This window comes from Ruditapes philippinarum, unplaced genomic scaffold, assembly GCF_026571515.1.
Source record: "Ruditapes philippinarum isolate M1 unplaced genomic scaffold, ASM2657151v2 ctg3399_1_1_1_1, whole genome shotgun sequence".
In the NCBI taxonomy this organism is placed as follows: domain Eukaryota; kingdom Metazoa; phylum Mollusca; class Bivalvia; order Venerida; family Veneridae; genus Ruditapes; species Ruditapes philippinarum.
In genome coordinates, this window is record NW_026865701.1 from 326 (window position 1) to 72,414 (window position 72,089).

General features: G+C 31.2%; 1 protein-coding gene across 1 annotated transcript; it reads right to left on the reverse strand.

Annotated features, from left to right (window-relative positions):
* Nucleotides 1-16,539: 16,539 nt before the first annotated feature.
* LOC132730033 (uncharacterized) lies at nt 16,540-45,137 on the reverse strand. The gene is given in 8 exon segments (XM_060715879.1): nt 16,540-19,801; nt 19,994-20,105; nt 21,166-21,234; nt 21,595-22,061; nt 40,579-43,488; nt 43,719-43,836; nt 44,381-44,449; nt 44,674-45,137. Coding segments are annotated over 8 exon segments (6,927 nt in total). The 5' UTR covers nt 45,022-45,137; the 3' UTR covers nt 16,540-16,967.
* Between the last annotated feature and the right edge of the window lie 26,952 nt (nt 45,138-72,089).

Genomic DNA, 72,089 nt, shown 5'->3' on the forward strand with positions numbered 1-72,089 from the left:
ACAGCACATAAATTTACCACTATTACATTACACGACTAAGGCCAGAATAGACTTTAAATTCAAATTTAAACTGTTTCGTTCTATATGTTAAATTATATCCGATAAGAAATAGTACACAGCACTTCGGTTTTGGTCCCTTTAATGTATGTAGGCTGACCGATCGGTCACTGTTAGTCTATGAGGCCCGAATTGCATTTTACAAGAATATTGACTTGGTATGATACCCTGTAACAGACTATTTTAGGCTTAGACCTCAAAGTGGTGTGACCTTGATCATTGAGGTATAAGGGTCTATGTGTTACACATGATGTATCGTTTTATTATTGTTAACATTTTAAAATCCCTTGATTGATGAAAAAATTGTATATCGCACACAAAATATACCCTAAAACAGACCATGTTAAGCTTTGGCACTCAAAAGTGACCTTGACATTGAAGATAGGAGTCTGGCTGTTGCATATAACACATGATTCCATTATAATAATTGTGAACATTTGTGCCAAGTAATTTTGAAATTCCTTGAGCGATAAAAAAAATTATTGACTGCACACAAAATATACCCTATAAAGACCATGGTAAGCTTTGACTTTTAAGTGTGGCCTTGACCTTGGAGATAAGGATCTTGGTGTTGATCATGACACATAGTCGCATTATTGTCAACATTTATGTTAAGTTATTTCAAAATCCCTCGATAGATGAAAATGTGATGGACCGGACATCTAAAATACCCTCGAACAGATGATGCTGAAATTTTATCACCGAGCCTGACCTTGATCTTATAGGTTAGCGTCTTGATGTTACGCACGACACATCATCTACTTAAAGTGAACATTTATAACAGACTATTTTAATCTTTTTCCTCCAAGTGTGACATTGACTTTGGAGGAAGGCGTCTGGTTGTTGCACATGGCACATTGTCTTATTGTGAACATTTGTACCAAATAATTTCAAAATCCCTTGATCTATGAAGAAGTTATGGGCCGGAAAATATACATTGAAACATATAATGTTAATCTTTGACCTCCAACTGTGACCTTGACCTTAAAGGTAGGCAAATGGTTGTTTGGCATGACACAACGTCTCATTTTTGTGAACATTGTGCTAAGTGCTTTCAAAATCCCTTCATGGGACCGGATTCGACATATACCATCAAATAGACAATGTTGACATTAAATCACAAGGTATGACCTTGACCTTAGAGGTAGGAGTCCGTCTGTTGCGCATGACACAGAATCTTATTATAACAAACACTTGTGCGAAGTTACTTCAAATTCCTTTGATTAATGACATAGAAATAAAGTGGACACGAAAATGTGGCCGACAGATGGAGTTGCTAACATTTGGTGCCTATGTGCTTTTTCTTTGATTCATACGGTACTCTTTCATATTAACCAGTAAAGTAACCACATAAACCAGTCGGGATTTTCCTCATTTTTTATTAAGTTTATGGACGGAATGAACCTCAAAGGCCATTGGATGTTTGCCCAGACCGACGGACGAAACCTATACTTCTATACCCCCTTTTTTCTTCGAAAAGACAATATAACAGCACACGTGTGAACTTGCTTTACTATATTAAAATGGATTTTAAAGGTTCTTAAACCAGATTTAGGCCGGACAGCACTATACATTCCATCTCAAAAGAAAAATACAAAAAACTTAAAAGATAAATTTCTGCAAAAACGAACTTGTTTCTAGTTTCTAAAAGTCAACAAATGGATATATTGAAAAATTGAGATGTTGTACGTCAGTGCAATGCAACAGCTCTTTTACCGACACTATTTTGTCTAAATGCTAATTAATTCACTTTTAGGTGAAGACAACGCGTATACTCATGATTTGTTTTTCATGGTTTCACAATATTAAATTTCGGTAAACTTCAGACAATTACACAGTCCATTATTTGTATACGGAGATAAGAAAACATTGCCATTCCATTTGAAGAAAATGTAAATAAAAATGTTTTGCAACAAAGCCGGAATTTTAAAATTGGTAGTGAAGTGTAAATCTGTATATGTAAATGTTTTGATGTACTTGTATTTTTATTGACGACTCGCAGAATAAAAGACAAGAATAAAGATCAACAAGGCAGATGCAACGTACACAGGACGCAGTCTCCGACACACCAAAGCAGGGCACCCAGAAGGCACCAAACCAAAACCCGGAGTGGACATAAGGGCGGTGAAAGGAGAGGGACATGCAATGTGTGAAATCATATAAACCTCAATCGTGTCATTCCGCAATATACCATGCGTCTTATTCAAAATCATATAAAACTTAGCCGCTTCGCAGTCGAATGACATAACACAATACAGCAATATTTCCTTATATAAATTTAAAATTTGGTTCCTGTTACTGTATACAGTTATTTAGTCTCATCATATCTTAATATGCTAAGTTGCAAATGAATTACCAATACTACTTTTACTCAAATAACAGAAACCTACAAACAACCTCTTCGAAATTGATTATTTTGAATCGAACTAACACGAGCATTTGTCATCCCAAATTTTAGAGGCTACCTTAGCTTTTCATCGTATATGCCAAGTTCAGGTATTTAGCCGATGGGTCGCCAGAGTCTTATATTTAATATAGCTCTGTGCTATAACCAGGGATTTAGGAGATATCTAAGAAGCGGTGAAATTACATAACGTTGTCCTACTATTGTCTTTATCTATAGTTATGAAAATAACATCATGTACATGTATTGAATGTAAGATAAATTGCACAAGTCACGAAGTCTAATGTGTACACTGTCTTCAAAAGTTATGTACTATTAGAAGAACAAAACAAAGCCAGGTGTCTCTATTGTAATCAAGATGAGTTTAATTTCCTCTTTTAACGAGTTTGTCATTGTCTTTTGTTTCGTTTTAGTTTTATCATAACTTAAGTTTCATCATAACTTAACATGATATATAATTAAAAAAAACAACCCTGTAAAATGATAGTTAAACACAACAGCTTCTAAAGATAGTTTAGTGTAACAATAACTTGTTGTATTCATTGTCGTATCGCGCTATCATTTACGTCAGTGATAATTATTTTTTTAAGTGCGTCTTTTGTCAATGGTAAAGAAAATAAGTATTGCCTTTGTAAGATCTTGTAAGATCCATGATAACCGCCATATGAACACATCTGCAGATGTTTCACAATTCAAAATTATACCAGTACATGGTAAATGTTGAATTCTGCTTAATCCGGTGCTAGAGGCCGTGGACGGTAGTTTGCACTTGACATTACCGTCCATGAACAGGCTCAATCAAGTAACCAATTTTTTCTATAAAGACTGAAAAAAAAATCCTAAAAACTTTTTGTCATGACCTGACGTCTGCCATATTGTTTTATATTTGTTAAACAATTTTAGTGTCATGGTCACATTTATCAAACTGTTAAGCATAAAAAATACAACGATTATTCAACATTTCAAAAAAGATAATCAATAAAAATAGCATGTCTAATACAAGATGCGCTTAGATTTACCTTAATCTTTATTTTAACATCCAACTTTGCAGTAACATAGAAATGACGTAAAACACTAACGTTTCACTACAGTAACTTTCATGAATATGTGACCTGGCAAACTGCATTATTCTAAATATAGATTTTCGAGGAAAACATTGCATGTAGCTGAAAAGGGTTATTCAAAAAGTATCTAAAAGAAACTCAGTTTTAAAAGGGAAAGGGAAATTAAAAAAAAAAACATGTATGTAATGACCTGACCTAGATGTCTGCCATGTTGTTTTGATTTTGTAAAATAGTTCAAGCGTCATGGTCCCATTTATTTAACTGTTTATCAAACAAAAACATTTAAAAGATTATTCAACATATCAAAACAGATATTCAACAACAATATCATAAATAATAAAAGATGCACTTAGATCTACCTTAATATTTATTTACACCTCCAACTTTGCAGTAACATAAAACTGATGTAAAGAATATACGTTTCACTTCTTTCATAAATGTGTGACCTGACTGCTGTGTAAACAAAATACTTATTTTCTAAAAATAGATTTTCCAGGAAAGCTTTGAAAATGTAAAAAGGAAAGGAAAACGTAAATGAAGACATCAAACCTCTTTTGATTTTCAAATGTTTTTTTTCACATGATTAAAAAAATCAATGGGCTACAAATAGTGGGTGTCACAAAATGTAAAATGTTTAAAAAATTCGGTTACCCAAACTTTAAACAATACGAAATTTTATGCTTAAATTATTAAGCGGATTAAGCAATAATATGCGGACCAGCTGTCCTAATGCTCGCTTAAATGAAAACATAAACGGCATTAAAGAACCCAGCCAACATAATTCATATTCCATTTATTATATAACATACAATTAAAATGATAGTTACAATAACATGTTCAAAATACACCATGTGCCTCCACATGAGCCAAAATATTTCAAGAAATTAAACTTCAGAAAACAATGTTATAAGATCTTAATAAGAAAAGTAAAAAAATGCGAGATTTAGAATGTTATGTGCGAGTATTGACTGATTTTGCAATACTTATCACAATATTTCTGTTGCGTGACAAGTATGGACCTTCTTGTGTATTGTGGACATATCTATAATTAATCTAACTTATAAGTAACGTTTTCAATTTGTAAATTACTGTCCTTGTTCACATAACAATATTTCCCTTCTTAGCAAATTGTTAAGATTTACATGAAATTTAACATGAATCTACTACATACCATTTCTTTTAAAATAAGTATGCTCCCTTAGTTCGGTTATGAAAATGTATTTCTGATACTATGAGTTATATTTCAATTAAAATGCACTTATCTCGACACTTGTTTCTTTAGAAACTTCGCATATTTATGGCATGTTAAAAAGATATACTAAGCTCAAATTTGATAATAGAAAATATTGATAATTGGTACACAGTCTCTTTGTTTATAATAAAAATAAACATGTTTTGCCTTCACACAAAGTAGATATGTTATGTTTTAAATCCTACACACTATACGTGGTCACTATATGAATATATATAGTGTCATTAAAGAATCTGGCAGTTTTTTTTAACAAAATACCACTTTTACTCAACCTGTGTTAGGGAAGGCAGCTTCCCATGCATGGTTTATTCCCTCATTTTTTTTTCAAATAAGACATATTCAGTAAGAATTTAATATTTTTCAGTAAACTTCTTCGATTAAGATATTTTTGTCAAGGATGAGCATAATATATCTTTAAAATAAAACAAATGTGTTTCAAAACTTTGTAAAACATAAAATCCAAGAATAAGATTGTATTTGAAAGTAGTGCCTAATAATATTGTAAATTACTCTTGTTGCTTTTGATTCGTGTAAATGACTTAAAAGGAGAACACGCCAAAAGTAATATATTTAAATTTACAAGTTTTTAATTAAAAAAGGTGAAATACTATACTTTAACAAAACCCAAAAGGACAACATGCCCGTTTTGGTTTGAATGAGCCTGGTAATGGACGGTAATGGAAAGTGCAAATTCCCATATACGCCCCCTTGCACCGGCTTAAGTAGAATTGAACATTTAGACAAGGTAATGCTAAAAATTTGAATTTATTAACAGACGCAAATTTTTTCACATGTTTGTTTTCATTAAACTATCAATGAGACACGTGAATGTCATTCCATGAAAAGTAGCGTATGTTCCAAGTTAAAGAATGTGTGTGGCCTAATCGACAAAACAATGGGCGAAACTAAATAAAATGGAACTTTGAGTGATACTATTTTAAATGATTAATAAGAATTATAATATGCCAATACAGTGTAACACTCTCGTAGTTTGACATATCTTTACACGGGAGGTTGCTTTAAATAATCATATAATTACTGAAATCAACTTAAGCATTAATGAAGAGACCTTTTTATTATGTAATATCAGTTTTAATGTATTCTTCCTAGAGCTTCTGTAGTTTTCCAAAGTTTGTCATATATGATGATATACGTAGTTTCGATCTTTCAACGTTGATTATTTCGATTTTTCTCAATCGTACCTTTTCTTCAAATCATTAAAAAGAATAATAATAATAATAACAATAATAATAATAATAATAATAATAATAAAGTAGCTTCCAATATGTTGACATAAGTTTGCAATGTATCGCTAATACTAGCGCTGCTATTAAACCATATCTTTTAGAATTAACGTATTCCATTCTATAATGAACATGATTGCTTTCCTCTAACACTTCTGGGTTCCTTGATACTGCTAGTTTTTTTAAGACAATTGCAACACATGTGAGGTCATTTCTCGACGATCGGCCAACCTAAATGGATTTGCAGGACATCTTACCAGTATTAACATATTCTCTGCAATTGACTGACTTCTATTCCACCAGTTTTTCCGGATCAGCGGTAGAAGACAAATGACCATTAGCGTTAACTGTAACAGATCTTTTTCGCTTCACCTGAGGATTGCACCATAATAACAAGAAATAGATAATATTTTCTTTTTGCATATTTTCAATAAAGTTTCATTATTCGAGACAAAACCTCTCAGATACATTGTGCAGATGGGGGTGACGTGAAATAAACTATGATTTATTGGTTATTTATTCGGATTAGCAAAATAGATATATCAACTTGTCACTTTATTCCTATAAAGTCGTATTCAAACCCATAGGACATTTATAATTTTATTGTTCATTTTTTATATTTGTCAATCTCGTTACAACAACAAAAATCAACAACAACAACAACAAATATCAATAACAGCAACAAATATCAACATCAGCAACACGATGCTTTTTATCTTACAAACATGGAATATTGAACAATATTGTTACATTAGTTGTTTAAATAACTCTAAACGTCCCTTTTGTATTTTTTTATTCATAGAAACAGTTGTTCTTAAACATATGGAAAATTATATATATCTATGGCGTCTATCTAAATATATAACCTATTAACTACAGCGAATTATAGCAATTCCGTCTGCAAACTATCTTTGGTATACTTTTCTGTTCATAAATATTTTTATCTTTTACTAACGCGACGAAAAACACTTCTTATAAGAATGTTTATATGTACATAATTATGTAACATCGCGTGGTTTCGTAAGCATGTTATGAAATTTGTTTAAACCCATCAAACTCGCCGCAAACTGTCAACTTTAAAAAATTCCCTGTATTGTAGTAGCCTTTACGTAAGATATTTTTCGATTTCTACAAAAATAAGTTGAATCCGACGTTTTACTCTAAATTATCCTTTATTCAAATTATACGCGGAATCTACTAAGAAACATTAAGAACACAATGAAAACAAATTTGCTATATATTAAATCGGTTTATATTATAGAACAATTTTCGACCAAAATGTTTTATTCTGCAAGGTACTTTTAAGCCTAATCACATCAAGTACCTGTTAAACCAAAATCAATGTATAAAACAGATTCTATTTATTAACTCAAATCAAATTTTAAGTAGGAAAATTCACATGTTTTAGTCATGTTTTAATAAAGTTAAGGTTCATCCAAGTATATATGGAAAGTTCAGTGGTGAAAATCAAATAAACTTTAAATCATGCTATAACTGTGTTTAACTTACATTTCATTATTCAAAAAATATAAATAATCCACGTCATCTACGAAATGTCTAGATGTCGGAAATATCGTTTGTAATGTATCAATATCAACGTTCAATTTTAGATAGTGTGGGGCAAGTTTCTGTATACTTTTGGTTGTTTCTACATTTTACCCTCTTTTTATCATCAATTATTTGTCAGTTATCGTGTCCATTTTGGCCATCGCGATACATAACATAATTATGACATGTAACTCGAAAAAAAAGCAACAACACGAAAACACGAACATACGATCATAGTAAAAAGTTAAAATAACGAAACCACGATTGTGCAAATTCGAAGGTACGATGATGAAAAGTCGAAATTACGATGTGAAAGTCAAAATAACATTATATCGGTGATGAAAACTCGATATAATTTCGTGTTTTCACCATCGTACTTTCCAATTTTTACCGTTTCACTATTTTGACTATTCACCATCGTACTTATGATTTTCATTATTCAAAACAAATAAAAGCGTCCAATATGTGGACATAAATTTGCAATATATCACAAGTACCTGTACAGCTATGAAAACATATGTTTTCCGAGATAACATTTTCGATTCTTTTCATTTTTTTTTGTAATTTCTCGACGATCGGTTCATCAAAATGGATTTTCAGGACATCTAAATGAATTACCTATTTCTCTTTAAATGACCAACTACCATTCCAACATGATTTCTGAATGAATCAGGGGTAAAAGAAAAACGATCATTAAGCTAAAAACCGAGATTCAACTATAATTACTAAAAATATTCACCCCGCCAGAGGAGACAACCAGCGCACTTTAGTGCTCTCCAAGATACTTTGGATTGCACGTTGTTTGATTAATTGTCGCATATCATTGTTTGCAAGTTGATTCTATGGTTAATATCAGAAGCTTTGAAACAATATCTTATAAAATAACAAGAAATAGATAATATTTTGTTTTGCATTTTTTCAATAAATTCACATTATTCGTGACAAAAACTATGAGATACATTGTGCAGATGGAAATGACGTGAAATAAACTATGATTTATTGGTTATTTATTCAGATTAGCACCATGGATCTATCTATTTGTCACGTAATTCCCATAAAATGGTATTCAAATCCATAGGATTTTATAATTTAATTGTTCATTTTTCTTCAACAACAACAAAAACATCATCATCAAGAACAAGATTTTAATCTAACAATCATGACATATTTAAAACAATTGTTGTTGAATTAACTAACTCTATAAGTCATTGTTTTTATAATTGATGCAGTTGTTTCCAATGTTAAGTGCAATCGTTATAAGAGGTTTGTTAGTGGTCTAAGAGTTTTTGCGATTTCCATTTCAAAATGTAACCGTCTTGTCAAAAGATTTCCGTAACTTGCGTTGTTACAGATTGAAAGACATCGAAGAGAGAGAATTCGGCAAATCAATAGATCAAGTATTGTTTTTTTTATAGAACATGTAGAAGTGACTAAAACATTGTTGTGTTAGTTTTAACATTAACATTTAGTACTGATAAGTAGTGTATATAGTTAATGACAGCAGCATAAATGTATAACTAGATGCGGCAAAATACAATACATGTAACTGATTTAAACATTTCAAAAGTAGTATCTTCTGCTGCTTTTATGCGAAGGTTATATGACCACAAAACAATGTCTACTTATACCAAGAGGTAGGCAATGTCTCAAATCGTTATATTGTTCTTCATTTGTTTCAATTATTCTACAATTTCATAAACTTTGAATCAGTCCGGGTTTAAAGCTTTAAATTATTAATTATTTTTGTGTTTAGTGGAACTATTCCAAATATCTTTGAAGTGCTCTTAAAATCGTATTTCTCCCTTTCGCCGATCCAGATCTTCAGATCATGTTTGATAAGTTCCGACAAATAGTATCTGTTTAATCTTACAATGTCGATATTGAACGAGGTCAGTGGGGCTGTATGAATAAATACATTTGGACAAATTTCAAACCCGTCATCCGTTACCTCGTACAAATTCCTGTACATTATTTGAAGCACGTAATTCACAATCTAAAAGTCGGAGTGTTTCATGCAGGGACACGTTTCTGAATTTGAAATCATTAGCATTTTTAATGCGAAACTGTCAAATACCCGAAAGCCAACGTTTCTTAAAAGTTTTTCATCTCTAATCCTTTCATTACCATTAATCAGGAATTTTAGGACTCGGTAGGCTTTTATATGTCTAACAGGTAATTCTTTCATTAAACCAACTTCAGTGTTGGTGAACACTTTCTTAAAGTGTCCATTATAATTTGGAATAACTAGGAAGAATCCCTTATCTATCATCTTATCATATATAGTTGCATCCATTGGATCATTCAAAGATACAAATTCTTTTACTTCTTCTACTTTAATCGCAGGTGTAAGGTTAACTACAATACTTTCAGTAGATGTTTTGTCAACTCGCCTTAATTCTTCAATTTCAAACCACCATTTGGTCCACTTAAGGGTTATTCTTACCGACGATCCTTCTTTGCAGGCACGTTTTGTATTGTCTAATTCAAAAGTCCCGAGCTAAGTTTTAAAAGGCAGACTGAACATAGAAACTTCTCTGATGCATTTTTCAAAAATATCGGGTAATCCTAGTTTAGTGTTCTTTTTTTTGCTTTCATACCCATTAAGTAGAAATTGGCAGTGATATCTGCCCACATGGTTTCAAATTCTTTGTATTCTTTCGCTTATCGCCGAGATATTCATTCCGTGGAATACATACTTTAACGTCGGTTCCATTTACAGGATGGTTTAAATCTTCTATAATAACCTCAATTCTTTCCTACTCACTCAGCACGACAATGTAATCAAACTGATCTGATTTACCCACTTTAGTGCCTTCATAAATGCTACCAACTTTCAACAGCTGATTATTATCCGCACTTAACCTTGTGTCTTTTAAGGTTACAAGTTTGATCAGAGACTGCATACACTTTTCAACACCTTCCCTTAAATGTACAATTTCATCCGTATTCTCTGTCCGTATAATATTATGAAGAAGGTAAAAGTATTTATCAAAGTTCTTCATTGATGACTGAAGAAAACCAACATGTTTATATGGTTGATCACCAGAAGGAAGAACTAAACTTGCTGAACATCTCAGTTCTTAATAACGTTGGTAACTAAATTGATTGTCAATTAAATTATTAATTACTGAAGAAATATAACGTTGCATGGTATTAATTGAACCAAACTGTATTTTTTCTGTGATTTTAACATCTGTATATGAATGTATTCTGATACTACATACAATCGCTGATTACATGCTCTAATCGTCAATATATCGTCAATTTATAAACAAATAAGACATTCATGTATACACTTATTCCTAAATGTTTTTGTTTAAAATTAAAACAAAAGGCGTACCATTCTATTAGACATTCTGAAAGGAAAAATCTATATATTGCTTTTTTAGAAACATTTTACACCGCTTGAGACATACGAGATATATTTAATAAATCACCAACCATGCTGTTTAAATGTATGACTGTTTATATAGAACTTTCAATACAAATTTATTGTTTTGGCTAAATATCGATTACTGTTACAAATGCAATATTCGTATGTCCTTCCCCTGACCAGGATAAGTTTAAGCTCAGTGAGCTATTACCTCGTTTTGAAAGTGTGAAATGCGGGAAAGGGAAAGAACTCATCCGATCTTGTAGCTAAAACCACGAGGAGTGTGTGACGTCATTATTAAATATCTTATCATTGAGAGCATGTGTTTTCAATCCTTTTCCTCGAGAAATTAAAGCAGGAAGGTCCGACATTTTTATTTTTCTTACAAATTAACCCTCCCAAAACCATAGCCTTAGATATATGTATTGGTAATATAGTTTGAAGAGTTGCTTCGCTTATTTCTTTGTGTATTCGCAGCATAAACTGCTCACTAAGATAAATTGATATGCTATCATAGCCCATCATGGTTCACCTTAATGATCTACGTCATGAATTGCTTATGGGAAGATCCTTAACACCAAAAATCACTGGATCTATATATGATAAAAACTAGTATGTGGTATGACAGAATAAAGATGTGTGACTCTAGGATCCAAGTCTTAGAATTTGTGTTTCAAGTAAATTACCAGGAACCAAGAGTCATTATTGCTGTTAAAAGTATGAAGTGATAATGTTGAAGAAATTATGACAAATTATTTGCTTTACACTTGATATTATGATAAAGTCTTGATAAGTGTATTTGCAACTTTGAGATAGTAAGAAATTGCAAACATAGTTCAAACTAACATTTAAGAAAAGAAATACGATTCTTTACAAATCAGTATCAAATTATGATGCATTTTTATTAGGATACGGCATTCTACCGCACTTATCAAGTAATATTGTTGACTGTACACGTACTTTTGTATTATTGGATATCTAGTTTGTTAAATAATGATAATAAATTTAAGTGTGGTTATTCTAAATGGGGAGATAAAAATTGAAACTACACTATTATGATTCCATTCCGTTGCAGAGTTTCATTATTTAAATTTTTACCTTATGATGAACTGAATATTGAATAGCTTTTCAAGTAATTCTGTATAATAATCATATTTGCAGAAGAAGCGAATCTAAATATCCGGAAAAAAGTGATGCCTGGGAAGCAGCAAAATACATGAAAATTAAAGACTCGGTTTAATAATCTGCAAATGAGGAATAATAAAAAAGTGTAACATCCGTCACGCCTCCTATCACCGGCTTGAGCGTGCTCAAATTTCAACACCTTAAGTGCTTGGCTCAATGTTCCCGTAGGACCAGAAAAATATAACAACACTGAAGTGAAGTACGGGATAACTTTTTACGGCTGCCAAACAGCCTTTGGCATCTGCTATTGTTATGTATAAACATTGTTATTATAGTTATTTTGTTCTTCTCCGCAAAAGCATTATCAGACAATTAGCTATCATTAAAGGCTGGCTAGGTGGTAATTTAAACATTAAAGCTACATTTAATAAATTTCATTAAAAACTAAATAGCGACATTTCATTAATAAATTGGATTTTATATCGACTCCAGGTTTTATTTTGCTGTCCAGACAACAAAAATGAGTTTAATTAGCATAAAAATGGGTAACCTCATTGTGGCGAAATGGGATGTACAATTTCTGTTTGCATGAGAAACTCCGCCTTCGGATCTATCCACACATCAATCTTGAATCAACAAACATAACTATAAGTAGCAGTCCTAATGTAACGGTTTATTTCCGCATTGTAACGGATGTTTTCGTACAAATTTAATCTTTTTACGAGATGATTACTTTCACTGACCCCAGGCTCAGTGCACTGTGAAGCTAAAACGGTTTAAGTGTGTTTGCACAAGAACATATCATATTTGCTTTGTTCTGGATAGCAACTTTGAAACTGTGACGTAGCGCATACACAAGCTGATTTTATTCTTCATTTGCATGTTAAAATTCGTATATGAGCTTTAGTGTTACCGTGGGGTTTTCCTTTAAAATAGTTAGTTATGAACAATATTTGATGAGATTTACAACAATACTGTAAAAACAGGTTAATGAAACTGTGGAATGTTTGATTTTTAGACCGATGGCAAAATTCTTTATACATTTTTATTTAATGTAACTTTAAGCAAAGCACACCTTTATCTTAAGTTCCAAATTTCTCCGACATATCTGTATCACTGTGTGAAGTTTTGATTTAACTTTTGAAATTAATTTCCAGACAGACATGATGAACTATTGTAAAGGTAAAGATAATGAAAGCAACAACGTACATTGTAATGTCCATTGCGTAAAAAGTGAATTACTAATAGTATTGATAGTTTAGAAGAAGTTATTAACTCGAGTCATTTTTATTTTAAATTTGAATCATCATAATTCAAATATTAAGCAAGAGAGAAGTATGCTGCTCGGATACCGCACTGTCTGCAAAAAAGGCTCAATTACTCTGAATAAACGACCCCTGCGCAGTCTTTTCTGTAATAAGATAACTGTTTTATTCTCTGTAAACAACTAGTAGGGGCATATCGAAATAAAGTGTAACATCAATGAACCGCTTGCACAGCAACAAAACAGGGTATTCCGAGACAAAAAGGTCATTCAATGCCCTTTGTTGGAAACCTTCCTTTATAAAATATGGCTTGTGCATTCACAGAAATAGATTTGATCATTTTAGAATGCCCTTCTTTCTATCATCAGGCATAGAACTTTATAAGCATTAAAAAAGAAACGAACTTCATTTCCGAGGTAGAGCGGAAGGCTACTGTAGGATTTTTTTCTGATTATGTGAACTAATTTATTTAAGTGCTATTTTTTTTTTAATAATCGATCAATACAGTTCCGTGTAAGAATGTTGCAGGCTTCGAATGACCTAAGCTATTGCAAAATAAAATAAAACTAGATCCGGGAGAACTTTCACCACTGAGGAATTAAAGGCAATGTATTGAATATTGCTTATTGATTATACTCTTATCTTCGAATGTTTTGAAAAGGTGTATTAGAAAAGTAGTGAAGCGAGATAAGGTCAAGGGAACTGTCGCGATGCGGCATTTGTAAACGTTTTTCACGAGCGTTGTCTATGGATTTCTTAAATCACATATAATCTACACACTCTAAAAAGTGAACACCGCGACATATATACTTTTTGAGACAACTTATTTAGCTAATATTAATACTAACATTAATACTTATAATAACTATATATTTATAAGAATATAAGTATTATGAAAATAATACAACAACAACGAAAACAAACAACAACAAGAACTATAATAATAATAATTATACTACTACTACTACTACTACCACCACCACTACCACTACCACTACCACTACCACTACCACTACCACTACTACTACTACTAATAATAATAATAAAATAATAATAACAATAGTAATAATTATGATAATAATAATTTAAAATGCGGAAATTTAGATTCACAACAAAATTAATAATAATAATAATAATAATGATGATGAGCATCTTTATAATAATAACAAAAGAAATTATGAATGAAAATAATCAACAGCAACAACACCAACACCACAACCAACAGCAACAGTAACAAAACAGCGGCAGCAACAAGAAGTGCGGTGAAATGTCAAGAAAATAAATTCGACATAGTTTTGTGTTTTCATAATCTTTTTTCGACCTTTTACCTTCAATGTTTTGCTGTTTCGATATTTAACATTTTTCACCTTGATCGTTCTATCTGCTGTTCATCATCATTTTCTTTCGTCTTTATACCATCGTGGTTTCGCTAATTCGAATTTTCACCATCGGTTTTTGTGTTTTCGTTGCCTTGATTATCTGTGTGTTTTGGTAACCCTATTCCTGTTCATCATCATTTTCTTTCGTATTTATACCATCGTGGTTTCATGGTTTCGCTAATTCGAATTTTCACCATCGGTTTTTGTGTTTTCGTTGCCTTGATTATCTGTGTGTTTTGGTAACCCTATTCCTGTTCATCATCATTTTCTTTCGTCTTTATACCATCGTGGTTTCGTGATTTCGTTATTTCGAATTGTTACCATCGGTATTTTGTGTTTTCATTGCCTTGATTATCTGTGTGTTTTGGTATCCCTAACGGGAGACCGTACTGTCCCACTCTTTATCAACTTGGCATTATCGATACATTCTGACAGCTATTTACAGAAATGTCCGTGTTTCACGTGGTTATCAAATATAATTATCAAAATATCTAGTTGGGGTTTATTCCGATCGGATTTTTTTCCAGTTAAATTTAATAGAAAAAATCTGATCGGATTTCCGAAACAATGCTTAAATTAACGCTATTTCAACCTGAAAATGCATACAAATATAAACTAAGCATATGCGTAACTATGTATATTGACAATTTCAGAAAATTAGGAATTCCAATTGGATAATTAATAATTGGATATAATGCCGGAAAATATTCCGATTGGAATTAAATTTTTCCGAGCGTTTATCCATGCGGAATAAGCTAAAATCCAACCGGACAGTTTTTTTAAATGCTATTTTTGATATGAAACAAAAAAATAAAAAAATAAAATGAAATGATTTTTAAGCGTTTAGCGCAAGTTTAAATGTTACAGAAAATTACCACATTTCCGGTGGTGCAAAGATTTTCCACTGACTGTTCTATAAAAAACTATAACCTTGATGCCATATACAGAAATAAGCTTATATTGTCATATTGTCATTCCTTTGTTATTCAATAATTTTATTTATACTTTGACAACAGAAAATATGGCAGAGCCAAACTTAATTTTGAATAATCCTGATATGACTTTGACTTAGTTGACATTGACCGTCAAATAAGTTAAAATATGCAAAAATAGCATTCACTGGGTTATTTATGCAGAAGAAATATGGTGATTAATTCTGAAAAAAAAAATCATTTATTCATCTTTTATTTAATGATAATTGTTACTTGAAACTCTTGAAACTCCTTTTTTACTGCTCATAAATTCCTTTTCTTTAAACTTAAATATTTGGATCATTTGAAGGCATGCATCTTAAAATGTTCAATATATGTAACGGATATACATATATAACATAGATTTTCACTCAGTTAAGTTAGTTGACTCGGCGTGTTTCGTTGTTGTTTTTGTTGTATAGAGTAAGATAGGTAACAAATACTTAAATCTTCGTGCACATGGTAAAAAAAATGCAGGCATATTTTTAAAATCTATTTTAAGGTTTGTTTCTTGATAAACATTTTTGAATTAAAATTCGTTCAAACACATACTTTTTGCTCATAACGTTACTTCCTGCAATCGTGTGCTCTAAGGAAGAAATACACTTGTTAAGTGCCAATTCAGACTAAAAAAATCACTTGAAGGCGGTGGTATCTATTAAAATGATTTCAAAATGTGCAGTCCTATGGATGTAAATGTTTGTACCCGATCTGTAAATATAACCGTGTTGCTAGGGTTAAATAGAAACATTGTATCTAATGCTTCCTGATTCATGTTGATTTTCATAAACGTTTGAAAATAATTTTTAAAAGGGTTATATATAAATATAATTGTAAACTATATTGGTTTCTTTGATTTAATGCAAATGTCGTTAACAGAAACGAAACACACAAAAAACTATAGACAACACTTTACTTTAAAAGTCATACATACTAATCAAATTATTTTCATTATATTCATGTCTATGTGTATATATCTGTTTGTATTTAGAAAACACAAAGTATTCAATAAAAGTTATGACACATTTTCACATCAGGTTATGACATGTATTAACTCTAGCATAAAACTTATACATACCATTCTAGCTTAATATAATATAGAATATTTAAAAAAGTAAAGTTTGAAGAAACATTCTATTGTCAGTATAAAACTATGTTTATTTATAAGCATACATTTCATGAAAGAATTAAGTAGTCTCACATTTGTAGTTATCTGTTCAATTGATTCGCTATCTCCACACAATTAAACAACACACTCCTTTCAGTGATTTTCAATTTCGATCCTTTAATAAAAGTAGTCGCCATAATCGTCATACATATCTTTTTTTTTCTTTTTATATTTCCTTTTGATTGATTTTGGATTGTAATACATATCTTCTATGGAAGCACACGCATCTAAGTGGTCATCATTTTCATCTTCATATGGGTCGAATTTATTTCTTATTTTCTGCAATTTTGTAAAAAATTCCGGATCGACAAATTCACGTATGACCTGCTCAGCACATTTCGCATCTTTGGATCTTCCAACAGACAAATTCTTCTTACTTTTTCTCAAGAAATGATATACATTTTCGCCACTCTTCGTGACAATTCTTGGATCCGCTCCTTTTGCCAGAAGAGTCTGTATTAACCCAACATTTACCTTTTCACATGCTACATGAAGTGCCGTTTTCCCGTATATGTCTTTTGCATTTACTTTTACATTGGCATCTAAAGCCAAACGTTTTGCAATGTCATATAAACCTTTGTAAATAGCGGCATGTAGAGGAGTGATACCTTGAGTATGTGGTTTTATCTTTTCGGTTCGCCCATAGTCTAATAATTTGTTGATGAAGCTTTTCTGTTTTCTCATAATTGCATAGTACAAAGGCGTCTGATCATAGAAATCTTTTAAATTTGGATCAGCATTTAGTCCTATCAAAGCATCTAGAAGCTCTTCATCCTTTTTCCAAATGGCAATATGAAATAATGAATGAAGTTTGAGAACATACTCAGACTCTGCACCAAAGTAGTACATTAATTGGTTGCCCTGGCTTGGATCCGCTATATAAAGTGCTCGTAGAATATCAGTTCTTCCTTTTATAGCAGCAGTATGTATTGGGATGTCTCCTCCAAGGTCTTTGACCATCAAAGAAGCACCTTTTTCAAGGAGAACTTCCACAACTTCAATATCATTCAAATCCACTGCTAAATGTAGTGGTGTTCTACTCAATACACCCTCTTTTATATCAAGTGGTGCTCCGGCATCTATCAAAAGTCTGATCACATCTTTGCGTTTGTATTGTATTGCCTTATATAATGCCGTCTTGTGTTCTTTGTTCTGTACTCCAGCATCAGCACCTGCGTTAAGCATACATTTCACAGCTTCAGTTAGACCCTCTTCTGCTGCAAAAATTAAAGGAAAATTACCATTGATTGCATTTCCTTTGTCATTGACGTTTGTTTTTGGATGTTTAAGTAATATCTCAAGAAGCTCTACGCTATTATGAGAAGCGATATATATCGTATCGCCAGTTACCTTTGCTCCATGGCGAAGAAGGAATTCTACTGAATCTTTTTGTCTAGAGTGAACAGCCAACAATAAGTGTACAGACAAATCGACGTTTTCCTCTCCGAGCACCCGTCGAGTCATAACTTCCTTTGCAAATATCGTTGCCCCAATATACCAGGCATATCCCATCAGACACATTACAAGTTTCTGCATATGTATATCAAGTTTCATTATATGTTTCCAATAGTCAATTATCATGACGGGTACAGAAAAACATTTTTGTACGAGATGTTTTTCAATGATATAGTCGATGAACTTTTTCACAAATATATCAGAGCTAAAAGCTTTGTGTTTAATGATACCAAAATCAATCATGCGGTTAATGTAGATGTAATTATTATTATGCCCGGTCCTGGAAAGTTCTTGAAAGTCATATAGTTTGATATCTTTAACATCTTGGTTAAAGGTGTCTCGCAAAAGCATTTTAACACATTTTACTATAAGACAATTGATTTCGTTGTCCAATAAGAGTACTTTAAAATCATCTCGCATGCCATCTTCAATTAAAACAAACTCCATTAGAAAGTCTCGTGGACATATTTCTACTGATTTTTCTGGTTCATGTTTACCAATGACCAGACCAACCATATCTGCGATGACATTATGACTGAAAGTATATTCTTTAGTCGACTCTGTAAAAACAAGATATCCTCCCACATGAGAATCTAAGGATAATCGCATTTTGTAAAGAAAGTCTCGGCTAACATTATGGCCAAATATTTTTGCTACCTTCTTGACATGGTCCGATGCACTTTCCATATCCCTCAAATCCTTTTGCGAGACCTTTTTATCATCACTGGCCCATACAGTTACAAGTGCTAAAAACTTTTCTTGTTCTTTGCCACTATACAAGTCTTCTAAATATGTTTTAAAGAACTGGGCTGGTTTTTTAAAAAATGATGCACCTTCATCGAGCATGGTCTTGTTTCTGACAAACATAGATGCACATTCTGGAAATCCGAACAGAAAATCTTTTTCTTCTTCTGTCGGCCCTTTAGAAGCTTCAACACATTCATGTACTGTTTCGTTTTCGAGAAATCTTACATTTTTTTCCGCTTGCATTTTTAGAATTTTCCTTTTCTCGTCGGATGACAGCTCAGAAGATGTAAGCAGGAGAAGAGCTTCATTATCTTCGGTGAACATTGGCACAGAACCAAGCTCCTCTTTAGATTCCTCATAAATGTAATGCCTTGACGTTATTATCACTCGCACGGCTTTTTTCTTGACTGCTCTCTCTATTTCCTTCAGATGATATCGCCAATCTTCGAGTAACTTCTGATCCAAAGCACCAGCACCAAATATGTCATCTATGATTATTGTATCAAAAAGCTTTAATGACAAGTCGATTTGTCTCCAATCTGATGGCGATACAAGATTGAGACAGTTACGTGGGGACTGACTTACATGTAAGGCAAGTCTTGCAGCCATGATAGTTTTTCCTTCCCCTGGATGTCCAGTTAGTATAACCATGTGTTTATCTTTTAAAGTTCGCATTGCTTTCTGGTAGGCAGCAGTTTCTACATATTGACGATCGTCTTGATAGTCTTGAAGAAATAATTCTGTATTTGCTTTAAAAACATAAATGATCAAAGTTAATGTCAGATTCCACAACTTAAGAATAAATTATTTTTTTCCTGTATGTACTAATAAGATCCAATGACAAATTAATTTCAGTAAGAAATTTTATTGAAATATAATGTATGCAGCAAACACAGTTGTACAGGTTTAAGCACTTTTAACATTAGAAGCTCCTATCTTACCTCTTATAATCCTCATTCCATTTGTAACTAAATCAAGTTGTCTGGTTTTCAAATCATCAATTGTCTTCTTTTGGTCTTGTATGTTTAACTTTGCAGCAAGGCGAAGCATTACCTGGATATAAAGACAAAAAGGTTTCGCCAACACAGCTGTCAAAAAAGAGCAATAACATCGTATTGATAAGAGGCTACAATTTCACAGTAAGACGTCAAGTCGAGTGATCAGCTTCTAAAGTTTAGTCATTGGTTAATATTGTTGGAAAATATTTTAAATACGTTTTTCAAGAAGGCGCAAATCAATGCTTAATGCAAGTGAGAGTAATGTCTACACATAATAATAATATATCGTAAAAATTGCGCCAAAGATTTTGATGACAATGTTAAGAGGCCATCAAATTTTGCAACACAATTACAGCGATTAATTATATTACGTTTTATTAAAAATAAATAGGTATCCCTTGACTTAAATTGAACATGCATACGTCAATTTAAAGTAGTATGTATATTTATAGGTTTTGAAAGAAACCGTACACGCATTACCAAATCTGTTCCAGAAAAATTTAAAAGATATGCTAGTTTCCGTTGGAATCCTACTATTAAAAATCAATTTCGCAATGATTTACTCATGCAAGCTCGGTCCGTGATTTAAATAAAACAAACTGTAGCAACTACAGCAAATAGAAATGCAGTCATCTGTAATGTAGATTTATTTTGATATTATTTTTAATTTACATTATTTTATCTGAAATAGGATTGCAAGAATCTGGGCAATGGTTTGTATTGTAAAATATGTGAACATGTGCACGTTTATTTCTTTTTTATCATCAAAATTGATGGGGATATCGCTGTACGACGAGCAAGTAGTCGTGTTAAAACAAATCTTAAACGTATAAACGGTTAAAAAGACATGATAAACATACAGTTCGACACGTATTTTAATCGATTAGAAGTGCATTAAATTGTGGGAAATTAACTTAAGGAAATGTTAACCCTTTCGTTTGGAAAAACAAAACTAATCTCTTTTCCATGTTCCAGGCAATGAGTTTTATGCCGCCTAATAAGAAAGTATAGTAACATAATAATGAATAGAACAGCAAAAGTCAAATTGTCTAGATGCATTATAAACAATGAAGATTATTTTCTTCTCAAGTCAACAGTTTATACACAAAACGTACCTTTTCTGCTGAGTCCCACATGTTTTCAAATTCTGCCGGCTCTAATGAAGCAATTGGTTTATGCAGCATCTATTCAATTGTTACAGTATTAAAAATTAAGGTAAGTACAAAGAAGTAGTATTATATAATTACATACTATACAATTGGAATAATTTTGCAAATATTTTGTCTGAATATAGTATCAAGGTTCAGATCAAGTTGATTTCACACAGATTTACAGCTGGTTGCTGAATACGATTATCATTATTAATATAAGTTATAGCTTTGAATAAGATTTCTGTCACGTTTGAATATCTGAATGTTAATTTGATGTTAATCAGTAAAGAACAAACTACGATTTAAAGTATTTTCTAATGAAGCGACTATGTTTTTTTATTACACATTAAGACTTTTCTTTAGAATAGTTTCAATAAGCAGTAATATAATTACATTATTCCTTAAGTTTCTTAATCGAACAATATCAGCTTCTATAGTAACTTCACTGTCAGGAATTTTGTTGTTGTCAGTTTCATTCCACCAATTCGAATTAAGTTTACAGATGTTTCTAAGTAAATAAGCCAGAAGAGAAACGTCGAAGGTGCCCGAGGACGGTGGATGGTATTGCGGAAACAAAAGATCCCACTGCGTTTTATTCAGAAGATTTTTATTCTTTGCATAATTTAGGGTGTTCATATACTTTTTTATTTTCGCATGAAGTTGGTGTGGCGGTACAGCCAGGTCAAAACGTGCCCTTAAGAGGGCGGTAACCTCTTTTTCTATCAGAAAATGCATTCGCAAGTAATAAGCCTCTTTTTTTCTCGAGGTCAACATGTACTCCCTCAAGAGCTCCAACAGGCGCTATTCTACCAGGTGCTGCTCCATGACTTCCCCCAGAAGCCATTTTATGTTTTCTTTATCTGCAACAAATCATTTAAGTTTGTCGTTAAGTCTTATATATAACAAACAAAAAAAAGTGTCCCGAACCAAACACTTTCTGTTTACTTATGCAAAAAGTAATAAAATGGAACGGTTTTGTCCACTTAAGAAAATTAAATAGGTACGGATTAATGCAAGTTCCTCATTGACTATGCCTTATCCTCAATTTGTATTTCTCCATGATTTTCCTGCCTGAGTCTCGGTACAGTCAAGCGACCCATGCTATTTCATACGCGGTTATACTATTAAACGTACATAACCGCGCTCTATTTGAAACAACGCACACTTTTGTTCTAAATAAATGTGCATCGTACTGTAATTGCCAATAAAGCATGTTACTGACGTATACTAGCTTAAGGACAATAAAAACAAAGCAACGCATCATGCGATAACAGCAAAACGACCAGAACCCAGAGATTTGCAATCATCTTATTACGCTAAAATAAATCAGCATCAAATAAAAGCTCAGATCGGGACCGAAACAAAACTATTTTAGCGATACATTAATTTGGTCTTTCACATTTTTATGTTATGAGCTTATTAACATATAGAATTACGGATGTGATTTTATCCAGCGATAGGAAATCTATATTTGGAACAAATTAGCCACTGCAACGTATCACCTCGATAAATTTATTTTTATAACTCTGACTATAACTATGACTTTGATTCTTGATTATAGGTCTTTAGTATACCTTTATACACACTCACACTCATAATTATTTAAAAACGAAACTTTGTGCTACTTTCGGTTTTACAATCAAGAGCTTCTTAAATTATTCACGTAAAATAAATTCAATGTAGGAAAATATATGGATAGATGCCTTTCATAAAAACCGTTTTGTAGTTTAGAAATCCACGTAACACACACATTCATTTTATTTATTACATATATAAAGATAATGTGTTTTTTTTTCAATTCATGAAACGCCGTAAAATAGTCTTAAAGCTACATGCGCCCACAGGAGGCCACACTATTTCAAGTAAATCAAACTTCAAAAATGTAACTAGAGCAAGTAAAAATGCAAGATTCAAGTAATAATTTACATGTTGTGTGCGATTATTGACTGATTTTGCAGTATTATTAGTACGGGGTATCTTTTGCTTATGTAGACCTTAGAATTGAATTGTAAGTGCCATTTTCAATGCCTAAAATATATTTTTGTTAACTTCTAAATATTTTTAAAACTTTATGTGGAAATAAGCATGCATCTGGAGGCATAATGTATATTTGTTTGTTATGTATAAATATAGTTTAAATACCTGGCATACGATATGTATTATTTATATTATTATACCGCCAGAAGAAGACTCCTAAGTTGTATGATAATTTGTTTTCGAGCCCTTTGAAATCATTAAAAATCACAAATCAGTCTTATGCGTATTGCTTGTATATATAAAACAAGAACGATAGTGTATATTTTGTTACATTGTTTTGCTTTAGAAATTGCATTTATCTAGAATGCGCTTAAAAGCAAAAATTAAGAAATATAGAAATAGTTTATTTCATCCTATAGTCATACGATTAAGGCTGAACACTATTTAATCATAATTATAGGTTATGCACCACTATTTGTATTACTATAGGTTCACGCACCAACACTAAATGGTTTCGTTTATTTAAAGGGGTTAATTAAAGTGAATAAGTCCGTATGTTATATAGAAAATATATAATGTCATAACAAATTGAAGTATCATACATGAAAACGAATACATGAAAAGTACGAAAAAGAAGAAATGAAAAACAAGATCAACAAGGAAGCGCGGCGTTCAAAAATACTGATATATGGATGCATTAAGTACGTGTATGATACAAGAGCTGTGTATGCTATTACTTTACATACATGTAGTAGATAAAATATGATCTAATACTGTTGTTTCCCTAAGGCTTTATTATTGCACGGTTCTCTTGCTGGTGCTCTCATTTCTATCTTATGATTTTGCGAACGTCTTAAGCTTACTAGCTGTATATTTTAAAGTGCCTGATTAATAACGTTGAAATTTGCAACGAAATCACATATACTAACAGATAATCAGACACCGCTTGTTATAGGTAAGTGTAATTTTAACATTGTCATGCATTAAAGAATTTTCAAATAACTTGGTATAAATCTCAACCACATCAAGATGATATGTCACATCCAAGACCTTTGCCCCAAGGTGCTTAGTTTGCTATAAAAAGCACTTCATTTTTACAAGAATTAGTTACGTTCAGTCTTATTTTCTTTTCATATTACCTGAGTACTTAAGAAACCTTTTCGGGGACATTTGTTCTTTTGCGAGACAGCTCTTGTTAAATGATATAAATATATTTCTACCACTTAGAAGACATGTCACATACAAGACACATGTCCCTACCCAAAAGGTCACACTAACAGTATGGAGATACTTATTTTCTTAAGAAAATTTTAAAAGATTCACATTCGTGTGTGGACTGTAAATTTGACATGCACTGACGAGTTTTAAAATAACTTAGCATAAATGACTACCACATCAAGACCAAGTGTTGTGTGTAAGACCCATGTTCTTACCTACAAGGTCAAGGTCGCTCTAATAGTTTGAAGGTACTTATGCTCATAAGAAGGGTTTTAGGTTCACGTAAGTTTTCAAACTGTAACATTTACATCCATTGAAGGATTTTAAAATAACTTGGCAAAAATGTCTACCACATCAAGATGTTGTGTCACATCTAAAACCTATTTCCCAAGGTTGTCCGTTTGCTATAAAAAGCACTTCTTTTTCAGAAGAACAATATTAAACAATTATTTGCTTTCATTTCATTTTCTTTTCTTTTAATAATACCTTTCTGCAAGAGCAAATAGTATGGTAATAATGTGTTTGAAAATGGTATGGTCAATGAAATATTATAATGATGTACGAAAAACAAATAAAAAAATATGTTCTATTCTGATAATTAAAGTTTGGTATTTTTTTTAAAACAATATTTAACAAAACCTTTAATTCTCAAACTGAGACTGACTAGGACATGTTAGGTATATGTTAATGGTGAAATAAAAAATAAAAATATTTTGTTTCTTTCTTAAAATCATAAAATATTTTGATGAGCCATTTGTATTTTTAAACAATGTTGCTAGACTATTTTATGTCATTTATGACTTACCTAAATATCCACGGTGTAAGTTGACAAAGGGTGATATCCAAGCACCTAATCAATTAAATACACACTGACCTTCCAGTAAATAACTTGACACTGAAAAGATAAGATTCTACCCAGGCGTTGTCACATAATAACATAAGAATCAACATTTAAGTGAAAAAGGAAGACTTTAGACTTCAAAGACTTGCGTTCGTTGAACACCGCCTTTCCGTTGTTTTTGTTTATCATATTTCAAGAATTCAGAATAAGGAAAATAAAAATACCTTTTCTTGTGAATAATGCAAATTTTAAGTGGTTTTCCTCCAGTTTGTAAATTATTTAAAAAAGGAAAATAAAACACTTCAAAAGCATACTTATCTTTAAAATCGATGATAGAGTGTTTCAGTTCAGAAACAGATAAGGAGACATGTCTGCGTTTTTTCACAAGTTATAGGTATTTATCTGTGGAAGTTTTAGAATATATTCCATGTAGTATGTACTGTTGTAGAAGAAATGCGGATATGTTGGATATATGTAGATTGAAATTGTCTTCTTATATTTAAAGATAAAACATGAAAAATCGCGTTGTGACTAATTAAACTGTAATACATCTCTGCAATAGATTATCTTCATCGAACTAACATTCAACATTATTTATTATGATATTACTAGTTTCGAAATTAATTTCAAATTTCTTTTAGTGTTGAAGATATCTTGTTTTTTATAGATTCAATAAAACAGTGACCCTCTTGTACAAAATAGAATGATCATAAGCCTTTATTGTAATGACCAACCGTGTATGTTTTAATTTGCGAATTGTTATTTACCCTGGGGTCCCTTTCACAGCAGGATAAAGGCACTTTTGACACTTTAATCTTTTCCCTGCAAACTAAATAGCATTTAATTGTTAAACAAATATGTTTAATGTTAAGAAATGATTTATTTCATTTAAAACACATAAAACACATTTAAACAAGAGTAAAAGTGGGTTATTTTAAGTCCTTTTCGAATATTGCCTGCTTTTAAAAAACAATATTATAATACAATTTATTCGGTATAATAAATTTATATTTTACACATATCAAAGCAATAACAATAATACACAAATTATTAATAACAATAAGGTTATACCAAACAGAAAGTCTACAAAAAATATTCAATAAAAGTTAGAGACAAACGTAATATTAAACAGATAATAACAGTTTTATGATTTACAGATTTCTAATAAATATTAAACAATTATTGACTAATGAGCCATTGAATATGATGTGATATTCACCGGCAGATGACATTTTGACCGAGGCGATAGCCGAGGCAAATATGACTTTCTGCCGTTGAATATCACATCATATTCACTGGCTCACTAGTCAATAATTGTTTAATTATATGAATAGGCTAAATATTTAAAAAATCACAAAAAGGACAACCTTATATACATATACAAATTTTGCCTCGTTGTTGCGCGGGGAAAAGACGCACGTGTTAGGCGTGCAACGACTACTCGAACGCTGCGCATACAAAAGTAATTCATGTTTATTCATCATTGCACGGTAGCCTTTAAGTATAATAGTAAAGTAATGAGATCGTAATCGAGAAATATGCAACGCAATAGTTTTATTACATGCTTTTCGGTGGTTTATAGAAATATATCAGTGATAGAAAACTGGTAATTTCACTGTTTGAAACAGTTATACCACTTTGATAATTTCACTGTTTTGAATTTAAGCCCCTTACGTTGTTTCAGTGAAATACCAGCGTGCACAGTACTGGGTACCAACTTAATGACGTGACGTCGTAAATGACGTCACGTTGTATAATTATTTGGCGCGCTTTTCATTCAGTATTAGATTTAATGTCTTTTTTAAACGTTTATTTGCATATAATAAAAAGAAAATTTGTTTAGTTTAGTGTAAGATCGAAATATATTTCACCTTGTGAACACCAAAAGTTCATATTTCACTCGTGGCTGCGCCACTCGTGAAATATACCTTTTGGTGCTCACTCGGTGAAATATATTCCGATCTTACACTGAACTAAACAAATATCCTCTATATGTTTTCATTTACACATGTATATTACAGTCTACGGTGTGTGGTCATTGATTGAGTCTCAATCTATTTTAAGACTGGGAAAATCCAATTCAACCAGTGAATATGATACTTCATATTAAAATGTTCTGTTGACTTCTGTTTGGACCAATGAGATTGCAGCTATATTTAGATCATATAATAAATATATTTCTTGCATATTAGACAGGATTATCTACCGTTTACACCGGTTGTAGAAAACTCTGTCTTACACCCCTTAGACAAGTCGCGTGCTATATATGACGTCATTGACGCGCGCATTTTATAATATAAAACGCGGTCTTAGGATGACGTCATTTTTCCGTTCTAAATGAAGTTGTATGTTCATACGCTACTATAAGGCTACTATAAGAATAAGGTGCGTAATGAGAATATCAGTTTTCATAATTTCTGTTCCGAAAATAATTGATATGTAATATGCAAGGAAAAGAATCAAACACCGGCTATTGGTACATACGGGAATATCTAGCTCTCGGGTAACTGTTTAGCGGAAACTCGGCAGAGCCTCGTTACCGCTGTAAACAGTTATCCTCGAGCTAGATATTCCGGTATGTACGGGAGCCGGTGTAAGATATTATAATATATTTAACAGTATCAAAAATCATTATTCAAAACTACATTTTTACTATGAATGAATAATAAATCTATCCCAAAAGTTGACAAATATTTTTAATATAATTAATCAGTATAAGAACTTAGCCCTGGTTAAATTCTATACAATGATCCATTAAACCAATAAAGTGTCACCCTATCAAGTCATTTGGTCTAGTGCACTAGAAGTAAATTCTTTTGTTTCAAATTCATACGTTCAAAATACGTACCATTCTATTAGACATAATGAAAGGAAATCAATATATTGTATTTTTAAACCGTTTTACACCGCTTGAGACATACGAGATATATTTAATAAATCACCAACCATGCTGTTTAAATGTATGACTGTTTATATAAAACTTTCAATACAAATTTATTGTTTTGCTCAATATCGATTACTGTTACAAATACAATATTCGTATGTGATTCGTATGATGTTATGCTCAGTGAATTATTACCTAGTTTGAAAAATGGTAAAGGTTGAAATGTGTGGGTTTTTTAAAAACCGATTGCATTCATGCTTCGCTTGGTTATAAAGCAGAACAAAATCGTATTTAGACATTGTAAGAAAAGCACGTTATGAACATGAAAATATAAACTTAACTAAACAAATGTTTAATTTCACACTTATAGATGTTTAATCCGTTATTAAAACTCATTGTCCTTACTCTATAATGGTATGACAGGCACAAATTATGGTAACATATAAATACTTTTGACTCCATAGATGAAATAATTTACCATCAGTTAAAACGGTTACCATTAATCCCACAATACTTGTAGATAACATTGGTGTTTGAATGGATATGGTATCGGTTTGAATAAGTTGCTGCTACATGGATAATATAAGGTAATAAGACATGTTTCAGATCAAATTTAGTAAATCTTTGTAAATTTTAACTAGAAACAGAGAAAAGACAATCTTGTGTTATGTATAATTGTGCATCTTAAGTCTCCGTTTACAAGGGTTGAAGGCGCTTAAATAGTGTTATGCTAGTGTTCACTAGATACTAGCGATATTATGAAAATGAACGCACTATTCGTACACAGAAAAAGTACATATAAATAGCAGGTGCAGAAGAGGCGTAGGGGTTGGGGAATGACAATAAGAGGACTTGTTCTCATATTACAAAATAAAGAAAAGGGAATCCCTAAAGTAATTCCAAAAAAATGAAATTGTAGCTAGAGCCTGTTTATGGTCGGTACTGGAAAGTGTAAGCTACCGTCCACGACTATAGCACCGATAACAGGGGTTGTGAAGCCTGCTTGTCCTAAAACAAAGTAATATTGTATTCAAGTATTCAATCATCAACCTAGAAAATTGTCAAACATGTGAAACAACCTAGAAAATTGTCAAACAGAAGAAAGTATAGAAAACGGGTCATGTTTTCAAGGATACGAAATATTACATATCTGATTTAATGTAATGGACGACTTTAAAAACAAATATGCAAAATGAAAATGTTGTATGCTCGGCTTGATTTGAATTGTTTAAAAGCATATACATCTTGTAAGTTCATCGCAAATGACCTATCTGCCTATATTTGCCATCGAATAGCGCGGAAAAGCAATACGTGTAATAATAAAGCAAAACACGCAAAATGCAAAACTTTTAAAATAATGAAACAAAATAATTTCATTTTTTCTAAATTCATTACAAAATCAGATTTTTTTACATTTCACGAGCATCATACTTTTTGACTGTTCATTATACTGAAATGGGCATAGTTTGTATGATATTTAATCTTTGGTAGCGACTGTTTGCTATATTTAACAAGAAAATTTTAAATATAAAAGGTACTCTCCACTCACGTTCTGTATGATCATAAATTTTATCCGTCGAAACCTCGCATTTGTACACAATATACCCGATGCATATATTCTACAATACACTTATAGACATATGTGTGTGTTTGTATCAATTACAAAACTGCTGTTTAATTTTTAAAACTGTTTTCCGTTACACACGTTTAGCTTTATTACATTGACATAAACAACTAATAACTTTCTTTAAACCTTGTTCCAAAGGAATCGTGTAAACATTACATGTGCTTATATCCCTGTATCCTGATGTCAAAATTATTTGTATAATAACCTCTTTGCAACACCAGACAGTCAACTTCCATTGTATTAGAAATGTCCTGATAATTTAGGAATGTCATGTATTATTGGACAGTGAATGCAATTAGCTTGAAATCTTACCAGACAGGTTTTATCTTCGTCTCATGCCAATTTATATTTATAGTTATAAATATATTTCAAGTGATCTCAAATATATATATTTTAACCTTATAGTGTCAATAACGTTTGAGAAGTTCCAGTTGACAGTGCTGTTTGTCGGAAGGGACAATCTTTATAATTGCCTGTTTTGTCTAATGTACATGATGTGATATATATGTATAGAGTGATATTGTCAAAAAATAAAATATCAAGTGAGACGTCAACTGTTAAATGATAAATGATAAGTTTTGTTTGTAGAATGCTGATATCCAGAAATCAGGTATTATCTTTTAAAATTATGACTGAAAATTTTTGAAGGACATGTAGATATATTTCAATACATGCAATAAAAAATGTTTATTTGTAAAAATATGAATAAAACTAAACACATAATCTTCTAAAAATGAGGTAAGTTTGGCCAATGACAAAGACAAATGTTGCAAGAATAAATTATTTAAGTCTAAGATACACGTTGTGGAAATTATAAATGTTGCTGGAATAATAATCCAGCATAGTACTGATAAAAAAGTTACACTTCATGCTATCTTAAATAATACCCGAGGGAACTTTGTAACGTTGTTTGTTGAGCACTAATTGGGTTGTTATAAATGGAAGTTAAATCAACATTGGCATTTATTTGGTAATACAAGTATGATTCATCTTCATTCGAACGGCTGTTACATTTTATATTTCTTATTTTTTAAATGTAGCATAATCCTACGTGCTTTATATTGTGTTCTCAATTAATATTAATATTAATAAGTAATCTAAAAATCTGGCGGCTATCCCTCGGAAGCATTAATCACAACAAAATTACAAGAAAATTGCAGATTCGGTTTGATTGAGTCTGTACATGAGGAATAATGAAAACATGCAACATCCCTCATACCCCCTAGCACCAACTTGAGCGGTACTTAATTCTCAACACGTAAATAGTGCTGGCATCAATGAAATCTGCATGTGTACATTGTTGCTAAATTTGTCAATATGTAATGATTGTTTTCAAGAAAAAAATGTTTTTTTTGTTACTGTAACAGTTGTAAGATAGTATCATCTTTCCGTTTTGGTGAAATGAAAATATAGGTGAATGACAAATATATGTACCGGAACTATGGAACTATGAATATATATATTTTTTTGTACAAACATGAGGTTTTACGTTGCACAAACTTATAAGGAAAAAATACAGGTAGCCCTTCGTTAATTATTTCAAGCAAGGGATGACACGTGAGTGAAATGACCGGCGATCGTTAACCAAAACTCGCTGGTGGTATTCATATTACCAATAGCGGTTAGGGCAAGTTGTTACTGTGAAAAGTAAATGTGTTCTTATAAATGATTGCCGATAGTCAGCCGATAAAATATTCCCTGAATAAAATGTTTGTATCTATTTTGACATCAGTTAAACATATTTGCAACATGTTTGTTTGTTTGTTTCATTTTACGCCTTTTCCTAACAGTATTTCTGTCATTTAGGCGGCTAGTTTCCTAACCATCGTTGCTAAAGATTTACACCAGTACTAGACTACCTTCCTCCGCGCTAAACTACCAAAACATCTCCCGGGGATCGAACCCACGCCAGGGAGGTAACTGGATTAGAAGTCATCGACTCTAACCCCTCGACTACGGAGGCAGTTTTGCAACATGTAAATTTTATATTTTTTTTTTAAACTATTCATCTTAGTAAATCTTTTGCTTCACGCAAGCTTTCGAGGGGTTCATGTCATGTTTAATTAATTCATCTCCGTCCACAGTTGTAAATGAGCACGCTTTAAGTGACATTATGCCCATCGAAGTGTAAATGATCAGTGAACATGTAAAACATGTGAAATTAAATTAACAATTCGACTTTTTGCCATAAGTGTGTACAATTTATATTTTACTATGAAAAAAAATAATAAAAAACTCACACGACCGACAGTAATTTCTCAAATATCGTTCAAAATGTTTCCAAATGCTCAATTTTAAAAATAATAGGGCAGTCTTGTAAAACTTTTTTAGTTTTGTTTTACACACATTTTACATTATCATTATCGGTCATTTAGCATTAAAATAGCAAGTCTGTTGAGATATATTGCTAATTCAACTCCATTTGACTGCAGGAAAATGAGCATAATGCCACTTTATCAAAAGAAATCCCGCAAAAACATCAATTTTGTCATAATAAGCGATTTTGAAGTTTCATTGATAACGAATTGTTTGAAAATAAAGATCACGTGATCAAATTGTCGAACGAAAGCTGATTTCCACCAGTCTTTTAGACAATTAACAGACACGTTTATTTCTGTCTTCGTCGTCTTCTTTGAGAAATTCGATAAATCTTTTTTTTTGGCAATATTCTCTAAATTAGCTCCATCTGTTTCCTTTTTATTAATAAACATACAATTAAGTTTATAAATGATAAGCACATTCTGGCGTAAATGCGAATTACGTAATACTTTATGTTATAAACACAGATAGACATAATATCAATAAATTATTATTAGTAAATTATTTCAGACCAAAAGAGATGTTTTAATTATACATTGATCACAAATTAATGTTGTTTTTACTATAATTAAGTTTTTTTCTGTTTTTTTTTGTGACATTTCTTTTTTTTTTATTAAACCTTCGCTTGACAGAAAAGTTTTGCCTCTCAAACATTCATAGAGAAAAATAAATCATAGCAAACAATTTATATGCAAAAATATATTCTTTTTTAATGCACAACAATTTTACATGTATTTTAAAAAACATACACAGACAAAATAAAACCCGATCACATGGGATAGTGGTAAATTGAAAATATTTGTAAGCATTTGAAGGTTTATGCGTGTATATATATGCTCAGAATCCATGCTGTCCTCCATCAGTTTCTCAACTTGGAATACGGTTTGTAAGTGAACAGCATGGATCCTGATCAGACTGCGCGGATGGTCACAAACGCACTAAGATGGTTTAGTCATGGCGTGGCTCAAATTATGATTTAACGATTATCTTAAATACATCTATTTTCAGTAATGTAGCAACTTAATTGCCGAGGAAAGTTATCAACAGATTTGAATATCTTTCATATTAATATATCAACGGTTATCAAAGATTAATTAATCCTTGCGTTTATTGTGCTATAAAGCGTTACACACCAGTTTTGTTGATGTTTGTTTTGAGCAAGAAGGCGTATTTTAATGATTGATAAAATACTTTTGTTACCGATTGAATACATTCAAGACATTTTACTAGGAATAAAATAGATACAGCTATAACGATATGCTCATGTCACGGAACAACTGTTTCAAAACGTTTTTCATAATACGTATTACTTAATGTATTACTTACCTTTATATAATCAGGGAAACCCTTTTTTACGATATTGAATAAATTGTGTTATTGAAAGAAAATGGCTTTTTTCATATTCAATGCATATAAAACCAGATATAATTATCAACAATATATGCTGTTATTGTATCAATATTATTTAAGTGCCATTTAAAGTTTTTTGCAGTTTGACATGAATTGATAGATCATACAATAGAGTCACATAAAAGTCCCAAAGGAATATCTATGCATTCAAATGAATAAAACGTTCAGTCATTATTCTATAAGGTTATTACATATGCAAATGTCATTTTTGGGAATACTGTTTTGAAAATACACATTTCCTTGAAATTAATGTAGGTTATAATGTTACCGATGCACTCAATAATTTGTTTGCCTTGATATTAAAAGATTTGTAAACTAGAAAAATGTGTAACGCAGCATATCAATATTAGTAGAATCGCATACAATATGCATATCGGTGCAGAATCAACAAAGAATATGAAAACACAGATCAACACGCAAGGATAGCTTTCAATGAAAGCTTCCCAAAAACACAACCTAGCGACATTGAAATGAAACATTGAAATGCGTATTCAATTTGTCATATTATGAAGTATTTAATTAAACTTAAAGTATAGCAGATATTTATTTAATACTTTATAAGCGTTAAAAAATAAGTATGCTCTACACTTAAGATTTCTGGTAAAGTGCATTAGAAAGAAATCAACCCGTAACAAGAACTTTGCAAAATAAACTAACTACTCATGGCGGATTCCTTTAATTTGTATACCTTTATTTTTCAAAAGCAGTGAAGCGAAAAGGAAGAAAAAGACGTGAAGGGAAACACTCTATGTTGAGTGCAAGGCGATTTTTGTTGGCGTATTTAATGAGCGTACTCTCTGAAAAAATGGGAACACCAAGAAATAAACACTTGGACTTTTAGAGACAACTATAAGGCATCATTTAACACGTGATGTCTTATTTTGATAAATTAACAATACGTACACTTTTGAATCAGAATAAAATCAATAATAATAATAATAATAATAATAATAATAATAATAATAATAATAATAATAATAATAATAAATAATAATAATCAGCAACAGCAGCAACAACAACAGCAATGAAGTACGGTGAAAAGTCGACATAATATTGTGTTTCCTTCTTGGTACCTATCACCATCGTGGTTTTGTTGTTTCGTTATTTTGAATGTTCACCATCGTAATTTCATCATCGTAATTTTGTGTTTTATCATATCCCAGTTCTATTTTTATTTGTCCTGCAGGGCTCCTTGCCACTAGTCCTGTTGCTGATGTTGGGTCGTTTGGGGGTTGCGTTCATTGAGCGCCGCCTTTCCTTGTTGATCTTGTATATCATATTCGTTGTCTTTCCTTAACGTGACACCGTACTGTCCCATAATTTTTATCAGCTGAGCATTATCGGTAAATTCTGAAACTTATGCACAGTAATGTTCTTGTGCTACGTGGGATATTCAATATCTATTAAAAGTAGGGCATGAAATTAGAATCAAATATGGCAACATGTGGTAATGTTACATGTATTTTAAAACGTACACTTGGATGGGCCAAATGTCAATTTAAAATTTCTTAATGCTTTAACAATTATCAATACATAAGTTTCTATGCTTTATGTAAGGTCCAGTGTTATACACAAAATGCATTTTAATCGCACTCCGAAAACTGATGCTTTAAAAAACGGATGATGGTAACATCTCTTGTCCACATGTTTGGAATGTAATATCTGTTATTCTACTGTTTAACAACTACAATAAATGAACAGTCTTTAATGTTTGCACTAAAAAACATACCACATATCTACTCAAAATTCATAATTAATAATTTGTGCAGTTCTGCTATAACAGTTGTATTGCATAAAAATGTCTTTGATTGGTCATGAACACAGTAACTGTTTTTGATATTTAAGAGCAAAATATCCTTTAACATTAAATATTAACTATAAAAATGACAATTAATCTTTGGGTAACAATAAATATATCATTTTCGAGGAAAATTCTGTAACGCATCCTTACCTTGCAATTCGAAAGTGTACTTCAGAGGTTTTTGTTTTCTTCTTTTTTGTGTCAGCCATTTATAATATTTACTAGTAATGAATCATACCCTAAGCTGTCTTCATTTAAAAAATAAAACATTGAAAACATCAGTCCTGTGGTCAAGACCTTCAAGTAGACCGAAATGATAATGACCTTCATTTATCAATTGACATTGAGCCTTGATATTGAAAGTCAAATAAACTTTGCCTGATTTAGCTAATAAATTAATTGGCTATAACTTTTTTTATTTATGAATGGATTGTCGACATACTTGAGCACATCTACATTAAAAACAATGTTCTTAAACAGATAAAATACAATTTGATCTATAAATAATGATTAACGATGACCTTGGAGGTCAAATGATTTTAATGACATATAACATATATGACCAAACTGCGTGTTGAATAACTCTGACATGACCTTGGCCTTTAATTGACATTGGCCGTCAATGCTATAATACTTTCAAATTTACTTATAACTTTGTTTTTTTGCATATTTCTTTCATTTTTGGACAAAAGAACATTGATGACTTAAACTATTCTGTTTTGACTTTGACTTATTATTAACCTTGACCGCAAGCAAAAACGTATTGGAATTTTCCTAAAGTTGTTATCACTTTGTTTTTCATTTATAGATTCGATTAATTTTCTTAAACAAAAGTAAATTCACGTCAAAACTGTCATGATATTTTAAGTGTGACATTGGCCGTCAAGTTCAGATATAAAATCTGATTTTTATTTGTTACTAGTCTTCCTCTGATGTGTTTATCTTTAGAAATAAGAAATTGATGGCTTTTATTATGTGTATATCATAATTAAGATTCAATCAAGATTATAAATACATCATCAATGAAAAAGATTAATTTATTAAAATTAAGCGACAAATCATTGAATCTCACAATGAATATAAATGATCTTTCTATGTCAGGAGGTAAAAAAAATCAACGCCGAGGGAACTGAATGTATATAGGTTCAATGACGTATTTCTACAAGATCATTTCTGCATATTACGTTTTCCGCCTTTTATAACCATAGCAATAGTTAGAATTTCACTTGGTTGGGTTTCATTTTATTAAATTGTCTGGTTTAAAAGGAACATGGATGGGCTAAGAGTGAAGTTCGGTGCACCATTGTCTGTTTTATTATCTGTTTTAAACTCCCCACAGCTGTGCTTATGCCCCTCTGTGTTCCTCAGATGTATGTCTTTGTTCTTTCATACTATTATGGTAAAACTTTTGTGTCCCTTCATGTTATTTTCTACAGATTTTCCCATTGCCCCTTTTTTGTTATGTCTATTTAAATTCCTTGTCGGTTTCTATTTTTTCTGTTATATATTATTAAAGGAAATTGCATTAAAGTAATCACCCCGTCCGTGTTTTGTCCTGTGTTCTGCTCTACTTTTTATAGTGTCCAGATGGGCTCCTTACCGGTGGTACTGTGTTGCTCGGTCGTGTGGGCGTTTTGTTCATTCATCGCCGTTTTAGAACTTCTGTCAATCATGATGTTAAATTTCTTAATTACAAATTTGACAAACGATTGTTTGTTTGTTGCAGTTAAATACAGATATTCGGTCTATCTAAGACTGCTTGTGCAAAGTAATAAGCCATTCCAATAAACCATTTCGACGTTCAGGTCATCTGCTAAAGTCTCGGCTAAAATCATCTTGCGTACATGAAATAAACTACCGGATTGCAGACAAATGAATTGTTTTTATAAGCGAGTAAACTAATGCTAATAAATGCATGCAACTGTAACGGACATATGCCAGTCCAGTTTGAAAACGTTTATCTGGACTAAGCTGCGAGTGGGTGCGTTGAACTAGTCGGCTGCAGCCCTGAAAAGAAAGATCTGATTCTGTTATATATATTTTTTACACCCAAGTATATTAATTTAACGTTATTACAAAGATTGCCTTTTTGGTTTCCGTAAATTCCATATTATGTCCCGGATGTACCTCCAATATTGAAACAAACACAACACAATATAGAATGTAACGTGATCAAGGTCAAGAAAAAACAAGAAATGTCGAACGACACATAATGCCCCTTTTTCTAGCCCTTGACTCGCATGTTTTGTAATTTTGTCAGAGAAACTTACCAAAAATGTGACCATGAAGTATTCAATTATGGAAAAACAAAATAATAATGAAGACCTTTTGATAATAGTTTTCAAGATAATGAGGCATTTAAGGCCCCTGTGACCATGACCTTTGACCTAGTGACCACAAAATTAATAGGGGTTACTTACTAGTTATGACCAATCAATATTAGAAATATGAAGACTTTGTGATGAATAGTTTTCAAGATGATAAGCGGAAACTATTCTGACATTAAAGGCCCTTGTGATTTCGTGACCCCCAAAAACAAAACGGTTCTTCTGTTGGTTATGACCATGCACTATGTGAAATATGAAAACCTTGTGATAATTGTCTTTCAAGATAATGAGCTGAAATCCTCTACCATTCAAAGATCATGTGACCTTGACCTTTGACCTGGTGAACCTAAAATCTATAGTGGTCATCTACTAGTTATGACCAATCAATATGTGAAATATGAAGACTTTGTGATAAAAAGTAACCAAGATAATGAGCGGAAATCATATTAACATTCAAGGCCTCTGTAACCATGACCTTTGGCCTAGTGACCCCAAAAAAATAAGGGTCATCTACTAGTAATATGAAGTATTTGTTATAAATTGTAACCAAAATAATAAGCGGAAACCATTCTGACATTTAAGGCCCCTGTGACCTTGACCTTTGACCCAAAATCAATAGGGTCATCTACTAGTAATGACCAATTAATATGTGAAATATGTAAACTTTGTGATGAATACTTTTCATGATAAATCAGTGGAAACCATTCAGACTTTTAAGGCTCCTGTGACCTTGACCTTTGACCTAGTGACCCTAAAATCAATAGGGGTCATTTACTAGTTATGACCATCAATATGTGAAATATGAATACTTTGTGATACCATGATAACAAGCGGAAATCATATTACCATTCAACGCCCCTGTCACGTTGACCTTTGACCTAGTGACCCAAAAATCAATAGAGGTCATTAATACTTAAGACCAATCAATATGTGAAATATAACGATTTTGCGATTTATTATGACCAAGATAATCAGCGGAAAAGATTCTGACATTTGGGCCCACTATGACCTTTAACCTTATAACCCCAAAATCAATAGGGACATTTACTAGGTGAAATATGAAGACTTTGTAATTTATACTTTCAAAGATGAACATTCGAAACCATTCTGACATTTAAAGCCCCTGTGACATTGACCTTTGACCTAGTGACCCTAAAATAAATAGGGGTCATCTACTTGTTATGACATTTTTCACTATGTGAAATATGAAAACTTTGTGATGAATAGTTTTCAAGATAATCAGCGGAAACAATGTGGTCTACCGATAGACAGACCGACAGACCGACGGACCGACAGTGAGACTGACATTAGCAAAACAATATACCCCCTCTTCTTCGAAGGGGGGCATAATTAAGGACACTGGTATACACATTTATAAACAGGTTTCCTTGCAAATTCGACATAGTTAACGAATCATTCTATTGGAATATATGTTCTTGAGATGTTTATAAAACGTTGGGTTTTCAATCTTAGAAAGAGTAATAAAATGATGCATATACGAAACGCCTAAACGGGGTCATTACTTCTTATCTAATTATGAAATGTGTCTTTTAACTTTGTACTCCTTATCTTGTAACTTTCTGACATCATGCACGTTGGCGATTATTTTCATAAAGAAACAACAACAACAACAACAACAACAACAAAAAAACAAACAAACCACACACACAATTTACCAAAAAAAAAACTTAAAAGAGGTAAAAATATGCACACATGGTCATTACTGCTTAAGTCAGACAGTAGTAATATGGTAAGTCATAAATCACGCATGTTTATTGTTAATTGAATCTTAAAGATCCTGTATGTTTTGTGATTGATATTGTTACTACATGTATGTGTATACCACACTTGCAGAAAATTATATATGTATATAATAAAACAATTTTTAAACATCGAAGAATATGTAAAATGTGTACTGCAAATATTTGTGCACATTATATTTAATCAATAAATTTCATGTATTCATTTCTTATTGGAAAATTTGACTTATAATTTATAGAAAATAAATTTCTAATTACCTCCATTTATTTATATGAAATGTTAAATGTTAAAATGTTAAATTGGGTAATATCTTAATAGATAATGCTTATTGGAACTTACAATATTGACAAATCTTAATTTGAGCATCATATTTATGAAATTAAACCATGAAAAAATTGTGTTACAGGATCTTTAAATCCTTTTTTACTTTTTTATAAAATCTTTTTATTTCTGAGGTTTGATGTTTTAAAATATTTCGGCTAATTTGAAGGCATCGGCTTTAAATGTTTAATATCTGTATAAGGTTAAAAGGTATCAATTACTGAAATTTTCGTACACATTGTAACATGGTAAATGAATCTCTTTTTTTTCTCTCTTTTTGTTATATTTAAGTCATTCGTGTTTTTTTCCTGATAAACATTTTTTGAATGAAAATTCGTTTGTCCTGTACAAAACACTTCTTAACAATGGGAAAGTAAGAAAATTGAAATTGTACATTATGTATTAAACTAGTAAACGATTTTGCTTCCTTTGATTTATTTCAAATGCAGTTTACAGAAACGCAACACAATAAAAACTAATACAGAAAAAAACACAACAAAAACAAATTATAACAAAGGATTTTTCTTATATACCATACATACGAATCCAGTTATTTCTGTTATACACATGTCTATATGAATTTAGAATAAATATTGTCTACATGTATTTAGATTTAGAATGCACAAAGTTATGGCACATGCACACATCAAAATTAAACATGCATAAACTTCAGTATCTAACTTACAATTCTAGCTTAATCTATAGAATATTAATAAAAAAATGAAGAAACAAGGTATTGTCACTATTTAATATTGTAAATTTATCTGTATTTAGCATACAAGAGATATGACTAAACAATAGACATGGCTTCTGTCAATGAATTCAATTTCGTTTATTTTATAAAAATAGTCGGCATAATCGCTATTTATGTCTTTTAATGTCTTTTTGTTTTTTGTTTGTTTCTTTTTCTGTCATATATAATATCTTGCTTAAAATCATCAGCGTCGTCGTAATCGTCATACATATCTTTTTTACTTCTTTTCTGTTTCTTTTTTATTCTTTTTGGTTTGTCATACTTATCTTGTATGGAAGCACATGCCTCTAAGTAATCATAATTTTTATCTTCATGTGAATCTACCGTGGTGTGCATTTGTATTTTCCTTCCTCGGGGTCCGTTTCCTACACCGATCTTCTTTCCTAAAAGTGACAACATTGCATCGAATTCCGGGTCAAATTCACTCATGACCTGCTCAGCACATTGTGAATTGTTCGATTTATTTTCAGACAGGTACTTTTTACTTTTTCTCAAGATATGATACACAGTATCGCCTCTCTTCGTGATAATTCTTGGATCTGCTCCTTTTGCCAGAAGGGTCTGTATTAACCCAACCTTTGCCTTTTCACATGCTACATGAAGTGCAGTTTTCCCGTATACGTCCTTTGCGTTTACATTAACATCGACATCTAATGCTAAACGTTTTGCGATGCCATTTAAATCTTTGTGAATAGCAGCATGTAGAGGAGTGAAACCTTGTTTTTGTGGTTTATTCTTATCGGTTCGTCCGTAGTTTAATAATTTATTGATGAAGTCTTCCTGTGTTCTCATAATTGTATAGTACAAAGGAGTCTTATCATTGAAACCTGTTACATTTGGATCAGCTTTAAGTCCTATCAAAGCATCGAGAAGCTCCTCATTCCTTTTCCAAACGGCAATATGAAATAAAGACATTTCCTTGATAACATGTCTTTTACCATACGAGGATGTTTTTAGTTTATCCTGACTCGGGTCAGCTAAATAAAGAGCTCGTACAATATCAATTCTTCCTCGTATAGCAGCAAGATGTATTGGAAATTGTCCACTATCGTCTTCGACCATCAAAGAAGCACCCTTTTCAAGGAGAACTTCCACGAGTTTCATTTCATTCAAATCAACAGCTAAATGCAATGGTGTTCTTTTTAATTCACCCCCTTTTATATCAAGTGGTGCTCCGGCATCTATCAATAGCTTGATCACATCTTTACGCTTGTATAGTATTGCTTTATGTAATGCCGTCATATGTTTCGTGTTCTGTACTCCAGGATCTGCACCTGAGGTTATCATACATTTTGCAGCTTCAAATAGACCCTTTCGCGCTGCTATAATTAATGGAAAATTACCATTGACTGCATTTCCTCTGTCATTTACGTCTGTACCTGGATATTGGAGTAATATTTCAAGAAGCTCTATGCTCTTATGAGAAGCGATATATATCGCATCGCCAGTTACTCTTGCTCCATGGCGTAGGAGGAATTCTACTGAATCTTTTTGTCTTGAGTGAATGGCCAACAATAAAGGTAAAGACAAATCCGCGTTCTCCTCTCCTAGTACCCGTCGTGCTATAACTTCCTTTGCAAATGTCGTTGCCCCACTGTACCACGCATATCCCATCAGACACATATCAAGTTGCTTCATAGATATTCCATAGTCAAGGAAATGTCCCATCATTATCACGACGGGTACAGAGAACAATTTTTGTACGAGATTTTCTTCAATGACATAGTCGATGAACTTTTTCACAAATCTCTCAGAACTAAAAGCTTTGTGTTTAATGATACCAAAATCAATCAAGCGGATAACGTAGATGTAATTATTATTCTGTCCGGTCCTTGAAAGTGTTTCAAACTCATCTAGTTTGATGTTTTCAGTATCTTGGTTACAGTTTTCCCGCAAAAGCATTTTAACACATTTAACTACGAGACAATCGGTTTGACTCTCCATTAAGGCTACTTTAAAATCATCTAGTTCGTCTTCCCCAATTGAAACAAAATCCATAAGAAAGTCTCGTGGACATATTTCTAAAGCTGCTCCTGGTTTTTGTTTACCGATGACCAACCCAACCATATCTGCGATGACATTATGACTGAAAGTATATTCACCAGTAGCCTCTATATAAACAAGATAGCCTCCGACATGAGATTCTAATGAAGTTCGCATTTTGTCAAGGAAAGCTCTGCTTAAATTACGGCCAAATATTTCTGCTACCTTCTTGACGTTGTTGGATACACTTCTACATTTCCTCAGTTCTTCTCGTGATACCTTTTTATTATCACTGGCCCATACAGCTACAAGCGCTAAAAACTTTTCTTGTTCTTTGCCGCTATACAACATATCTAAATATGTTTTAATAAACTCGGCTGGTTGCTTAAAAAAGGATGCACCTTTGTCGAACATGGTTTTGTTTCTGACAAACATAGATGCACATTCTGGGAAACCGAACAGAAAATATTTTACTTCTTCTGTCGGGCCTTTAGCAGCTTCAACACATTCATGTATTATTTCGTCATCCAAATATTTGTCGTGCTTTGCCGCTTGCATTTTTAGAATTTTAGTTTTCTCGGCAGATGTAAGCTCAGAGGATGTAAGCAGCAGAAGAGCTTTGTTATCGTTCTTGAACATTGGCAGAGAACCAAGTTCCTCTTTAGATGCCTCATTAACGTAATGCCTGGATGTTATTATCAATCGCACACCATTTTTCTTTGCTGCTGTTTCTAGTTCATTCAAATGATTTCGCCAATCACCGACCAACTTCTGATCCAAAGCACCAGCACCAAATATGTCATCTATGATAATTGTATCGAAACGTTTTAATGACAAATCGATTTTTCGCCAATCAGATGGCGCTGCAAGTTTTAGGCACTTACGTGGGGAGAGACTTGCATGTAAGGCAAGTCTTGCAGCCATAGTAGTTTTACCTTCCCCTTGATGACCAATTAATATTACCATATTATTATCTTTTAAAATTGACTTTGCTTTGTAGTAGGTAGTAGTTTCTACATATTGGAGATCGTCTTGATAATCTTGTAGAAAATATTCTGTATGAGCTGTAACCAATAATCAATTTTAAAGTAAATGTTAGATTCCACAGCTTATGAATAAATTATGAGCTATTTTCTCCTAATAAGGGTACTGCTCAGAAAATATTACTTTCTAATCAGATACAATGACAGATCCAGAAACCTTTAATACAAAATCTAATTACAATATAATGTATGCAGCCTATTATACACATATTAAAACACAACACTCGTAAAATTTGAAGCACCTATCTTACCTTTTATACTCATTATACTCATTTCAGCTGTAACTAAATCAAGTTGTCGAGCCTTCAAATCATCAATTTTCTGCTTCTGATCTTGTATTTTCAATTCTGTAGCTAGTCTGATCATGACCTGAATATCAAGAAAAAGTACGTTCGTTATTACAGCTGTCACAATTAATATTTATAAGCAGCGCCCCTTATTAGAAGTTACAACCTCATACGACGTCTAGTCGAGTGCTCACATACTAGACTTCAGCCACTTGTTTATATTGTTGAAAAAGATGTTAAATACGTTTTAAGACACCGCTCTAAATGCTAATTGCAAGCGAGAGTAATGCCCAAACATAAGAATAATACATCTGGACAATCGCGTCTATTAATTTGATGAAATTGTCATTGGGTACTTCAAAAGATAGCAACAGAATGACAGCGTATAATATTACTCTTTGTTAACAATAAATTGAATCGGCCGACATCATTTGAAAGTAAATATTTTTGTACAATTACATCTACAGCATTGGAAAAAAATGAGTTTTATACCGTTTTATGAGAAAGAGTAACAATATAAATCCGCTGGCAAAAGAACAGAACCACTATAGGCCAGCTGTCAAGATGCATTATCATCAATTAAAGTGATTGTTTAACTCAAGTCAACGGTTAATATACAAACGTACATTTTCTGCTAGGTCCCACATGTCTTCAAATTCTGCCGGCTCTAATGAAGCAACTTGTTTGTGCAGCATCTATTCAATTATTTTAAAAATGAACGTTAGTACACAGTAGAACATTAATATAATCATATAACATACACTTCTCTGCGGGAAATTTTGCGAAATATTTTCTCCGATCTGTACAAAATATCTAGGGTAAGATCAAGTGATTATGAAGGATTGACAGAAATGCCATGTTTTTTATTCACAGTAAGAATTTACTTTTTAATCGTATCAAGAAGAAATAATATAATTACATCATTCCTTAAGTTTATTAATCGAGCAATGTCAGCTTCCGCAGTAACTACATTTTCAGGAATCTTGCGGTTGTCAGGCTCACCCCACCATTTCGATTTTGACTTAAGTCCACAGATGTTTCTTAGTAGATAAGCTAGGAGAGTAACGTCAAAAGTGTCCGAAGACGGTTGATGATATTTCGGAAACAAAAGACCCCACTGCATTGTATTTAGAAGATTATTTTTCTGTGCATGATTTAAAGTTTTCTTAAACTTTTGTAACGTCGCATGAAGTTTATGTCGCGGTACAGCCATGTCAAATCGTGCCCTTAACAAGTTGGTTACCTCTTTAACGATCAGCAAATGCATGCGCAAGAAATAAGCCGTTTTCTTTTCAAGGTCGACAGGCACTCCTGCAGAGGCTTCGATAAGTCCTGTCCGGCCAGGATTACCCCAACGTACATGTACTCCTCCTACCGTATGACCTCTCCCATTAGCCATTTTATTATGTCTCTATCTGAAACAAATCATTTCAATTTGCCGTTATATATTGATATATAATTTAAATAACAATAATGAGTTCCTTGAACCAAACACATTCATTTTACATGCGCTTTTACCCGATTTCATATTTCCATACTAAATATATCCGTGATTTTCCAGCGGAAGTCGTTGTACAATCCAGTGTCTTTGATGTCTAAGGTCATGGTTATACATAATCCAGGTCAAGTTACATACCTCTTTTTTTAAAAAATGTACACTTTTTATCAAGAAATGTGCGTTAACTGAGACATCACACTGACCTAAATTGCAGAAATAAAGTTGTTACTGGCGTTAAATAGCTGAAGAACATCAAAGACAAAACACTGCAACATGTGATAATACTTAAATACAAGAACCTAAATGACGTCGCAATTATCCTATTAATGTAGGATGAATCACACATGAAATAACCAACGGGACCGAAATAAAAATATAAAAATATATACTATTTATTTGCCATTGGTCTTCGACATTTTTCTTATGCATTGTATTTCCAAATATATTGGCTTAAATATTAATAAAAGCATATGACCGGTATGATCTAAACACACTATTTTAGAACACGTATAAAAAGTTACAGTCCACAAATATTTACAAGTATTTACGTACTTGTCATGGATTTTTTCTCCTATGAAAGTTCCTTTGTTATATACACAGTACATAAATATGTTTCTAGAGGTGACTTCAGATTTATTTTAAACTGTTCGTTCTATATGTTAAAAGTACTTTCATTAAGGAGTAGTACACAGCACTTCAGTTTCGGTCGGGCTGGCTGATCAGTCACTGTTAGTCTATGAGGCCAAAATTGCACTTTACAAGAACATAATGATAAAAGTTTAACGAGGAAGTTAATCATAATGCTTGAATAACAAACCTAATAGTTAAATGTACGAAAATTGTTATCCGCCAGCTTGTATATTGCGTTTTGTTTTGTATATTCTAATTATACGCCGCTGAAATTTAGTCGTTAACGAAGCAACGTTGTATAATGGATACTTTTCTACACAACTTACTTCTATTTATATGTAACATTGTCCTTACAATCTGGCTACTTATGAGTTTAAACATTAATTTTACGGGAAAGGAAGATAGCAATGTAAACATGACATTTAATCTTGAATTTGAAGTATACATAATTGTTGTACACCTTAAGTTTGGTTATTACAAAATAGACTAAGTTCGTTTCAAATATGAATCTATATTCAACTATCCATTGACCGAAGTAAATCAATTTCCGGCGTTCCGAGGTTATAAACCCTCATTTCTTCACGAGTTTGCTCTTTATTTTATGTTCCAAACAGTAGGTTATTTACAAACTTACGGTTATTGTCGGATAAAATAAACGCAAAATTGTAATCAATATCTTTATCCGTCGTCATTGATTACACATGCATTTATTTACCTGTCCTACCTCGGCTTGATTCAAAACTTTAAATATCAATATTTAATATTTGTTTTGCTTTTGAATGCATTATGCGCACAATTAATAATCATTTCTATTTTTCTTTTACTTGGATAAAAATCAAGTTTACAACTGTCAATAACCCATTATTTGGCTATCTAAAGAAATATAGGTTTCAATATATATTTTATCAAAGAATATACTTTGGTCCTGTTCACTAGTTTAAAGATAAAATATTAACTACATCTCTTATGAAAACATAGAGCACAAATGTTATTACTTAATAAGCATTGAGTCAACTACTCTCATATTTCATATAAACATTTATGATGAATAATGTGATAATATGGTCAAAATACATGAATAAATAAAATAAAAAAAGATATGATTCATTATTACAGGCACAACATGCTTAAGAAAAGAAGAGGAAAAACTTATTTCAAAAAGGCAAATATAGCTTTTTATTTTATGCTTTTTAGTGGATCACTGATTTATCCCTGAAAATTATATTTGATAATTTCACAGTGAAAATTATCAAAATATAATTTCACACTTTTCAATGACGAAACTACTTTTTTAAGATTTTCCCCATGTGATACCTCAATTTTATTTTTGCTGACAATTCTGACAATGTCAGGCTGTGTAAAGAAAAAGCAAAGCTGAAATTGATAAATAACTTAAATGTCAAAAGTAATAAAAAAAGAAGAAAACTTACTTCTATTCATTCAAATTCCAATCACCAAATTTCGTCTCTAAAATTTTTTGTTTCATTTTTACAGTCTGAAAAATAAATTCCTTCCCTATGCAAAACTGCTCTTGATGACATTTGGGCATATTAACGTATCCTACGAGCAATAACTGCCGTATGCTTGATGAAAAATTGAAAAGCAATGACAGCCATCACTCGAAAAATAAGTAAAACAACCCAGCTTTCCTGAGCAAGCTTCCAAGTTTTCCATATTCCTAGCTCCCCTTTTTGAATGTTTTCACATCTGTCAACACTTATTTTTTGTCTGTTACAATCCTCAAATAAGTTTTCTTTCTATTAAAAAGGTGTATGACTAACAAATTCAAATTATATCCCTCTGAATCTTACACAAATATTTTCCTCCCATGAAATACACAACTTTAAAAAATGGCTGCCGCTTACATTTTACAAAGCCAGGTCTAATATAAATTCGCAGTAAGTAACAGAAATATGGATGGATGGTTGGACTTTTTCTCCTACAAGAATTGTTTGTTTTTATTATTAAAACAAGCGATCATTCATATTTTTTTAATAAAATGAATAAATATCACCGTCATTTAACGTTGATTGGCGGACTTATTTTTCAGCTCAAGACTTCTTGTTTTTAATGAGAAATTCCGACTAAATAGGGGTCTCAATGGGGAAAACAGATTTTAATATTAACGTTAAAATTATGGAAATTTCATTTTTACTTGTTTTTAAGCATAAAATAAAAAGAACATTTGTTTGTTTGTTGTGTAAGATGTAATTTTATTTCATCTCGTGAACTTTATAAACAGTTTTCTCACTCGTGGCTACGCCACTCGTGAGAATACTGTTTTTAAAGCCCACTCGATGAAATAAAATTTCATCTTGCACACAAACAAACAAATATCCTCTATATCAATTTAAATAATGGTTTTAGAGCATGATATATGCTTATCAGCTGAAACTGAAGAAAGTTGCACTGAATATGAAATTATTCGTCATAAAAGTATCAAAATGGGACACAGTAATATCTGTTACTTCCAGGCAATAAACTAATTCACTATTACTGTACTTATTGCCAGACAGAAACATAAACAAAAGTCAGTACAGCTAAATGGAAAGTTTGAAACAATAAAAAGTATCTGCTTTTGAGAAATATAAGCATTTTTAGGCATTATAAGCCTTTAATGTCGACCATTAATATAGTCTATATATCCAGTATAGACGAAAAAGGGGATGCAAGTTGACTTATTAAAAATATGATAAATTTGCTTGTTTGCTGTTTCCAACCAAGAATTTCAATATTATAAACTAGGAAAAAGGCATCACATCACTGTTAAGCCTTTTTACAAAACGGCGCCCCAAGAGCTATTTATAGCGGGCAGTGAAGTTCGTTTTTAAAAAACGAATCGTCCGCTCTTATTTACATTTAGAGAGTGGATCGGTGAATTAGGGGTTTTCTTACTGTTTATGTATTTTATCGACGACAGGTTTCATTTTGCACATTAATTCTTTTGATTCATGTTGTGGCTGAGGGGTTGCCTTAAATGATTGAAGCATAAGAATTACAGCCACCGTTTATTCCAGCGTGATCGCGAGAGCCGACTAAATGTTCGAATAACTTGAGTCTTTGCATCTCTTAGCTCCAGCAGGTTAGGCGGTTTTGACCCCTGATATTGCTTTGAAGATATTTACACCATAGGTTAACCAAAAATATCTTTCCCCTTTTCGGCGCTGTGTTGGTTAGCCGTTAAACCAAACAGCCAAAGTTGTATTATACTTAAACGAGTTTAATAATTGGTCCATAATTGAATGTCTATAGTACAGTTAATAAATATATTCGATATAATTTATAATTATATGTGTCAACAAACCACAAACATTTTAAACAGGAACCTGTTAAACTATAAAAAAAATCTACTTTCGGTATTAATTAAATTATGCTAATTAAAGCACGTGAATTATATGAAATTAAATAAATGCTTAATTATATATATATATTAATATTTGCATAATTACCGTTTGAGGTGTAATAATCCAAGTTATTTATCAGAAGTAACGTATTAATACTTATATTTGAAAGGGTTAAACTATCATAACATCATAACTAAAGTTTCAAAAGTTTACTTCATTGCTAAAGTATCATAGAAACCATGTTGATAGAAACCGTGCTAATCGATACCTATTGTTGTACAACTGCATAGTTTGCGGCTTATATAATGTTATGCGAATCGGTTTATTAAGCACACATTTAATACAACTCATTGGTTTAAACATTATTTATATTCAATAAACTGCTAATTTAATGTATCATACAAAATACACATTATCTATATACAGACAGATTCAAAATTAAAACAAAACTACAATGTATAATTAAATTAATAAGTGTACTAAACGGGTTTTCTATCAGAAAAGAGGTACAAAGCTAGACGCTTATCCTTAGCCTCGAATATAATGTTTGAAAACTCTTTACCACAAAGCTTTTATTAATAATAATAATAATTATTACTTTAATAACTTTTTGTTTAAAAACTTCACACACATATGGTATGTTAAGATTAAGCAAATGTGATGTAAGAAAGCTGACGCATGGGCTCAAACCCCGTCATGGGCAAGCTGTTGTTTCCTTGCTTAGTACTGGTTGGTTACATGAGCATTTCAATAAATTTAGAGCTCCCAGCACAAATCGAACTAAAATAAATTCGTATACTCATACACTAACTGAATGTGTAACAAGCGAGGTTTTACGCACGCGTAAAATGGCTGCGAATGAACGGTCAGCTATAGACTCCATACGATGAGAAGAGCCAAATAACATGCTACCTTTAAGAATGTCTCTTTAGATCTGCGCAGTTGTGAAATTGAAATTAAAGCCGCAAATAAAAGATGACATATTTCTTTCAGAAGCCAGTAAAGTCCACTTTCTATATATTGGTATGCATTTAAATTATGGAAGACATTTCAATTGCAGTAACATTGTAACTACGTAAATAAAAACAGACATTTAAGACAATTTAATAAAACCGAAATTAGCTTTTGTCGAAAGAACTTATGACAAATATGTTTTTATCTATAATATAGGGTTCACGCCCGTTTTTCGGTGTTATAACGTCTGAAGAGTTAAGAGGAACGGTTGGTACCCGAGCTCATTAGGGCGAGGGCTCCAACTGTTAAAGTGTTAAAGTTAAATTAATCCAATTCAGCATTTTTTACGTATGCGTTTTATTTTTCCGGGGCCTATACAATGTAACATCAACTTATATACTGCTACTTAGGTTACATACATTGATAAACTGGTTTCATATGTTGTAAAATTGATTTCATATATTGATTATTCGGTTTCATATAAGGACATCTGGTTCCATACATTGCTACTTTGGTTCCATATATTGAATAATTGGTATCATATATTGTGATAATCAACTTATATATTGATACTTTGGTTCAATACATGGATGAAATGGTTTCATATATTGTAAACATGAATTAATATATAGATAATTCGGTTTTATATAAGGACATCTGGTTCCATACATGGCTACTTTGGTTCCATACATTGAATAAAAGGTATCAAATATTGTGATAATCAACTTATATATTGATACTTTGGCTCTATAAATTGATAAAATGATTTCATATATTGTAAAAATGAATTAATATATTGATAATTCGGTTTCATATAAGGATATCTGGTTCCATACATGGCTACTTTGGTACAATATATTGAAGAATTGGAATCATATATTGAGAAAATCAACTTATATATTGCTTACTCGGTTTCATACACTGACGGTATGGTTTCATATATTGTAACTGTGGATTAATATAATGGATTCCGGTTTCAAGTCATATATAGTCGAAGTGAACTTATATATTATCCAAATGGTTAAATAAATTGAAAAAGAACAATATCAGACAGCCATGGCTTTCCATATCTATACGCCGTATTTCCGGCATATGTACTTGGTTGCTACGATAAAGCCATCAAAACCATAATGTCATTATAACATGACTCTTTTGGTAAAAAGGTCAAATCGAAGTACTTTTTTGTTGTTTACCGGGCCCTTTATAATGTATTGCGCACAGGTAAAAACAGAGGTGACTCTGTTAACACATGGTTTTGGTCCCGTTAAAACATTGGCAAAAGAGGGGGAAATAGCCACTTTTATGTTATAATTGTAAATATGAATTCAATTTGTCAAATTTAAAACCTTATATGGCCTTTATAAAACATCATTTGATTCATATCATCCTGTTCAATATGATAACAAAACCAAATAAGCCGTACATATCGCCATAGCCTCCATGCTTAACTGAACATGAAATATATTAGCTACAATATTTTACTTCTACCTCTCATGGTACCGACTATAGCATTTTTTCTATAAAGTAACATACAAGTTTCTCAAATTGAAAGATGTATTCCATTTGCTTAGATACATTTTTCCTTTGACTTAATAGATCAACACTTTCAAAACGAATCAAAATAGGCTCCAATATTTATATATGATATAGAGTTTTATTTCTTTACATCTTTCTTTGATAACGTGAAAGTCAATCTTGTTTTAAATGATGTCAGTATAAAATGAGATGAGATGTTTCATAGTCAATGCAATACGTAGATAACGTGTGTTCGGCTACATCGCAATAATTACTTTAAAAAGACATAAGTCTTATTGTTTCGCTAATTAGTTGCGTTAGTAATATATTTCAAAAGATTGACTTTTGTAATGGTAACTGACCAATAATTACCAATAATTAATAATAATGAAAAAATAAATTCTGTAAATGATACAATATAAACACGCCCATAATTATAAAATGACTGCCCTACTCCTTTTAAGAATTGAAAGTTAACGATAAATTCGACCAATATTCATCGGTCACGTGGAAAAGTGATTTTTGAAATGTTATAATCATTTCCTTCACATGCAAAGTTTTGTGTGTCTATTAAATATCTTTTTCCATAGTTCAGTTAACAGGTAATGGAATTCATAACCAATGCTAGCAATACAATTTCAAATTGTACTATTTCCAGCTTTAATTTTTTTACCGGGAATCTGTTATTACGAGTTATTTATGTGATTATATTTCGAAGCTGGTGATGTAAACACTAAGTAAAATTCAAACGTGAACGCGTCTTATCTGCATTTTTACCACTCGTTCAAAACTTTTAAACAATCAGATAATTTAAGTCTCAGGCACAAATTATCCACCTAAATTACCTATACACACTATTTTCTTTTAAATGTTAATGATTTCGTAAAACAATCCTGAGGTTTCCGCTTTAAACTTCTAGTCTATACATTTAGTTCTGATTAAATATTAAACTAGATTTCGAGCCATGTTTTCAAAATATTAGTCCTGTCAAAATGTTTAGCAATCATGGAAATGCAACTTGTCAAATGATGCTTTAAAACCGTCTCTTTAATGTAGGAACTTCTGAAGGCAGAATTGCATTCATATGTTTTCCCTTTTACATTTAAGAAGAGGGTATAGAAAGTTCGCCACAGGAAAACGATCTTTACCTTGAGTGCTCTAGTATGACTGTTAGAAGTAGAGAGAAATAAAGAATCCTAAAGGACGCCCAAAACGACAAATTTAAAAATGCTTCAGGTTAGGTTTGAAGGAACCTGTCCATGTCACCCTTGCACAGGCTTTAGCAGTATTCAACATTAAACATGTCATATTCGTAGATAAATTGTACGAGTATAACAGTTTATAGCTCCGCGTTTATAATACAAATATCGCACTCAGACATAAAATATCGTGGATTAAATATCGAAAAAAAAACTGACAATATGCATAAAGGATACTGAATTAAACGTTATACCATCTCTAATAAACGGTCTAAATCTACAAGTGTCACTTGCTTTTATTTATTTAAATATTTTCATTATTATTTTTTATCTATATTGTATTTTTCTTTTATTTCCTTTATTAATTATTTATTTACTTTTATTTTATTCTTTTTATTTATTTTATTTTATTTCATAACTTCTATGCAACAAAAAGCGTTTGGTAATTTGATAAAGATGAATATTATTTTTAAAAGTAGAGTCTGACGTAAATCATTAGATTAGAAAAAGCAATAATTCTTCAATTCAATTTCCGGTTTTATATCATCATAGGGTTAATTAAAAAACGATCGTATTATTCATTATGTGGATAAAGAAAACAAAAAGAGTGGTTTGTAGTAATAAACTGATTTACATGGAATCTATAAAAGATAGGAAAGTTCTGAATAGAAATAATGTACAGTGTTACAAAAGTTACAGAACGATTCACTGATTAACTAAGCATTAAATATACTTTTAATAACATATTTTAAAAAACGTTTTGATAATTGTTATTATACATAAACTAGCAGGTACTAACTTGCGTAAGATTGTACAAGTTCAAGTTTGTTAAATGTTGAATTCTGCTTAAAATGGTGTTAGGAGGCACGGACGGTATCCTGCAATTACTACTACCGTCTATAAACAATCTCAACTGAACCGAGCCTGTAATATTTTTAATTATGCTGTATTTGGCATTCTTTGGTGATCCCATTTTCTGTATTTGTATATCTATTTTAAGTTAAAATAGAGATAATCCTTCAAAAATGCCCAGAACGAGACAAATTGAAATGTTGCAGGCTCGGTTTGATTGAGCCTGTTCATGGACGTACACTGGAATGTCTTTTGAAGAAGTAGGATCCATTGATTTTTATGCCACCCACTTAGGTTCATTAAATTCCGAAACGAAACTCTATTAAGATATCAATATGCAAATATTATCATAAAGTGTTTAATAACGCTAATGATACGTTTGAAGAGTTCAGCAAGTGTTGATAAATCGGATACAATATATTGAACAAACACTTATGCGTTGGCCAATATGTACTTCAACAAGATTATGGTTATAGGATACAAAGCTGTTTATATGTATGGCATTTTAAGCAGAATTATAACAATGAACGACATTGCCTTTCAATGGCTTTTTATAACTAATAAGTTTATATGTACATATGAAATTTTGTAAACTTTAAAATAATACAGTCATAATGATTCAAGTGATTGCTGTTTTGTTAGAAAATGATGGAAAATAATTGATTTCACAATAATAATAAAAGCTCTCAAGTTGACTGAAATGTTACTTAAACAAAGCTAACAGCATATCTAAATGTGCAGATCTCTATTTATTTCTAATATTTTAAAAGACCTATGGCTGTCTAGAAATTCATTTTCAATGGACAGCTTAATGTGGCAAAAAGGTTGTATAGTTTGAAAACATAAAATACACGACACATTATAAACTGATAAAATATTCATTTGATAGTGTTCAATATTTCAAAATATTTTTTTTTTCATTTTAATTTCCGGTGGTAAATTATTTTCCTGAAAGATACTGTAAACTGAAAACAAGAATAGGCAATTTAACAATTAAATGAGAGAATTCACATTTACATTTAAAGCTGCATGCCTCCAGATAAGCCAAAGTGTTTTAAGAAAATTAAATTTGAGAAAAATGCACTAAGACTCTTTTTTTAATGCCAAACAAAAGATGCAAGATTTAAGTTATAATTAATATGTAATTTGTGATTAATGACTGATTTTGCAGTATTATTCACCATGATTTTACTGCGTTACAAACGCAGTAAAGGCTATTTCTGCACATTTTGACCTTATTTTGGTATGATTTGGTAATTTATATGAATAGTATTGCCGTTTGGAATATGTAAATGAATAACATTGTTCACAATATGAATATTTACTTGTTCTTACATTTTCAAAATTTTATGAAATTTTGTTTGAATCTATAGGTGCACTGCTTTAAAGCTAAGATGAATGTAGTTAATATAAAGTACATTTGTATGAGAGATGGAGGTTAAATTTCATGCAACAGTTACACCGATCATTCAGAACGTATATTATAGTATTCAACATGCCAGCGCATTGAAAGTTAAGATTTATTCAGTTTCATTGCGCTTTCCCGCATCAAGTAGTAAATCCATGTGTTTCTCAACCGGTGTATTTCTGTACAAGAGCGCGTGTAATTCTATTGTGTTTTACATGAAGTCTTTGTATCATCTAGACAATTTGCAGACAGCGAAGTCTTTAAAACCAATCAACAATGCGATTCCATCTGTTTATTTCACACAAACGTGTCGATTTTATTGTCCTGGGACGAAAGAGGTCGTGCGAAAAAAACTTGAATAAAGTCTATTTTTGATATGGTATCTTTCCATTCACTCTTTAAAATTTTAAACTGAGCTGTTTTGAGGGAAAAAAATATTTGCGTTCAAAGTATAGGGAGTTCCTTGAGATATCAATAAGGTAGATAAATATTTGATTTTTTTAACATTAAGAATTAATCATATTGTTGTTTTTTAGAAAAAAGCAATGATTGAAAATCTTTTGAAGCCGTGTTAATTAAATGGTAATTTGCACTTTTATTTCAGTGTCAATGGAAATATAGTTTGCTTAATATGTTTTAATGGTATACAGCTATATCTTATGGAATATTTTTATTATTTTTAAACATAGAATATCTGTTTTATTTAACACACATGAAAATTGGACGTAAACAGAATAAAATGTTACGAAAAAATATGTTTTTTTTTTATTATAAATATGGTTTTAGTCAGCTTATCTGTGATATACAGGCTTCAAAACCTCTACTCTTCGTTCAAAATTTCATTTTATGTAGTTTTCGCCTATTATTTTCTCGTTTAGGGCATAACGTTATTTAACTTTGGGCCCATACGCCGCTTTTTATTAATGACACTAACGTATTACATTTAAAGTTCCATGATAACCCCCATATGAACACGTCTGCGGATTTCCCAAAATTCAAAGTCTTACCAGTTCATGTTAAATGTTGAATTTTTTTTAAGCCGGTGCTTGAGGGAGTGGACGGTAGCTTACAGTTACCACTATCGTACATGTACAGGTTCAATCAAAACGACCTGCAACAGTTACAATTTTGACGTGTTAGGTTTTCTTAAAACATTCCGTTTTTCTCTATTTTATCCGTTCTGCAATGACATCTCGCACGCGCCATTTACATTTTAGGGAATTTATTATGATAACCATATTTATTTCATACAAGCATTTTGGATGTATTCCTTCAAAAATCCAATAATGTTTGAAGCAGATATATAGTTTTAAACACTTTAATGGAGGCAATCTTTGTGTTTTTCTTTGCCATTGCCCTACGTTTTCTTCTAATCAGGCCAAAATTTAACATTTCTGACAATTTGTTTTCTTCATAAAATGTCTACAATAGCATGTCTAAACATTCTATTGAATATCTCATATACCTCGTGTTAAATTAAAACGTGCACTCATGAAATATAGGTCCAATATTTAGATAGCTTGGTATGGTGGACAGTAATTGCAATTGCCACTACCGTGCATGATCAGCCTAGTCTGCAACATTTTTAATTTTGCTTCTTTTGTACGTATTCAGGAGTTTTGTTTAACTCTATTTCAAATAATTTAATATTAAGATACATTACGTTATAAGACATATATAACAGGATAATAACCACTTTCTAGGTTGTCTATTTGGTTATTTATTATTAGGTGGTTTCATTTCTCACTTAATACTGTAGAATCATCCTAGGATATGTTGCGTGCTTTTTAAAATAATTATTTGTTTTTCTTTTATGTAATACTATGTTTTTGATTGAATTTCAAGTTGAAGTCATAACAAAGGCATTAATGCATCTCTGAGTAATGAACGATGTTTCAATAAAATGGACTGTGTTTTGTTACATGTAATTGTGTTATATTAAATGTCATTTATAGACTTTAAATTTTTTTAAATAAAATCAATTATTATAATTGTTCTGTAAAGATTATCGAATGGACTTCGCTATATTCAAATACTTAAATGTATGTAAAGTATTTTGTTGCCTTTTGGCTAATTGATTTCATAATTGAATAAAAATTATCGGATGCATTCCACTAAACTTGGATATTTGAATATATAGTAGTTTTGTTGCCTTTTTGATAATTGATTTCAGAGAACGTTTTCAAACTCAATATTATCTTTAGACTCAAAGCAAAATAAGCATTCTTACGTGTGTAAAATTTGAACGTTTCGATGAATACCCCAGGAATGTTTCAGATAGCTGTTCCTTGCAAAATTTAATATGTTACACATTCATGTCTAACTTAAGCTGACATTTTTGTGAAATTCAATGTTAAATATTGATTCATTGTGCGATGGGGAATATATTTAAAAAGTATTAAAGGTTTTTGTTTTTATTTTTGTTGTTCAGGAGAGGAGTATAATTGAAATTGAATTTCGATTAAACTAAACAAAAATAGTCTAAAACGAGGCTCTTACTTGAATAATTTGAAGGTTTGTTGAATTGCGAAAACTCTACTTACCGTAAAGGGTAAAAAATTCCACAAGTAGTTACGAGTGATACCATTTTAGATAATAAGATAAAATTGTGTTCAGGTCGTATGTCGTCGCTCTGCCAAACATAATTCGAGATAAAACCCATTCGACCTGTATTGGCCAAATTTCATAACTATATAAAGTGTATTAGTAAATAATGATTTTTTTTGATTTTTTAGTATAAAACAATCAAATCCAACAGACCCGTGCCCAAGAAAAGGCACCACATTTTTGTAACATATAATTATGTCAAGTGGCTATACAACTAACCTATGACTTTGAAATACAACTTTTTTGCTTCATATCTATTTCTAAAATATATTGTAACTTCATGTGGCACATTTAAACAATAATAATTTGAAACACAGAATAACTGTTTAAGGTTAAAATAACATTTACATATAGATCTTAATTTTAAGTAACACACAAACGGGGGAAGGGTTGATTTATTCTGAGCGTTTAAAGCAGCACGCCTTTAGATTTATGCTAATTTTCATGAAAATTTTGAAAGTCTATATGAATGCTTGATATAGTGAAGTAACCAAATGGAAATAATTTACACATTTTCAATGACACATACAATCCGCGTAAAAAGTGGTCAAAATATGCATAAGTAGCCCTTACTGTGTTAGTAACGCAGTAGAAATATAGTTGTTTATACTGAAAAATCAGTCATTTATCGCACAGAACCTTTAAATTATTTTTTGAATCTTGTTACATTTCCTAAAATTTTAGTACGTTTTTCTTAAGTTTGGTTTTTATTGAAATATTTTGACTCATCCGGAGGCATGTAGCTTTATAGTATTGATTGTATGGATTGAAACATTATTAAGAAATAAACAAATACCATTTAAAATTCTTCTGATCATGCATCAATTAACGATTCATGTCAAAAACTCTAGCCATAGAGAAGTTATACATATCATTTTCTTTTCAAAATAACACTGTACATTCAATCCAACGGGTATTTGCATATAATCGTGTAATCTGCAACTGTTTATGTCAAATAAAACAAAACATGGATAGAATAAGAAATAATTTGTTCCGATATATTGTAGAAATTTCAATGGAAATCATGAAGTAATTTTAGAATTGAATTAGGTAACAAAAGTAGTTTCAGAAAATAAATGTGACAATTATCTTGACACTATATTATATTTTTTGTACCATAATATCGTGACATTATCAATAAATTGTAACTGTAATTGTAAATATAATAACCTTGTAACATGATCTGTCTAAAATTACTCTATGACATATTTTTATTAGCATATATATTAATTTAGCTGATTTGAGTTTGTGGAATAGTTTAGCCATTACTAGAGACAGTGGTCAATAAAATAAATTGATTCACGTTACGGATTGAAATGATTGAAATAAAAAGGAATACTTTAATTAATAATAATATTTCATATGTACTTTGTTTGATTTCTGGTCTTACGACGATTTTTTCACATCTTTGTTCATATCTCGGCGGCAGATCAACCTACCGTGACCAATGAATAATCATTTGCCTCGAAGTAACCCTTTTTATTTGTTCACTATATTGTTGTTGTTGTTGTTGTTGTTAATATGCACGACAAACAATCGTAATACCACACTAACTCACTAACACACTATTTTCTACAGATGTGTAACATGTAAACATAATGTATTCGTTGACTTGATTAACCATATCAACTTTTTATTCAATTAACACTCCTAAAAGAAGAAATAGCGATTAAAAGTCTTGATACATTAAACCAGGAATTTACATGTTGCAATACGTTTCTTTAAGAAGCTGTATATCAAACAATTGTGTGATAAAAAGCAATTATTCTTCAATAAAATTTCCGGTTTAATTATCTCTTATCTTTGGGTAATTACAAAACAACCATTCTTTTATTCTGAGAAAAGTCAAACGAGAATACTAGATTGTAAAACTATGTTTTCAATAGATATTACTGGGTTGTTTAGTTCACTTGGTTCATTTAAATCTTAGAGAACATATATCTGAAAGGTATTTTTTAGAAATTGAGTTGAGTCAAATAGGGACCCAAAAGATTTCAAAAAGCATCATATTAGAGTTTTTATTATTATTAAGGATGATTTTGTGACATTTGTTACAAAGATTTGTATTCAAACGAAATCACTTACTCATTGTATTGCTTCAAATGCTCTAATTCTGATCAAATAAATCTACATTAAAGATATATGCACGTTCATCACGAACACAAATCATCCTCTTGTATCATATAAATGTCAGAATTCATTAGGCTGCCATTCATAACAACGATATCTTTGCCTACAAGAAACTGCCTAGGGGTTCCTTTGGGTTTTCTTTAAAAAAATATAAAAATACACGTCAAATAAATAAATAATGAAAGTTATTGAATTTGATTTCAAAACCGTCTTAAATCATATCAAGAAGTAATGTTAATGCATTGACCATACTGAGACAAAGCCGGCAATTTAGTTGTTATTTTCTGCCGCTTGATTGTACTCAATCTGTCCCAATATGTCAAATATCTGTCAGATTCGTAAGGAAATAATTTACTTCAGACAACTTGTCGCTTAATCGGATGGAATATGATATCCGCTTTGTTTGTTTTAATCAATATATGATCCTTGTATAGAAAGAATACTTTTCTTGAAAGTTTTAATTTGTATAACTAAATTAAATGCAATTTGAAAGAAAGTTTATATAGCTTGTTCAAATCTTTTATTCATGCCTCTAAAGTGTTCAACAAAGATAAAACACTGTTCATAGCGTGTAACTTTTATTATGATTCTGTTCACATAAAATCTGGAAACTTGTAGACTTGGTTTGACTGCGTCTGTCTATGAGGGATTATGGAAAAGTGCAACATTCCTCACCCCCCCCCCTAGCACCGGCTTCAACTGTAGTTATCAAAACGAGTCCAGTGTTTTAAAATAATGTATGATCAACCTTATCAGGGTTGATTATGCCTTTGAATATATATTCTGTAAACGCAAATATACACTTATTCGGATAACAAAGTGCAAGTACATATGATTGGAGTTTAGTTTTAATTTAACATATTATACTGCAGCACATACATTCAAATAGTTTACAAATAAGAAGTATATAACAAAAGCAAATTGGCTGGGCAAGAAGTTTTTGCAACCTTAGATTAAGTCATTAAGCCCTTCCAAGAGTAATCACGTCCCAGGAGTGAAGTAATACTAGCTTACTTGTTTTTAATAGAATATTTATTAATAAGCGAGACACATGACAAATTTATTTTTTAAATAATAACAACTCTTTTCTGCTACGATAATTGCCTAAACAAACGGATTTAAACTGTAAAGTATTGTTACTTTTACTCCATCCAACTAATTTTCCGATCTTATATAGATATTTTAATCAAGTTTTTTTAGAGTCAACAAAGCAATCTACACAACTATTAAACTCCGTCTCCCACCGCTCAGTTAATTACTATTTAATACTGTCATCATGTCGGACTCATTTATACATAAATTTGTAACAGATAAGATTTTGCTAGCAAGCCTCGTCAGAGTCACCCCTAGAGGAAAAGTACAAATACACAATTTCTGGTTACTTCTCTCTTAAGAATGTGTTGATAGTTAACACTCTTTCGACAGTATTGTTATTGAAAACAATTAGCTAGACGACAATTGAATGCTATGTATTCAAGCACTATAATGCTTTGAAACACATATGATTTCTGCAAAACATGTTTTGTTTTATTTGACAACAATTATTGAATCTGTAATCCGAAACAAAACTGAAAAAAATCAGTAAACATTGACTTGACAATGACTTACATGTGTATTTATTATCCCTAAAAATGAGAATGAAAATCAACAAGGCAAATGCAACGTTCACAAGATGAAGTTCCCGACACATACCCAGCCAAAACAGCAGGGCACCCAGAAGGCCTAAATCTAAGATAATCTAAATGAAGAAAGCAAGAGATTGTCTCTCCTGATAACATATGTTCACATAGTACATGTACGTGAATTGAAATCCGAAAAATTGGCTTTGAGCACCAACTTCAGTTTTTCTAGTCAGTAACATTTAAAAATACAACAATTTAGATTTACTTAAAAACGTGTAACAAATTATGCGTTAAAATAGCCTAATAGTATTCTATTTATATATATTTTAATAAACAATGTAATGAATAATGAACACAACACCTGTTTTGTACATGTGCATTGGTTTGAATTAGTATTATTCTCAACCAGGGACTACACTGCAAAACTTAATAGAACTTCTTTTGGAAAATTGTTTTTACATATCCGATAAGATATTTTCATTACCGACACATATATTGTGTGATTGATTTTATTTATCATTTATATATTGTAATACAAACGTTTTTCAATGACATAGAAACTTAATGTTCGTTAAATATATTTCGTAGCCTCCAATCGTCTGACAGTTATCGTGAGAGAGACTCCTCAAAGAAAATAAGTTTTTATACTCGATAAATATGTAAGGGTAGGATATTGTATGTTATATAGAAAGAGCATCAAAAACGAGGATTTCTGGCCCTTGGGTTTCAATCGGATTGCCGAGTGGTTTGGTGTTCTTTCTCCTTTGTGTAATATTGAAAAATAAAAACACAGACAAAACGTAACCAGTGAACGAGCATTTGATTACGATATTTCTATCGATATCCCTTTCTCTGCCGTCACAGTAAACTAAACCAATCAATGGGTATGCTCTGGAGTGCGGGTTTCTAATACATGCACACCAGTTAATGTATGGTGTGCATGTATGTGTATCCAACTCTGACACATTGTAACATGTAACAGAAAAGTCCCCAAACTATGATACAATGATATTTTTGTCGCTCTCAGATGTCATTGTTATAGTTATATAATCAAGTGGTCAGCGTTATCTCATGTTGAAATAGCCTTATCAAATTATTTTTACCTTAAATGACATAAAAATATAGATGGTAAATGTTTATGTTATTCAAAAAGACACGTTAGACTGTTTTATAAAGAGTATTTGCATATATCATTGCAAGCTGCGACTGCTTATGTCAATTATGTATGATAAGATGACATAAAGACTGTTGCGAGAAAAAACAGATATTTCCTAGGGAATCTTTGAAGTAGTTTGTACTTGATCAATAGATTCATTGAAATTTCTGAAATCATATATAGTCGTAACATTGGAATTTCAGCTCGCTTGATCGAGGATGTTAATCGACAGCATTAACTGTGTTAAATATTGTGCTATCGTCCACGCCCCCTAGCTCCGGCTTTACAACGATGAAAGATTTATATATAAAAATTAATGGGTTACAGACTACAATTTTCATATGCAACTTTGTGATGAGTCAACGCTGACTTAATTGTTGAATATAAATATAATCTTCTACTAAAACCGTTCTTTAAAGTTGAAACTTTGACTTATATTTTCACTTATAATTCAGTAATCTCGGCTGATCAATCTATCAAAATATTATTAAAAGTTATTTTTATGCACAGCATTTAAACGAGAATTATTAATTTCATAATCTAAGATAAAACTAATAAGACGCATGGAATTGTTTTTTTCTAGTTTGCACGGTTAAATTTGTTCAAATCTATTGAACTTATTTTGCAATTGTTACTGAGAATATTTGAAAAATACATTTATATGTTTATGTGTTGATGAACATTTTTAAACAAAATTCCTTTACAAATATAAGTTAAAGCTTGTGTTACACCTTTGAAATAATAAACAAAATAAAAGCAAACAAAAAAGATATACTTTGCATTTATCAACATTTCAAAATTCTATTTGCTTCAGTTTTTAATTTCGACGATAAGAACCATTTCGATACAATTAGATTTGTTTCTAGGTAATCATTGTATATCATTGTAATCGAGTTAGACTTGAATTTATGTAAAATTCAGTAGAGATGTATAACTGAAGCGGCAAGGGTGAAAGTGTTCGACACGTAAAGTAATGGAAAAGACTTTTATGGATTAAATGATGCGAAAATACTAAATTGTCCTAAACACCGGTTGCTTTGGGAATAAAATCTAAAACAGTACAGCGTTAAAGTATATAAATCTAAACACATAGGAAAAAAAGGTATATTCCCCCAATTCTTTCTTTAGTCATCCATTGTTCTTGTGTTAATATGCACATGAGTATATTTTTCACAGTAATATCAGGAAATTTTAGAATGTAATTAAATGTTTAATTAAATTCAAAATATCAAGTGATACGGATAAATAAGTGTGATGACATGCAATTTATTTCTAAAAAATTCATAAAGCTAACATGTAAATCAGTTGTCAGTATCTTCCGTTTGATTACTTATAATCTTCTCATGTATTTTAAATATGCGTTAAATTGGTGAACAATGCGTTTAATTCAGACATACGGTTGCTTAATCAAAAGGACAAAATTCCCGTTATATTCGTATATTGAAATGTTTTAACCTAGTAAGAACACATTCTTCACTACTTTATCTGTAATTATATAAACGATCGATTTGCACAGGAGATGAATTATTTTTGTTTTCCATATGATCAAGCAGTAAGTGTGTTACTGAAGCAGCTCTTTCAAACACGGGTGACTCAAATGACTGTTGGGACTCCACGTTGGTACTTTCCAATCATTTTATATCTGCATACTAGTAATTTCATGGTTTTATTTCTATTTATGTTGCCATTTCTTCAAATTTCATATACACATAGTAATTATTGTAAGAAGAACTAAGATACTTTTAAGAATAAAATGAAAATAAAAGAAACTGCATCATGTCAAAAAGTCACTGCTTTTGAACACAAAATGTGTATATATAATTTCATTTTCTCCTTTAACATGAAAATAGTCATGGTATCGTTTGTATAAATAGGTAAGACAATTCATAATATTCTGTCTTTCATGTTTATTATAATTTGTGCATCAGCTGGCAAATTTGGTGACATCAGTATTTCATTGCAAATCATTTACTATCATGATTAAATGTTTTTAAAAGATGAAGCATAGTTTAGAAGAACAAAAATGAAGATAATGTATTCCTGGATAAACAATTTGCAATATGTGTTCTTTAAAAGTACGGTTTATGTTCCCTGGTGGGTTTTTGAAATAAATAAAATGTTCTATTAATCTTTCGAAATCTAATAAAGAAAGCAGCAAATTGTCCTTTTCGTTTACATTCCCACTTTATACACCATTTACCGAACTAAGTGCAAGCAAATCGATTCTGAGTACATAACATTCCTTAAGGAAATGACATTAAAATATATTAAATAGTTATAATTGACTGTTAGAAGAACAAAGTAACTATGACCAAATTAATTATCAACGTCCCCATAGTTACAATTATACAATGTCTTTCGAATGTTATGTATTTAAGCTTTTTGACATCGGTTGAGCATCTTTAATATTCAAAGAATGAAAACTAAAAAACACAAAAAAACAACAACTAAAAAACCACAAATAAAACAAACAAACAAAAAACAAACAAACAAACAAAAAACCACACACAATCATGCTTTAATAATATCCGACGAGTACAACTCCCTTAAAACAACATACATTGTCTTAATAAACCAAAAGCTTGCAAAAATAGCTCAGAATGGTAACATTTTCTAAGATACAAAGGCCATTTACTCAAAAGTCATCAATCGTTACGATTCATTTGCACTGCATCACTTCTAAATTGGAAACATGTCATTGCATTTTTAAGATTTTACGATGATGTATGTTGAATTATAATTAAACCAAATATTGAAAGAACAAAAAGTTACATTTTCTATGCACTGCACCTTTGCCCAATTCGATGTTACAACATATAAAGTTTAAGGTTTATAACTTAAGCGGTTTTAGAGTTATGTTGATATGAAAGTGTGACTGACGGACAGGCGAATAGATGCTGAACTACTGTGACGGACAACACAAATTTTATACGGTTGACATAAAGGATAAAGCTTTCACTGTGTACGTTCCGGAAGGTATTCGTATTGTAATTTTGTGTTTGCCATAGTTGCCCATTATGAATAATTTTACAGTTACTGTATATTAATGAAAGTACAAAAAACACACCTTTTCGTCATATATAAATATAAAGGCGTTAAATGTTATTGTACTCCTCTTATGGGAATATTTTTTATCTGAGAAAGTTTAATTATATACTGTTTTTAATTCTTTATTCCCGAAGCAATACGTGTTATGGATACTCTAATATTCTACTGTCACTAATTCACCAAAAGTCATTAACATTGCTTAACGTGTCTAGCACTTTTCCCTTGACGTCAAAATAATATACCTTCTTGAAGTGTTAATAAACAGTTCAGTTTTAATTTAATAACAAAGATTTATATTTCTTAACACTGTTGCCGACTATATATTTAGATCAACTTCTGAATTACAAAAAATGTGAAATAATATCAACAAGGGAAACAGTTGTAAAAAGGAACAAAATAACGAGTTTAAATGCAATTAAGTGACCTTTTATTCAATTGGTTACAGAAAAACTATAATTTTGAATGTGTTTAAATTGAAATCATTCAATTGGTTACAGAAATACTATTTTTAAATTTGTTTAGATAATGTAGAAATGTACGGAGCCCCTAAGGTGACATTATCGATACTTTTACCCCGGCATTTAATTCGTTTTTACGAAATATTAATTCGTAATTACGAGATATCAATTCGTTTTTACGAAATATTATTTCGTTATTACGAAATATTAATTCGTAAAAACGAAATGTTATTTCGTAATTACGAAATATCAATTCGTTTTTACGAAATATTAATTCGTATTTACGAAATATTAATTCGTTTTTACGAAATGTTATTTCGTAATTACGAAATATTATTTCGTTATTACGAAATATTAATTCGTAAAAACGAAATGTTATTTCGTAATTACGAAATATTAATTCGTTTATACGAAATCTTATTTAAGGTCATTTTGAGCTTGATAATGAACCTATTAATCTCACAAATGGGTCATTTACATGCCTTGATCAACTTTGCGATTATAAGCCGAATGGTTCTCAAGTTATTATATTTAAGTGAACAGGGTTTTTGAGTGAGAAGTCATTCTCTATCCAAAATGGTCTTTTTTCCCCATTGTCAAATACATTTTCCTATCAGCAATGTTGTAATGTTTGAGGCAATCTTTTACGACATGTATCTTGAAAACAGAAACATGCTATATTATTCCGTTCTTTTATCATATACATAAGTAAAACTAATGGGACGAGGAGGGGGTTGGTCCAGATTTCACTAATCTAATCAATTTAAAATGAATATTTCCTCACAATTTAGTATTAGAAATGTCCGTGTTTGGATTTGAAGCACAGGACCCCCATTTTAAGTAAATTTTCCTAGCGCGTGTCTATCACGGCTGTGGCTCATATATTTTAATTTATGTACAATAGTGTAAAGTTAAAAAACTTAGGGAGAACAAAAATCACTATTTATATTGCATGTACATGCCTTATATTAAGTCAGGAACTTAGTTTTGAGGCATTATTTATAAATATTACCAAAACTCTTTGAAACGCTAGAAAAAATTTAATTCGTTTTTACGAAATATTATTTCGTATTTACGAAATATTATTTCGTAATTACGAAATAACATTTCGTTTTTACGAATTAATATTTCGTAATTACGAAATAATATTTCGTAATTACGAAATAATATTTCGTAATTACGAAATAATATTTCGTAAAAACGAATTAATATTTCGTAATAACGAATTAATATTTCGTAATTACGAAATAGTATTTCGTAATTACGAATTAATATTTCGTAATTACGAAATACTATTTCGTAATTACAAATTAATATTTCGTAAAAACGAATTAATATTTCGTAAAAACGAAATAATATTTCGTAATTACGAATTAATATTTCGTAAAAACGAATTAATATTTCGTAAAAACGAATTAATATTTCGTATTTACGAATTAATATTTCGTTTTTACGAATTAATATTTCGTAAAAACGAATTATTATTTCGTAATTACGAATTATTATTTCGTAAAAACGAATTAAATTCCGGGGAAAAAAATGTGGAAAATGTCACCTTAGGGGCTCCGTAGAAATGGTATAAATGACAAGACATTAAGTATTACCAGAGGATAATGTTTTTTTTAACAATAATCATGATTACCAAATACAACGAAAAGAATGTAAAACAATTTATTAAGTAACTGTGTTAGTCCTAGAACATATACTATGCGTCTTTTTTGCCGAGAATTAATTTGTCTAATTTTAATTATATAATCAATAAATTATTTCGTTTCACCATAAGTTCGACATAAAAATAAAAATATTAACAATTTTGATATAAGGAATGCAGATTTCTTGGGTTTTAAATTACAACATTATCAAACAGATTTGAAAGCCCTTTAAATCCATACTTCAAATACAGAGTTCTTGAACTTATTATCCTGCTTACGTGTGTTAAATGAGACAGCCATTATCTTACAACTCGAGAATCGTCCAAACAATTATGAAAACAATATCATTGAAATGAAAATTGATTTTATAAAAAAACATTTCTTTGATATAGCTTTATATCCTTTTTAGTGAGCATCAACATTTCAAAATGAGTGCAGATAAGGTATTTAGTATATAAATGTAATTAAGTTCCACAGTTTATGAATTCATAAGTAAATAGACAAACTCTGTAATCCGTTCCTGGAACAAACCAGATCTGAGAAATTGGTAAAGTTTCTTGTCCAATATAGCAAAGGATTTCCCCTGACGGGGTTTAAAAATAATGAAGTTGTTGCTCACGGCTAATTAATTTTCGACAGCTTTTGCTAACTAAACCTTCTTTGTTAGGTTTAACATCAATTTGCATTGAGCATTTTAATGAATATTCAATAGCGATTTATTGTCAGAAACGAAATGATAATTAAAGGCACATTAAGCCGCAGAAATAAAAAATGTTGTTTTTTTCATGTTGAAAGGGAAAACGTCTTTTTATAATGTTGTATTTATAGATTCACAGCATGTAAAAAGCTTGGAAGACAATCCTGTATGAAATATGTAATGGAAATATCTGGAAAGTTTCTTTTCTTTTAAAAGATAGAAATATATTTTACAAATCTTTTTTTGCATAAGATGTTCTATCGCATTAATTTTACTTTTGGCTGTTTTTTCTTTTGAGTTATACATAAGAAAAAATAGTCATTCATACATATCTCTCTCATTAGAATTAATTATTTATTGAAACAGTCCTATTGGTAGGCTCCAATGACTTTAATTTTATGCAATTGTAAGCTCCATGTTTCGAAGCTATTGTTTTGTTTTTCTCGTTGGCGTCGGCGTTCGTTAGGGCCCACTTTCTCAGAAATCGTTAACGCTTTCACTTCAAATACTGTTTATATGTTCATTATCATAAAAAAATGCCATTTCAAAAGGACAGGACATTTGCAAACTAATGCCTCTTTCCCGTTGTTGGTTTCATTTAACTATCCCTCCTTGAGAAAAGTACAGCGCGCTATCCACGGTTTTCATTGTTGTCAAATCAATAAACATACAATTATGCGTACGTCAGCACACACATATCAATCAGTCCATTCAAATTTGTTAATTCGAAATAGTTCTAGCTTTTGACCCTTTTCTTTAGTCAATTTGGGTCTAATGATCATATACTTGCATCGTATTTTAGCACTACAAGAGACTTGGCCTGTCAGCCACTTATTAATAAAAAGATACACTCATAGTTGAAATGCTTTAATTACTTAAAACTTGACGTATCAATTGAACGTTTTCTTACGCAATATATAAACATATATCAGAGTTTGCTGGTAACACGTCTGCAAATATAAACGTCTACGGATAGTTTTTGCTTTAAATAGCAATTTTATAAAACAAACAAAAGAGGATATCATATTCCATCCGATTAAGCGACAAGTTGTGGAACTAAATGATATCTTTACAAATCTGACAGATTATTGACATTTTTGAGCAGATTTAGAACAATAAAGCGGTTGAAAATGACAACTAATTTGCTGACTTTGTCCCTCGTAAGTAAAAACATGAAAATTGAATTGTTAATATGATTCAAGCCAAGTTGCATTGTTGTTTGTCTTATTTGATTTTACGGTGCACATATACAATTAAGGTCATATGACATCGAAACAGAAAATATGATTATGTCTAACCTTGGATGTTACAAATGTATGTTGCTTTAAGCAACAGCAAGGGTCAAAATCACCAAACCTGCTGGAACTAAGAGATGCGTAGACACCAATTATAAAAAAAAACAACATTTAGTCGCCACTGAAATATAGTGTTAAACGGTGGCTGCAATGCCTCAACCAGACGCTTTCGTTGTCACATCGAACAAGTATAAAGACTTAAAATAACTTCGCCTTTTTACAATTCAGTAGCAGCTTACAGCATGATTTGTTTAAAGACATACAGAAAATATTTTGCAAATTCTAATGCAATTGTTATAAAATTTGTTAGTGGTAATATATGAAAAAGAATACAATGCCATCTTGTGTGATACGAGATTATTCAGCGAGACAGTCGTATTTTATTTGACAACGTGTTACTTTTATTTCAATCAATTTAATTTTTGTTTGTTTTTATTTATTGTAGTCCGTTCAAGTGGGCCGGGTGAACTCGTCCGGTTATTTTTATCTCCGTATAAATGTATGTTTTCATTTGGTTGCCGTACGCCATGTTAGCGGAAAGAAAATGATAAAGATTTACCCAAAATATTTTTCTGAAAATTCAATCGTTGCAAAAGAAATTATACAAAAAACGTATAGAATTAAGATAAATAAAAATAAACAAATGTTCAGAGTATTACATAACATTTATATTTCGTAATAACATTTTGCTTCAATTTTTGATGCCTTGTAGTAATTTAATATAAAACTACGGTTAATACATTTTAATCAATAGATTTTCGAAGAGTTTAAGAAATGGTTAATTTTCTTATTTCTGAATGCGCATTCGAACGTTAACATAAACAGCACATATTTCTTTATATTGTCTTAATAGTTTTTTGAAATATGTTATTACAACACGTACGGGAAGGGAAAATGATTTTGATTTTAGAACCTTTAATGTGACGTGAAAAGAGGTGTGTGTCCGTAATTCACTTCAGTATTGGTATATTTTTTAAGATCATCGGGATGACTGATTCACGTTTAAGTGTTGAGAATTGAGTGCCGCTCAACCCGGTCTTTTGGGTCGTAAGGGATGTGGCACATTTTCATTATCCCTCAATCAGTCATATAATTTAGATGTTTTTAATCTTTGGATCACTTTTATCCAGATAGTCATAATGAAACTAATATATGTCAACAACTAAAGCATTATCAGATAATTAAAACAAAATTAAGTTGGCAAGAAAAAAAGAGACGCAATAAAAGAGAAATACAACAGATACAGATTTATTTATATCAAACATATCGTTATATATAGTTACAGCTGAAAATTCAGCGCACACATTTTAAAAATTCTCAAAGTTACCATCGTATTTGTTGAAAAAAAACCATAAATTTCTTATTGTGCATCTATGCGTAGGCGAATGCTATACCTCTATGACTATTAAGTTATTTTATAAAGCAGTTTATTTAAATTTATTATTCGTCTGGTACATGGTATTTTCTTTAATATCTTGCCCCTAGCTTAACACTTTGTACATATATTTCTGACAACAAAAACTATTAACGTTCATATTTACTTATACAGCGAAAATATCCACAGTTTATGAAATAGAGAAAATCGGAATCCCAAAAGAACTCCCAAAACGACAAAATTAAAAATGGTGTAGGCTCGATGTGATTAAGCCTGTTCATGGACGGTACTGCAAGCTACCGTCTACGCCACATAGCACTGGCGTATGCAAAATTCAACATTAAGTCCGATAATGGTAAACATTTTCTAATTCGAAACATCCGCAAATCTGTTCATGTGTTTATAAAATCTGCGCTCTTATATTGCACCCTTACATCAACAAACAGACTCTTACAAATACTTTTAAATTAACCTATTATATATAATTTTATGTCGCTCTAATGTGATATATAGATTCTAAATTCCTTTACTTCCAAAATCGATTTAGTATCACTTGGGACGGTAAATGACTAACTATGTGACAGAAGTAGCAAAATAAACAATTTGTTGCTTTATTTATTAGATAACAAAAAATAAATGAAGCTTGTAACTCATTTTAAATTCCAACAGGAAAATTTCAGCTATACAAGGACAGATGACATATTGCAGTACAAAGTGTTTCCCGAGAGCGATCAGCAATGTGAAAGACGCCGCATTTGTAAAGTAAATTATATCACTTTCTCCGTCTTCTAGATTGTCCTATACCTTGTCAGAAAAACGATTTATCATAGACACACCTATTTTGAAGACATTTAAGGTAAAACTGTGATGTCAAAAATATATGCAAGTAGGAAAA